The sequence below is a fragment of the Cupressus sempervirens genome, chromosome 2 (genome assembly GCF_028749045.1).
Source record: "Cupressus sempervirens isolate cs-2001-9-10 chromosome 2, ASM2874904v1, whole genome shotgun sequence".
NCBI lineage: Eukaryota > Viridiplantae > Streptophyta > Pinopsida > Cupressales > Cupressaceae > Cupressus > Cupressus sempervirens.
Genome location: NC_143119.1, coordinates 18,672,312 through 18,744,400, shown reverse-complemented (window position 1 = coordinate 18,744,400; position 72,089 = coordinate 18,672,312).

Here is a 72,089-nt window from a genome sequence, read left to right as displayed (position 1 = left end):
TTGATGGATTGAAATAGGAGAAATAGTACAATCCCTCCATCCAAATGTTCCATAATTACCTGTCATAAAAGTATATATCAATATGATCATATATGTTGTAAATGGTATTTTACATTATGACAAATATAATTTCAATATACATATACAAAATAAAGATAAATTTATAATCACTATAATCTTATTCTGAAAAAGGAGTAAAATTAAAATTATTCCACACCATGACTACAATTAGCAGTTAGATTATGAATCTCTCTCTTTTCGTTGCCAGATTTGTCATGAGTATGGTCATTTACTATGTCAGTGCCCCCGTAACTCAAGTTTCAAAGGAGTGGATGGTTCTACAACTGGCAATACTGGTGGTTTGGCAAATACTACAGGGAAAGGACAATCTCAAATGGCTAATACTACCAAGGGGATGAATCCGCAAGATGCTACAGGTAAGGGTAAGGCTCAAATGCAGGATAAGGAGGGATTTACCCCTGTTCGCCCTCGTGCTAAGGGCCATGGTCAAAAGAGGCCTTTGAAAGAAAGATTATCTGATTCAAGTTTTAACCACTTTGAGGTGCTGGATAGTATGGTTCTAGAGGAGGGTATTCCTCCTCCTATCTCTTATGATCCAGTTTGCCCAGATGAGAGATCTGTTCCTAATGATGCTTGTGGGGCATCCCAAGTTGTAGTATATCAGAATTGTGAGGTCCCTGTAGCTCCTGTGACAGAGGCTCTAGTGACTTCTGCAGTGTTGGAGGATAATGATGTTGTTTTAGCTGACTTGGTTAAGGATGTGCTACCATCAGGTAAGGGCAAGGGTTCTCCCCTCCCCTTGGGGTTGATGTCTCGACCCTTTAAGCGGGCTTCTACTACATCATAGCCTTGATATTTTTTGTATTCAAGAGACTAAGCTCTCTATGGAGTCTATGGTCCAACATGCCTCTAGTATTTGGTCTCATGGCCAATGCCAGTGTGTTGGGGCAATAGGCAGTGCAGGTGGTTTAGCTATATTTTGGGATCCTCAAAAAATTTCTCCTCTTGGTTGGATGTCTTCTCACTCAGCTCTCTCTATGGTAGCTTCTACTCTAGACTCAGGAGAGGTAATCATGGTTAATAATGTGTATGCACCTGTTGATCTTGTGGGAAAGGAGGAACTTTGGGAACATATTCTATATGTTAGAAATTGTCATCCTTATCATCCTTGGGTATTAGCAGGGGACTTCAATTCAGTTTTAAGTCTAGAGGAGAAGCATGGTGGTTTGGCTAGATTGGGGCCTTCTTTTGCTCTTCTTCGGCAACATATATCTCTTTTGCATCTCTCTGATGTTAAGCCTTCTAATGGTCTCTATACCTGGAATAATCGCAGGACTGGTGTTGCTACTATCTCAGAACGTCTGGATAGATTTCTTGTTTCTTGCTTCTGGGTTAGTGGCACCCTTACTATCTCTTCAGAAATCCTTGATTGGAGGGGTTCAGATCATTGGCCAATCAAATTTTCTGCTATAGGGGCTTATGTTCTGAAGCATCCTCCTTTTAAGTTCCAGTTGATGTGCCTTCGGGACTCCTCTCTTCATGATTGTGTTTTCTGTTGGTGGAAAGATGGTGCTCCTGCATATGGTACTGCAATGTTCTCATTTTCTAAAAGGCTTCAATATGTTAAAAGGCAGCTCAAGATATGGAATAGGGAATGCTTTGGGAACCTTCACTTTATGAAGAGGCTTGCTCAAGAAGATCTTGATGTCATCACAAGGGAGATTAGAGATCAAGGTTTCTCCGAGGATCTTGGCAAGGTTGAATCCCTTGCTTCTAGAGCTCTAGAAGAATGGGAACTTCGAGAGGAAATTTTTTGGAAGCAAAAGGCTAGAGTTGGTTGGCTCCAGGAAGGTGATTGTAACACTGCCTTTTTCCATAAAATAGTGCAATCTCACCGGAATCAGAGCACTATCTCTTCTTTGGTTAATTCTCAAGGTATCCAACTGAATTCCTTGCCAACTTTGTTCCAGGAGGCTATTTGGTACTTCTCTACCCTCTTCTCTGAGGACTCTCCTCCTGCTGATAATGAAGAAAATCTTATTTTGTCCTATTCTCCTTCACTTATCACTCAGGAAATGAATGATTATCTCATGGGTCCTATTTCTTTGGAAGAGCTGGAGGAGGTGGTCTTTGGCATGACTAAGGGGAAGGCTCCTGGTCCTGATGGCTTTCCAGTTGAATTCTTTCAAGAATTTTGGGACATCATTAATCATGATTTGTTGGAGGTGGTTAAAGAATCCTATGCTAGCAAGCAGATGCTTTGAGCTTTGAACTCTACATTCTTGACTCTTATTCCTAAGAGAGAGGGTGCTAATCAATTGGAGTTTTTTAGACCAACTGCCTTATGTAATGTGGTTTACAAAGTTATTACTAAGTTGATTGCAGAGAGATTGAAAAGGTGGCTTCCCATTATTATCTTAGAAGAACAAGGTGGTTTTGTTGTTGGCAAACAAATTTTGGATGGGGTGGTTATTGCTACTGAGGCTATTCATTCTATGGCTACTTCAAGGGAGAGAGTCATGTTTGTTAAGTTGGATATGGCTAAGGCCTACGATAGAGTTAAATGGAGCTTCCTAAGGAGTAATTTTCTTTCTTTTGGATTTAGCTTTGACTAGGTGAGTTGGATTATGATTTGTGTTACTTCTGCCTCTTTTTTTGTTCTTATTAATGGTCAACCTTCTCAACTATTTGGTGCTTCTAGAGGCCTCTGCCAGGGTGACCCTCTCTCCCCATATCTATTCATCATCATGGCTAAAGGCTTGGGCAGATTCATTAAGCATCAGGTGTCCCCGAATTCTATTCAAGGCTGGCGGTGGGGTAATGGCTTACCTTCTCTTTACCATCTTCAATTTGTCGATGATTTTGCTCTTGTTGGTCTTGCTAGGATCAAGGAAGCTGAAGCCTTTCGACATGATTTGCATGTTTATTTGGCAGCTTCAGGCTAGAAAGTTAATGAGCACAAATCTTCCATTTACTTTTTTAACACTCTTGATTCTATTCAGCACAGGATTGTTGGTATCCTACGATTTTAGATAGGATCACTTCCTTTGACTTATCTTGGCATCCCTATTGCTATTTCCAGGCAGCCACATCTCTTCTGGCAAAATTTGATTACCAAGCTTCAGGATAAGGTAAATCATTGGACTCATAGATGGCTTTCTACTATTGCCCGGGTTACTCTTCTTCAAGCTATTATCCAAGCTCTTCCCACTTATCGCAGCATGGTTCACGCTGCACCTATTTACTTTCTCAAGGAGTTTGATGCTCTTTCTCAAAAATTCCTTTGGAGTGGTAATTTGCATAGTACTAAATGGAGCTTGGTCAATTGGGCAACTGTTTGTAGGCCTAAAAAGGAGGGTGGTCTTGGTCTTCGCTCTGCTCTATTGAGTAGTTAAGCTTTGGCTGCTAAACTTTATTGGCGATGGTGCTCTCGACAACATCAACTTTGGGCTCATATTATCACTCATAAATATTTTCATGGTGCTGATCCTTGCTCTATTTTTGCACTTCCTCTTGAAGGTCGTAGATCAATGGTTTGGCATACTTTGAAGACAGGTGTGATGCTAGTAAAGAGGGGTCTATTTTGGATATGTAAAGGAGGTTCTCAGGCTTTGTTTTGGTTTGATGCTTGGGATAGATTCCCTTCCATTTTATCCATATACCCTCATCTTCAGCCTCTTTGTGACTCTTTTCTTGCTGCTGGATGGGACAAAGTGGCTCATTACAAGACTTCTTATCAATTGGGACCTGTTGTTGGTTACAGATGGAAGCATTCTTCTGATTGGCCTCTTGGAGGTATAGACATGGATCATCAGGAGCTTTATCAAATTTTAGCCTCTAGAGAGTGTTCTTCTTTGCTTGGTCCAGATGTTTTGGCTTGGGGTGGTACCTTGTCTGGTAAATATCATGTCTCTGCTGGGTATCAGGAGATAACTAGACAATTATTTGGGGATGTTGAGGTCCCTTGGTGGAAGCAAGTTTGGAATAAAGTTTCTTGGTCCAAGTGCAATTTTTTCATGTGGCTAGTGGCTCACAACCATTGTCTTACCTGGGATAATCTTTGTAAACGTGGATTTCTGGGCCCCTCTTATTGTGTTTTGTGTAGTAATGGAGAGGAGTCTGTCTCCCATCTGTTCTTCCATTTCTTCTATTCTACTCAGATATGGGACCTTTGGTGGAGCACTTGGGGTTGCTCTTGTTGGCATGCTTCCTCTTTGCTTGAGTTCTGGGCTTGCTTGGGTACTGCTCCCTCCAAGTCTTCTTTTCTCCATGCTACTTGGATTGCTGGCCCATCTTTCATGCTTTAGCATATCTGGTTGGAGAGGAATTGTCGCATATTCTAACATGTTCGGCTTGGTGTTTTGCATCTTTGTTGGAAAATATCACATTCTCTTCAGGAAACTATTCTTGTGAAGTGTGAGCTTGATGGGGGTATGGATCCGGTTGATCTTGCTATCTGTAATTGCCTTAATTTTCATCTACAGGATGGGGCTGCAGCTCATAGGTTTCCTTCTATGTCCAAGCAGCTTCACCATCAGAGGAAGGGTCAGGTTAACCGAGATGGGCACTGGACTCCTCCTCCCTGTGGAGTTCTAAAAATTAACACTGATGGTTCTTCCCGTGGGAATCCTGGTCTGGCTGGTATTGGCGGAGTGGCTCATTGTAGTTCTGGGGATGTTAAATTTTTCTTCTCAGTTCACAAGGGTGATTATACTAACAATCTCATGTAAGCTCAGGCTATTTTATATGCTGTGGAACAATGTTGTTTGCGGGGATGGAGTAAGATTATCTGTGAGTCTGATTCCCAGGTGGTGGTGAACATGCTCTCTTCACAAGAGCTTGAAGATGTTAGTTGGCAGCTGGCCACTGTTGTTAAGAAGATTCTTTTCTTCTCTTCCTCTTTTCATTTCATTAGGTTCACGTATATTCCTCGTGAATGGAATAGAACTGCTGATTGTTTAGCCAAATGGCCATCTAGTCATGATCCGGGTTGGAATATTAGGGATAGGAGGCAACTGTCCTTTGAGATGGTGCAAGAATTTGATGATCTTGTTGCTCAGGATCGAGCTCCTTGTTGAGCTCTCCTTGTTGTATTCCTTTCTATCTTAATAAATTTCTACCCCTCTTTTTGCATTACAATTAACATAAAATTAACATTGGAAAAAATAAGCTCTTGTGAAAAAGGAAAAAAATTACAAATAGCATATTTGATCGCTAAGTGATATGTAAAACGCTACTTACACAAATTATTTTTTCCAAGACCACCTATACCAAACAGTGTAAATCTTCTACATTTGATCATTATCTGTCAAAAGTGAAGTCTTATTTTTTAGCGACGAATTATATGGTGAATGTGAAGCAATATGAGCACAAATTGAGTGATGAATATATTCGATTACCATGTACAGTTCATACTATTATCATTTTATCAGCATCAAAATTGCGTGGAGAGGGTTTGAAACGACAAAAACGTTCTTCCAAAACAGGCAAATTTGTGTGGAGACTGTTTGAAACATAAAAACACTTTCTATGAGAGTCACCCGCAGTACTGAATTGTTATGGCTTCTTTAGGGGAGGTTATTAGTTCAAATTTCACATTGTCAATAAATGAAAAATATTTTTTATTAGTCCGTGCTATTTTCTTGTAGTCTCCTCCTATTTATTTTCAATTAAGCATGCACATATTCTTAAGTTTGAGTACTAATTAGCTGTAATATAAATAGTATTTTCCTTGGCATAAATAGTATTTTTCTGGAATGAAAAAAAGTAGAAAAGAGGCAGTCATAATGAAATAAATGTTTGTCAAATTCATTTATTATTAGTGCCACGTGTTCCTCTAAAAATATACAAAACTCTATCTAGAACTGATGACACAAATAGTAAAGGTAAGAAATTTCAAATATTCATCCCTAATGAATTTCTTAACTTAGATAATATTTCCCAGCAGTCACAAGATTTTAATAAATTAAAAATTCAAAAGATTTTCCATTTTTAATTTTTTCATATACTAAGTTCAAATTTTAATTTATAGAATTTTAATCTATATTGTTAAGAAATAAAGTATTTACATTTAAAAATATATATATTTGAATTTTAATGCATATTTGTTATTTGATACATTATAAACTTAAAAAATAATTTAATTTAATCAAATAATTTTAAAAATCAATCATATTACTTTTCTTCTTCTACCAAAACCAATATATACTTTTGGTTTTTTAATATTAATTTTAGTGATAACTATTATCTTTATAATATTATCTGAAAATCTAAAATTATCTCTAATATTCATTAATATTTTCCTTTTCCCCTTTCTCTTTTCTTCTCTTGTAAAATTCTTAATAATCCTTTCAATATTTTTATGATTTTCTATTTATAAAAGCTACTTTTATTTATTTATCAAATTTGAAACTTCATTTTCATTAGAGAATTTTCCATCTTCTACTTTCCAATGTTCATCGGAACTTTTGTTCTATTATATTTTGTAGACATCATCAAATTTGTGTGTAAAGATGGTTTCAATCGATAAACGTACTTTTTCATAATAAATATTATATTTTCCATGTTTCAATTGATTGAAACTGTATAAAAATGTTCATTGTTGAGAATTTCAATTAGCTAAGTAAACATATCAAGATTGTGAAAATAGTCAATATAAATAAATATAATAAATTGTTGATTTTGAAAATTCTACAAAATAAAATACATAATTTTCATGTTCATTTTACAAATTTTAAGCCTAAATTTGTAAATTAAAATGACATTATATACAAAATTATGTAGAACATATTTATATAATTGATTGAGTTTATTAGTATTATCAAAATTAGATTATATATTTTATTTAATTCAACCTGATTTATAATAATAAAGAATTTCACAAAATTAGTTTAGATAAAGTTTCTTCTAGACTAAAGACTCTAAATAAATTTGCTCGATTTTTTTTAATCACTTAAATATTTCACACTCTCATTTATGTTTTTACTTTTCATTTCCTTTACTAACTTGACAATAAAAGAGCAGTTAAAATTTATTATGAGAGAAATCTAAAGGTAAATATCTCTTATCCATAATATTCTGATTTTGTGTATGTGCATTATGTAGCTTATTTAGCAAGATGATCTGCTACCCCATTCCACTCCCTAGGGATATGAGTAAATGTAAAAGAATCTAAAGAAATATATAACACAATAATATGATTAACAACCAAAGCTATTTGCCAACAATCATTCTCAAAATTTAGTTGAGTCAACAAATGTATTACCACCTGTGAATTTGTCTCATAGATAGTACTTTTCTAGCCAAGGACACATGCATGTTCCACAACATACGAAATGGCAATCGGCTCCATCATGTTGTTAGAATGATGACCTTAATAGATATAAAATGTAAACTAAACAATCCCCAAACTATTTCTGCCAACTCCACCAATGCAAACATGACTTGGGTTTCCTCAAGAAGAGCCATCTATGTTGATTTTAAGAATGCAACTATGGAGGTGGACTCAATCAATCCACCCTACTAATTTTTTGAAGAGGGAACATGCATCTATTCTACAAGGGTGAACTCTACTAGGAAGAAATATGAAGATGATTATAGTAAATAACATCACTAACATCCATAGCTTCAACCTTGTTACATTTAGCTAAACTAGTTTCTCTCATAGAATGTTTAATTTTTCGGTGAGCTTCCAACATTAAATCTTGAAATGTCTAGTAATTTCCCTTGAATGAAACTTGCCAAATAATAAAGAAGTACCTAAAGTCCAAACAAATTGAAGAAAATATATCTTGATAGGCATCTTACCCTACCAATCAAAAACCTTGTGCAAAGAATGCACATGCCAACAAGCTTCATTCCAAACATCCCACCAAAGATGTCAAGTATGCCTACTAAATGGAAACTAAAAAAATAGATGAGATATTATTTCCTCACTATTAAAGAACAACACACACCATGAAGGGCCTTAAAAGACAAACCTATAAACATTATCCCAATTAAGGCACCAATTTTGGACCACTAACCACATGAAGAAGTTACACTTGGGCCAAGAGAGCTTATACCAAATAAATTTCCACCAAGAAAACTGATCATCCTTAAACATTTTGTAAACTAACTCAGCATAACTAACAACAATAGAAAACTTTCTATATAGATCATTGCTAGCCCAAGACAAGACATTAGTACCCGCTAAGCTAGGGAACTCACTAGAAGCTAGAATCTAGGAAAGCTCTTGTCTATCAACTTTAGGCCCTCTTGGAGGCTATTTAGGATGGGGTTTCCAGTAATAATGAACTACTAAGCCACTATGATATGCAATCCTATAATGATCAACCAACACCAAACTAGCCTTGGTAAAGATATCATGCAAGGCATGAAGGTGGCAATGAGATGAAATAATAATAGGACAACCATCCTAGGAATCCATCCAAAAATGAGCTTGAGATCTAAAATGACAAATCCAAAAGAGTCCTTGTTGAATAACCTAGGTCCCAAATCTCAAAATATTCCAAATCATAGATCCTTTACCAAATATAGGAGAATGGGGAGAATTGTCATGCCCCAAATTTACAAGTAAAGAAAACAACTACAATTCTATATATATATATATATAATTAATTTATAGTTTCATCTTCAATTCAATTTGAAACCTTTGACTTTCCCACTAACAACTTCCTTCTAACACCACTAGTAGTTCAACATATCACTTAGGGTATCGATTACTACTAAGTTACTCACTATAATGTCATATATGTGTATATAATTCTGAATTCTCAGTTTATATGATGCCATACATATACATTACTATCTACTACTATAGGCTCAAATTATAACTATATTCTACTAGCCTTCCACTACATCAAAATAGTATAGGAGTATAATATAATTATTACTTAGTATTATCCTGCATGACATTACTTAATTAAATCCTATACATTACCAATATTTCCTAAACAATCATCATCTAAAATTCACTAATTTACTCACTAAGTAATCTACTAATTTGAGCGAATAAATTCCAAAAAAATTTATTGTAATAAACCTGCTAGCCCCTAAATAACCAACATTTTCAACTTACCAAATTATTAACTCATTAAAGCTTAGCCATTACTGAAATACACTTCCCATTCACTACACTCATAACTAGTTTAGATATTCTAATAGATAGCTCCAACAATCTAACTACTAACCCAAGATTTTTAACTAACTATAAATAACAACTAATTATAACACTTACTAAAGCACTTTACAAAAGGCATGATATAACTACTAACTACCTAATATTCTCCCCTTTACTAGGTCACACAACCTTTAACTAATATCATATTTAATAGAATTACTAACATTCTTTTATTTATTTATTACTATCTACCAATTTATTAATTACTACTTTATTAATTATCCACTAACCAATCTATGCCATAACATTTACCAACTTATTAATATGACTCACTATGCCATCACCACCCTAATTTCGCATCACCCATTAGTAAATATTGAAATCCCTATCTACTTGCTACCCTCACCCCTCTTAACTCTATTTGCTAATCCACTTATGGTTTGTATAAGAGGACCCATCAAGGGTATGCATATGGGGTAGGTACCAAGTTTTATAATTTATATGTACAAGAACATAGTATTGATAGCTTTACATATTCACTGTAATACATATTTATGTCTCCCGACATTTTTAAGGAACCATCAATATTATCTTCCTATATATCTATACTTACATACATGCACACGTAAGCATATATCAAATATTTGGTCTCCTTGAATTCTTGCATATTGTATTATTTAATAAGGTAAATTAAATTTCATATATATTCATCAGAATTGTCCGATTGACAATTAAGTAACATTCCAACCATTATCAATTTCATGGTCTTCTTTTTCGTCACTTGATTTCATAAGAATGATTGGTTTCTTCTAATACATTTACATTCTACCAATTAATCAAGTTCGAATAAAATCAACTACTACAAAGCACTATCATTTGCTTAATTTATTCATTAGCTTATGAATATCCAATATTACCCTATTACTATTATTCACTAACTTAACATACCTTACCCATTAGCTAATTGGTCACCATTACTTAAAGTACCAAATCGATGGATTATCAAATGGATGATTTCTACATCCTCAAAATATAACATTAGCTCACATATTAAATCTAACCTATAACTTATCCTTTCACCTATTCACCACCATTTAGTTTGGTTACTAAAATCTATCTATTATGGTTAATTTATAAAGTAAATATTCATTTACTATTACACCTTTATCTATTTATTTTATACCTATGAAAGTAGTTGATATATTCTATATATTATTATCAATTATAGCATACTAAAGTTAATATATTATTTAACATTAATTGACAATTCGTCTAAAACTAATACTTCCCGCAAACATACTTAGTAAATCTACTCACTCATTTCTCACTGCTTCTTAACATTACTAACTAACTACTCTATTAACTAAATTTACTCATATAACCTAAACCTACCCATATTCATTTCCACGTGGCCCCCTTAACCTCCTAAACCCCCCCTGCCACATCACATCTTCTAAATTCCTAAGTGCTCATCTTCTCTCAAATCCACGTAGACCACATAACCCCCTCCTCTTAACACCTATCAACTTAGCCCAAGTTGACATGCATGATACCCCAGATTGTGAGCCTTAATTTGGCATACAAGTTATACATACCTGCCTGGGTGTGTAGGTGGTTGGAAGGTGCACTTGAAAGTGCATGGGAAAGTGGAGGCATCTGTCTCAAACAACACACATACAAAGGGAAGAGAGATACGTGAGGAGAGAAGGGTTTAGGAAGGTAGGGCATGCCTCCCTCTTCACTTTCTAAGTGTCTCCTTTAACATGGTGCCCAAATCAATATTCTATTTATTTTTAGTTTGCTAGTCATATCATGTCTTGTATTATATATGATACTTTTCTTTATTAAAATGAAGGAGTTATAAATATTGAGTTTGCCTTCATGTGACCCTCGTGGGTCTTATCATCATTACACTATAATCTTATTTTTAGGTGTTTCTTAGGATTTTTCTTGTATTATAATGTTTTTTTTTTGTAATACTAGTGTTAGATTTGTTACCTCCTATATAGTGAATACCTAGGAATATACCATTGGATTTTTTTTAATAGACTACAAAATTTGTTGAGTGCATTTTCACTTCTCCATACAAAATCTATAGAGTGAAAATGCACTTACACAACCATTCTTTTAGGATCACATATATGGTGTTCCCTTTTCTTTACACATGTACATCCAATATAAATTATTTTCTTGTCTAGTATAATGTTAGGATTTTAAATTAAATGTTAAAGCTAACACTCCATTTAGTGGTTAAGAAGTGTACTATTAACTTAGCTATGGGAGAAATTTTGAGATGTTGCAAATTAGTTTAGGATGTAGATTTTGGAATTCCTATCTATATGAGTTTAGATATCTATATAAGATGTGAAAATTACAACTCAACTAAGGGACTCATTAACTCATTCAACACAAGTTCATTGCAACTATGGTCTTATTTACTTTTTGAGCCAATATGCATTACGAATATCTTCCACAAAATTAAACATATTTGAACACATTTCCTCATGAATTTATATTGAGATAACATAATTTTCACAAATACATGATTTTCAATGACAAGGGATACTATTGAATAACTTTCTTGAAGCAATTTCATGATGCATTACCACTACACCTATCAATGATAGTTCAATACCTCACTTCATATACATGCAATTTTAATACTCAATGACATAAATGAAGTTTTTCAACTTTCAAATGCATTACATAAGTGACTTATCCCTCCCTTGTTACTTCATTTATTGCAAAAACATGAATAAGATGGAGAGAGATTCTCCCAAAATGTCAGGTTTTCTCCTTCAAGCAATGTCTTCAAGATGATCATTCAAGCTTTTCCATTGCTCCCTTGAGCACAAAATCTATAACACATAATAGCCAAAAAAAAGGACCATGCGTTCTCTCCACCCAACCATAGGCCTCCAAAGAGACCACCCCTGTGCTAAGGGAACAAGGCTCAAAATAGGTTTTCACATACAATCTTGAAAATGAATATACATTGTATTTCAAAACTTGAACAATTCCATCCCAAGGATATTTCACAATGGTTCCCTAATGGAACCATAATAGAGGATGAAGGTGTTCTTTTCAAATGAATATTTTACATATCACACAATACTTGCAATAGACAAATTTTATGCCCTTTTGGGGCTTTCACAATCATTCTCCAACCACACTACTGTTAGTTGTAGCTCTCTTGGAGCCCATACTCCATAAAACTTCCTTTATACATCATACTTACCTTATCACCCCAAGAAAAATGTGAATGATTATGGCATACAATGGAGTCCATACTCCAAGGTTCTCAATGCATTTTCAATCCCAACTAACCCCTTCACCCTAGACTTGTCTTTCCTTCCCAAAGGGTGAGTGAAGCCCTCACACCCATAACAACACTCATGCACAAAATCATGGAAAATCCAAAAACAACAAAAGAACATCATACAAGATGATACTACACATTTTCTTTACAGTGGCATTCTCACTAACCTACATGCACATGAATGCTATACCAAGATTCAACTTCAAAATGGAGGAAATTAACTATGTGGCAAGAAACACCAACTTTGAATTCCTTTGTAAAATTAAAATTAAAGGTTGTAGAAAAGCTCCCTCCAAGATTCCAAACCCTAAGTGTCTATAAAGTTAGAGAGTAGGTAGACAATGTACTAGTTTGTCCAAGTCCACTAAAAAGACTCCCCCCTTATCTTTTTTGGAAAAAACATCAAGCCACTATTTCTTACACCCTTGTCCCTACCAAAATTTCTACTTTGACCAAGTGAAAAAAGGTGGGGTAACTCATGGGACAACTCAAATTTCGAATTGGTTTGAAAGTGACTTGTTTGGAGGGTTCCCAAGGTCATCTAGGCCTACTAAAGGTTAAATTTACACCCCAACCCATATTGCTATCATGAGAGCACTTATTTTTCACCAAAATAACCCCTTAGGACCACTTTTTGATCCTTAAAAGTCAATAGGAAGTTGGAATTCGAATTTCCATTGATGGAGACTTCTCATAACATTTTCCCATGTGAGGTTAATTTGGGTATTACATTAGGGTTGGGTTTAGGTTAGATTACTTCTTGCCAAACCCTAAATGACATGTCATCTCCACATGGACAACACAAGTGTCAAGTGACACATTAAAACATATCACAATTCACAATGACATGTCTCTAATGTATTCATGATTTTAAATTTACTACACATGCAAACTCACATTTACAAGATAAATACATTACAATGAGGCTTTGAATCTTCCAAAGATTCACCTTGGCTATGTTATGTTCACATGGGCTTGAGCCTTGGTTCACTGTTAAACCCCATGGTCAAATTCTTGCACACTAAACTCAAGCATCAGTAGTCCAAGAAAATCATGTAAATAGGTGCAATAAATCATTATCCCATTCAACATTAGGCTTGCATATTTTATCATTTCAAATTAACTTTCCCTCTTCTTATCATTTTCATGTAAAATATTCGAAACATTAAAATATTAGTCCCTACATATCAATATTGATCTTTACTTAACGTGATCTAAATAACATTTTGAAAAAAACTTATAATCTATTTTCTATCATAGTGATGAAATACTAAATCCATGACTATTAAATCACCAGGCATGTGAATTAGACCCTATTGCATATTACAATCTATCCTTTAACACTAATTTCTAGTATTTCTACAATTAAGGTTCTATTAAAGTAATTGAAATAATTTAGAACACATGAAATGAGATCATTAAATATATCGAATCAAACTTAGTAACTACAAGAAGATACTTAGAAATAAGTACATGAGCTCATAGTTGATGTTGACTAATGCACCAACACCAATATAAGTTTTTTGCAAGAACTTTCCCATTTAGGATAATTGATCACAAACCAAGGCCACCCTCCTCCTTAGGCCCCCATATAGTTTCCCACTTAACAAGCCTTATTTTTGAAGTGGATAAGCTCCCATTGCAAAGAAATTAATGGTATAGGGTGTAAATTTCTCAAATTGTTAGAATGTTTAGAATAATTGAGAATGGAGGGTGCAGTGAATCCATCACCTAAGGTCTAAACGTACCAACTAAACAAACAAAGATCTTAACAAACCTTATTGATAATATTGCACTTAATACTAATAATTTATTTGTCTTCTATTTCTATTTTGCAGCTATCTAAAGTAATTGAAGAAACACTTAAACTCTTCATTGCATTTGCATCATAAACTTTTTTTTGTATCTATAATTTGATCCTATTAGTGAACAGTTTCAAGAGAAATAGAAGACAAAAAAATTTATAACTATTAAGTGCAAGATTCTCAACAAGGTATGTAAAGTCATCATAGATTCTGGTTACATTCAATGTGGCAGGATTAGAAAAGGCCCTTTCCCTCCATCTCACAAGTAGATTCATACCTCTCTAAAATCACTATCTTGTTCCCAAAGAAAAAGGATAAACCCCTTGAAGCTAAAAAGATTCTTAGTCAAGGATTGGGAAATAAACAAGAAACAAGACATACATGGATTACCTTATCAAGTGGAAGGAGAGACCTGATAATGAGGCTACTTGAGTTCCTCAACCTAAGTTCAATAAGATAGGAATCAATCCTCAACTACCTACCCTTGTTGTCCAATGATAATTGCTTTCTTTGTGGGGGACAATGGTCAGACTGTGTCTTTAGGTCCTGCTCTAGTAGATTGGTCCCTCTACTAGAGTAGGAACCAAAGACACAGTCTGAACCATGAATGTACTTCATGATCAATTGTAATCTATCTTCTATTTCTCTAATCTCTTTCTTTTGGTCATTACCTTATTATTCTTTTTTCATCTAAGCATTTAAGTTATGTTAATTTTGTAATTAATGCTTTGTAAATTTATGTAATTATGTTAAGAATTCCTCTATAATCATCCTAGATTCTAATCAAATCACCTGTATAGGTCTTGTTTTTCCTCCATTGAGTTTTGTATATACTCCATTCATTTTGCTAAGTGCTACTAGTTTTTCTTTCTAACTGGATAGTTTTTACAAAGTGCACTCTAACTCTTATCACCATGGTTGAAAAATCATGAAGCATTTGAGAAAGGAGGTAGAATTAGTGCACTTTAAGATGCAAAAGGTTGGATTTATTAATATTCAATTTGTGAATTTTTCCAACAAGCCCTATGTGGGTTGATGGTGAATCTAGCTAGAGATGAATGAAGAAATTTGCATGTCCAATGTATAGGAAGAAAGATAATTCTATGGTTTCTTTTACAAATAAAAGTGAAGTGAAAGGAGGTCCTCACATAGAATGGGGAAGGTCTCATCAATCCATTCAAGGGTGTTATAAATTCATTTGATGCAACCAAGAAAGGCTTCAAAACCCTTAGAAACCCTTCATTTTGGGATTTGTGTTGCACAAACATAGTTGGGAAGTCAAACCATTAAAATCCTCTATAATCTCAAAATGGGTATCTTGAATGATGAATAGGTTGGTAGGTTGTTAAGAAATTTTGCAAATTAAATCTCAAAAACCTTGTTTGGAGGGCTAATTCCAAAGGGCTACTAGGAAGGAACTAGCCAATTTAGAAATCGGTGGAGAAAGGGAGTTTGGAGTTGTTTTGATTGTTCATTCTAGATCAAAAAAAAGTTTTATAGACCTTATTGAACTTCCTCTAAGACATTGAAAAGAAAGGAGAAAGTTCAATAAATTTAGGACATAGAAACCATGTTGGGAAAAGAAGGCAATTTTTGGGTGTTGTAAAGGGCCTCATTATAAAGTTGAGAAAAGTGTGTGAGGTAGCATTTGGTGATAACCAAAGGAGTTAATTAGACCTGTCAAAAAGCTTAGAACTGAGTTTGTGAAGTTTCTTTTGATCTCACATCACATTGTAGGAGTTTCAAGGTGACAAGTCTATTTACCAATACATAATATTTATCACAAAAGAGATGATTGTGATTCATTATGGAAATGAAGCAATAATAACTAATAGTGTAGACATGTGATGAAATTAAAGTGGCAATTGATATGGAGTCTATAGAAAAAAACATCATAGACATGTCTACATCAGCATGGAAGAAATGACAATCATTAGTGACTATGGTGAAGTTCTCTAGCCACTTGATGATGGGACCATATATTGGTGTTTAGTTTTGACAGATTTAGTTTCAGCTTCACTCTGTTTTGAGAGTCATTTCATATTGCCTACTTAAAAAAGACAACCATGTGAAGGTGGAAGCTATTTTGGCCTCTCGCCCCATAATCACTCTAAATTCTGTATCAACATCTAAGTAAATATTTCATTAATTCATTCAATTTAAGTACTATATTATTGAATCATTATAATTACATAACATTCATTAACACAACATACAATTCATTAATATGTATAAACATTCATAAATAATTTGTGAACACATCAATCATTATAATCACATAACATTCATTAACATGACATATAATTCATTAATACGAATAAAAATTCATCAATAATTTGTAAACACATCAATCATTATAATTACATAATAACATGGCATAAAATTCATTCATAAGAAACATTCATAAAAAATCATCAACACATTCATTGTCAAAAATGGTTTTTAACATTCAATCATTCTTTTGTTTTTTCTTTTGTTAGTGATTAAGGATGATAGGAATATCATGACTATCTTCGCCATTCTCCTATGGCTCTTGTGGTTCTAATCTTATGACATGAATATTCCTCTTCTTTCTTCAAGAACAAAGAAGATGTGCTCTTGGAATAAGAATCTAAGGAAACTTGCAACAAAGAATATAATTGTTTCCACATAATCCATAGACTAAAATAAATATGCAATTAAAATCCACATGCAAGAGAATAGAAAACATACCCACAAAATCTATGACACAAGATATACCCTAGGAAACCCTCATTGAGGAAAAAAATCTATCCTTCAAAAGCATCCATCACCATGTACTATTCAAATAAAAATATCATTGCAATACAACCATGGAAGCCTTCAATTCCATAGCCACATCCAAGCAATCCATGTGAACAAGCATGAATCTGCACATCCCATGCCATGCTTCCAACCTTCACAAATGCTCCCTTAGCTAACCTGTCAAGCCCTGTCTTGCTCAACTCTTTTCCCTTTTACCTTCTTCTTCTCACATGAACAACTACCCTTGTGACTGCTTATATAGTAGCAAGTCCCACAAAACCACCAAGTGGTATTACATAAACCATGTGCTACCCAAGCCCTTGACCCCACATTTAATATTGGAATTTTAATTATTTTCCCCAATATTAAATAATTACATGAAATATTATCACAATGTTACAATACAACTCATCAAGCATATCCCATGGGAATCTTTATATGTTGCACATCCATCTAAGTGCAACATTGCATAATAAAATAAAATAATACAATATAACAATATTATGCAATGTGTGCAACACCCATTATCTCAACAAAGAAATCAATGGGTTTAATTCTTAACATTTTTAAAATGTTATTAGTATTTCATTAATATAAAGAAAATAATTTAAAGGATGTTTCTTTACCTGATAGTGCCACATAATCTACTATTACATCTTGTTCAACCCCAACCTCAACATTCTCAGCACTAACATCAAGCTCAACTCTGTCACCATGACATTCCAGATACTAAAAAATTATCACATAAAGGTTACACCAATTAAAATGTAAGATGTTAAATTTTATTTATTATAATAGAATCAATTTTTAATAGAAATTGAAAATGTACCTCTATCACTATGATGCACATCAGGGCCTTCATCATGTCTAGGATCTGTGCCTTTGTCATCATGAGTAGGATTTGTGCCAAGAGTATAAGGCTATTGTGAAATGTCATGCACATTAGATTATTTCTCATGAAGTTATCAATTTTACTTATTATTCATTAGGCCTATTTACCTATCTATGAACCAATGCACTTGAATCTTCTACATCTCTTTGGCCATTGGAATCTGTGCGGTAGCGGGAAACCATTTCTTAATATCCTTGCTTGAAGCCAATTTGCATGTCCTCTTCTTTGGGCACTAGATTAAATTTAATGCCGTGCATTTTTTTTTAATATCCTAAATATTTAATGTATTACTTATTTATAATTTTATATAAAAAATTGATCTGAAATTTCATTTACTACTACTTACAAGTCATGAGTGAATTTTCATAAATACACCAAAGCCAAGATGGTGTTGACCAACCTTATCTTTTCTAGTTTTTGTAGCCTTTGATGTGTCTTGCAGCCTATTTATGTAAACTTTTAAATATGTTATAGATATTTTAGATTATATAAATATAAAGATCATTAATGTGTGCATAGTTACATTAATACTTCCACATACCTATTTCTCTCTGGTGGTGGTTTAATTCCTTTATCTCTTAGGCTTATGTCTTTTGCATCTTCAATGATTTCATTCCACTCTAGATCTATAACCATAGGAGGATTTTCATACTTTGGGTTGACCTTTAGAGCCCTTTTGTATTGGTCTCTCATAGTCTTTAGGTGTTTGCAATTTTTTTAAGAATTTGGGCTCTGTTCAATTTATTTTGACCAAAGAGATCCTCTATAGATTTTATGAGCTGATCTTTTAATGTGGGGCCTTGCTCATCCCACCTTTAAAAAAAATTTAAAAAATTGTTAGATTAAAAAATTAGTTCAAGCTATGTACCTTGAATATATTACAACAAATGGATGAACGGAAAAATGTAACAACCAATTATATGAAGCTACGTACCTTTTACATAATGTGGGCCCAAATATCTTCAATGCATGATTGGATTCATCAACTTCATTACAAATTGTGACCAATTTTTCTTCTTCACACTTTCCATCCAATATTTTCCATAGTTTCTCTATTACATTCTTTTCAATATGCATAGCATCAAACAAATGCACATTTTGGAGGTGCTTGTAGTATAACAACCTACTAAATTATCTAAGATAGCTTTTAAGTCCTTTTTGAAGTTACTCATTAATTCCTTGATGACCTTCACAAACATTAATTACATGATTAATAAATCAAATACAATATCCAAATTTGAATTTCATACAAAAACTTGCATCAGATGGAATGACATTACCTTGACAATTCATTATATTCTATTCCAACTTCCATATGTCAAGTGTCATTCTTTGTGGCTTTGATGTTGTCTCTTCTTTCAAATTGAAAAGATATTTTTTTGTAATTCAATACTTATGGTTTTTGTGGAGAAAGTGTCTATGCTCATCAAACACTTACTTTCCTAAATTTCTTGAATGACGAGATTTTATCTTTGCACATGCAAATTTTCCCTTTGTCTAAAGACCTACAAGATCATGTATAATTGGATGACATGTGTACTAGAAGAATTACATTTAAAATTATCATATGTGACTTAAATATATAGCTAACATGTGTTATCTCTATAACATACTGAAAATATGTGTTAACAATTTTACAAACCACAAAATTGTGTTAGTTTGGGGGCATCATGTATCATCCATACAAGAATTGCATGAAATTGAAATTTTCTTTCATCAATTAGTATAGATATTTCATACATAGTGACCCCATTCCATAACTCCAATAACTCATAAATCAAGGGCTCAATATATACATTCATATCTTTCACTTGGTACTTACCTAGTTGAATGAACATAAACAAAACATAATTATTATGGCCATTTTAATACTATGTTTACCAATTAATTTAGATGACTATTAAATTGAAAAATACTTGGTACAATCATTTCCAACATTATGTGTTTCCTATTTACAAACATTTAAGGAGGAATATTATTTTAAATAACAAAAATAAGCCATACAGAGTAAAGAGATCTCATCTCTCCAAATGGATAGACACCATCTATTGCCAATGAAAGCTTCATATTATGAGGCTCTTCTTTAAATACTATCCACCTATCTTCTATTTCCTTAAATGCAAATCTATTCATAGGAATTCACACAATGTCATCTCGACATCTATTGCATGCATGGTAATCCATAAATTGTGCCAAGATAGTGCACTTGAATAATTGTTGTAGATGTGGAGTAATGAGAATGTACCAAAGATCCTTTCCAAACACCTTTTTGGTTATTTGATGAAAAAAATGAAACTATACCTTAGTATATACGAGATAACTACATTGGATATATAGCATTCATAACCTTAAAGTTTACCAATAACAATACAGTAGAGAAAAGTGTTTTTTGGGAGCCTTGCTACAGGTGCTTTTATGCCTTTTCAATTATAGGTATATCAAGGTTCTCTTCATCATCATTATTCGATGCACTACTATCATCATCTTCATCATCTTCATTCACGAGTAACATCTTCTTCAATCTTGTTCTCTAGCACATTATTAGTTGCACCAATACCAACATCTTCAATTGTGTTATCTACCTTAGGATTATCTTCTTCCATGGGAGCATTACCTTCTACCTCTAAATTCACACCTCCATATTCCACCTGTTCAAAATTCACATTCACCAAAGGATGAAAATCCTTTCCCCCTTCAATGTGATAATGTTTCCTACAATGTATTTGAGATGTTGTGATTATAATTCTTTGATTCTTTAATCCCTTGCATTTTTTTCAAGGAAAATAACATTTTCCATCACCTTTTCTTTTGAACTGAGACCACAGTCTAGCAAATTGTCACCTTATCTTTTTTTGGGTTCATATTGTTAGGCGTGGACTTTCTTCACAGACAAATATTTGGGCTATAAAATAATATCAAATATAAAAATACATGCATTACTAGTATCTTGTATATAATTGAGAATAATTAAATAATTAAATATTAGTATCTCTTCTGTACATATAATTAACGGTTAATAATTTTATAGGTTTCAATATATGTTAATTTATTTCCCCAAATCATCTATAGTTGTTTAAATATTTTGGTACAAGGGCACCTCTTAAAGCTCTTAAAGCCAAAGAACTCTTGAAGGCTCCCAACATGGAAGAAGACATGAAGACACCAATTAAAGTTAATTGGCATGTTTTAGAGCCAATAATGGCATATTGTATGGTTAATAATGCTAGAATGATAAAATGTCCTAAGAGGCCTAATAACACCACTTCAAATTTACAATATTTTTTCTTGCATCTCTAGCATGAATCTTGGAGTATTTTAAATTAGAATAAAATGATCACATGATTTTTGTAAAATAGATTTACTAAGAAAGAAAGGAAGACAAAATTAAAATTTTGGAGAGAAAGAAAGGAACTAGGTCTTCTCTCTATGTTAGCATAAAGACATCTTAATGGTGAAGTATTCATTTGGAATTCTAGCCATATAATTGGTACTTGAATATAGGGAAGATAGTGAACTATGGAAGTTCACCTTTCTTCCATGTAGAAGGGTGCATGAAGGTAAGGTGTAGAATTGAAATATTGGAGAGGAAGAAAGGAATGAAGAGTAAATAGAAATCCATCAAATAAGGAATTCTTATTGTAGATTAGAAAAGGTATTCTCAATGTCATAGTGTATATCCTATAAAGGAGATCATTGAGATTTCCTATTTCCTATGCTTTTGAGACATCTTAATACACCAATCGCGTTTTTCCTATTTTGGTAAATATAAAAAAAGATCATAAAAATAATGTGAATTGAGGGAAATAAAACTACCATTCTTGACTAGTGTGATAAGGTACCTAAATGAAGTTTTTGTGTTCAATCTATTTGTGCATCCATTTACATAGTGACTCAAATAAAACAACTTTCCACTCTCTATTGATTGGAGTGCATAGTTGAATCTATAGTAAGCAAGACTTGAATATATGAATCTACTAATGTTCTTTTTCAATGCATCAATATTTTATTTTTTTGAAACATTGGACTAAATAAATATTATTTTGCAAAACATGTGTTAGTGTTAATAACATAACTATTTTGTGAAGTGAATTATACAGAACATCTTTATATATTTATACATTGTGAATGATATTTCACATTCAATTTGTCACCTCCAAACCATCAATAAATTTGGTAATGTTTATAGATGATACCTTACACATTAACCATAGATAAAATTGAGTCATTCTTTTATGTTTATTCTGCTAGAGATAGAGAAGAGTGAACAAAAGGTGATTTGAGCATTTGTGCAACAAATTTTAGAGTATCTTGAGAAAACCCTACTTTATGATAGAGGTATTTTATTCTTGCACGATCTGTTCAAAGTTATTCATACAACTTATAAGATAGATTTTGATCATGAACATTTTATAATTTGTGAGATCTCAAGGCAAAAACTACTTGAAAACATAAGGAGGATAAAGGATGAAAAGTCAGAAGTCTTTAGATTTGGTTATTTGATGCTTCACTTATTTTTTCATATAATTTACAAGTTCCCCAATATGTATCATCATGCATGGAGAGAAGACATTTCTACCACTCAATTAATCACAAAAAACTCTAGAATTCAAGATAGGAAGATGATTGATAGTGATTTATTTAAAATATTCAAAGGTTTTTAGACAAAGATGAAACAATGAGTAAGGATACTGAAGAACATTATTTAGAAGTATGCAAAATACATGTATTTTATGGTTGAGAGAGATACAAATTGTATGGAGGTATCTAAATCAAGGGTTCAATGGATGTCTCACATGATTTATGAAGTTGACCCTTTCATTGTTGTACAATATGTTAATGCAGCTCTTGCATTAAAAAAATACCCTAAGGTATAGAGATGCTCTTTGAACCATAATAATAGATACTATATCATTTTAATGGAAATCATTTAGAGAACATTAGCATTTTGTCATATAGTTCCTAGTTGTCTTTCATGATGGACCAAAATTGATAGGTTGGCTTTAATGAATTGGGCCTTGTTGGTACAGAGTTGATTAAATCTCATTCAAATGCATACACCTAGGATCTCAATGGTATGTGGAAATATGATACATGTTTTACTCCTTTTATTAGATGACATTTCCTTACAAAAGGGCCAACCACTGAGATTGCAATAAATTAGTATCATGGAGACAACTTTCCAAATTTGATAGCTAGTGCTAATACATAGGGACTTGATAGACCATTTTGTTGGCCTCAAATTAATGACCCATATTGGAGTTCATACGAGCATTGGATGTAGAGGGCTAGATCAAACACATCAACTAATAAAGGTAGCGGCATACCAACACCAAAATGATAAACTAGTGGTAATGGGCTTGATGATGATGAACCTAATGGAACAAGAGGGATGCAAGAACTAAACAATGATAATATTAACACCTTATAAATTACCTAAACTAGACCACTTTGTTGGTCTCTTTGGATAAAGAAGGGGACAAGTCAACATAATATGATACTAGAATAGGTGGGGTTAATTTACTAAAAACTACTACTTCTAATCAATTATAAAAGAATGAATGTATGGAAGATTTTGGTGGGGGAAGAAGTTGTTATAATAAAATAAATCAAAATTTAATGACTTTTGGTTTCCATTCCATTCTACAAAAATGACATGCATTGCATCTCTTACCCACTCTTTCCCTTGCCTAAAGAAAATATGCAAACACCCTCCTATGCATACACTTGCAATCTTCTAGATACAAAATGAAATGATTACTTTTTTTTTGTTTACATCTTGATTGTCATCAAAATTTTGACAATAAACTTATGTGTTGTCAAAATTTTGATAGAAACCTTAAGTATCATCAAAATTTTGACAATAAAACTTAAGTTTGGTCAAACTTTTGACCTTATCAGAATCATATATTTTTAAGAAGTGAATTTGACAAGCCAAATATGTTGGAATTAACAAGCAGGAAGATTTACTTCTAAGAGGGGAAGGGGGGTGAATCAGAAGTAACTAACTTTAACCTTTTCAAATCTTTTTAACTGAAACCATTCACATGCATCTAATTCATCTAATAAACATGAAAGTAAAGATATGCATGAAAATAGATAACACACAAATTTGGTAACCCAAAAATGCTCCAAAAATGAGAAGGTAAAACTAGGGTGGGGATGATACCACAAAATATCACTGCAGCAATGTGTAACTTTTCAAGGTTACAATGTTTGACCACTTCCAATGTTCTTCCCTATGAAAGCCCTGTCCTATTAAAGACTTTACACCCTATTAAAAGTGACTTGGTTAAAGGATTTATCCACCCTATTAGAAGTGGGCCTGGTTAGAGGACTTTAGAAAATTCACTTGGAATGCCACCCTATTAAAGGATTTACAAATGGCTGCTAGGCCAACCTAAGTCCATAAGATTTCCATTATCTAATACAATTGCTAGAGAGTATTAGAAAGTCTTTGACCTAATAGCTCTACAATCTTCAATTGCTGATTTTAGATCCTTGTTCAGCTCTGTCTGCTCTGATCTTTGCTTGATCTAATATGTCACTCTTTGAAGTTTTGATACTCTATTCTTCATTAACTAAATGTTGTAATGCTACTCTATTTTTCTAAGTCCTTTCACACATCCCTCTAAATTTTACTATAGTTCACCCATACACTTCATTCATCCATGCATATACTAGGGTTTCATCTTCCTTTTAAAGATTTTGAAAACTAAGGGTTAGGTATGAATCCATGAACTAATTTTCTTACTCAAATCTTTGGATTTATCCTATTGGTTGCATGCAATCTCCATTTTTCTTATTGGTTGGATGTTGATTACATAGGTAAGGCAAAAGATTTGATCTTATCTTTTAGAGTCCTTCATGATTCATCCTAAAATAGTGTGCATCTGATTTTGTGAAGGAACAAACTCATATGCTAATTTTGTGTTACTCGGCACATACTAGATTACTGATGCTCCACACATATAGGATTCTGGCTTACTCGGCTCCTATAGCAACTCTGTCTTGCTTGACATCCATTCACTACTTGGCACATATAGTGACTTGGCACATATGGTTCACTTGGCACCTGAAGTTACTCAATAAATGTATCATGCTCAACACCTGAAGTTTACTCCACACTTATTGGAATTTTGGCTTAGCATGTATAGTGTACTTAGCTTCAAGCATGAAAATTGGTTAAGTGTGTTGACACTCAATTGTCAAAACTAATCTAAGACCAACAATCCCCCCCTTTGACATGAGTTTTAAAAAAACTTAACTAAGCATTATATCTAATCTTATGAGTACAACATATATTTTGTTCGGTATATGTACAAAACTTCAAAAACTTATTTAAAATTTTGTATAGGGTAGTATACCTCAATATCTTGTAACTCCCCCTGAGCTAATGTGCCATTTTGATTCGTGTAACCAAAATTCTTGTGCTAAATTTGTCTCATGTTAATGTATCTAATACTCTTTTCCTTTGTTTTTGTATCTATGTACCCTATTTCTGCTTCATGTATTCTATACCTTTGTTAGCTTCCATTCTTATTTACAACTCCCCCAAAACATTATATCTCCCTCTTTCTAATTACACACTATGTTTTCACTCTTGTCATTTTTTCTCCCACTTTATTAAATCTCCCTCTTTTTGACACTTATGTCAAAGAGCGTTAAGGATTAAGAACATATTTTGCCAAAAATGTGTTATTTACCTCCATAATCATCTTGAGAGATGCATACCAATTATCCAAAGAAATTTCAAATGATTTTCGTTGGATAGCTGTCTCTGCTGCAAGATGAACAAGTCTGTCCAAAGTAGAAAGAATAGGATCTTTGTTTAGAATAGTTTATACGATGTGGGATAATGGAATATTGAATCTACATCAGTTTGGCCTTGATATTGGCCTCTTTTTCTATCAATACAGCTAACTCTTTTTGTGTGTGAAGCATTTGGGCAAAATGCTTCTCACTCTGAGCTAGATCTTTTGGTAGTTAACTATTTGAAATATTTAGAATTTTCCCCAAGCACAATATCCTTTGGCTTGTTTCCTATGTGAAATATGAGAAATCACACAACTTTTTGTACAATGAGAACACATTCTCAAGTACTATTTTTGTCTTTTCAATCTTCTTAGCCAATTCAACTTGTGAAAGTGCTATTTCACTAGATATTTTCTCATTATCTTTTCCTTATAATTTCTTCTCAAACTATTCCATGAGTTTCACATTGGTTTCCTAGTCTTCATTAGTCACCTATTCTACAATATCTGTCAGTTGTTCCAATATAGGCTTGGTTTCATCATGTGTCTACAACCTGAAGGCATCCAAAAAGATGTCCTTAATTTCATGTAATGCTTACCTTTTTTTATACTCCTTCATAAGTATCTCTTGATTCTTCTTCCTCTCTAATGACTATTACATGATGTTTATTTGTTCAAGGCTCATGGTTGCAAAATCAAATTTGGGTATCTCTATTTCTTCATCTAATGTAGGGTCTCCATAGTGAAGTACCCTTGCAACCTTGGTAGAGCTTGAGCCCGGTGTAGAAATTTGCAATGGTATTGCATCAATGCTCGATTGCTAAAGGACTTTTGGGAGTGCTGGTAGTTGGTAGATTTACTAGTGTTTGTATGGCAGCCTGCTCCTTCTCCTTTGGAGTGCCATTGTCTTCATCTGATCTCCCTCAATAAATTATAATTATTTGAGGTGTACCTTTTGTTTGTACTATAGGAATAGATGTAGAAATCTATCCTATTTGCCTTGTTGATGTGTCTTTATCTTCTTTTGAAGTCAGCCTCTACAACATGGTATCAACTATTCCAAATGTGTCAACTTTGGTTGATGGAACTGGTGATGTAGGCACTAGAAGTTGAACACTAGTAGCTGTAGAGATGATAGAAGGTGGTTCTTTTGGATTCATGTTATCTCTAGATGATTCAACTACTACTTTTTGCAACTCATCCATATTGATCAATACTAGATTAGTACATAACTTTTCTTGTTGAGTGGATTGTTCAAGGATCTCTTTGAGATCCTTTACAATCAATGGATTGATGTTCTAACAAGATTTTTGAAGAACATCATTCATAGTTATGGTATCTATAGGTGTAGAGATGACATGTGGAGGGCTAGAAGGTGGCAATTGTGTGTCTTGCACACTCTAATCTGTTTGCTACTCTTTAGCTATTGCCATTTCATCTTCTTTTTTTGTTTCCTCCTCCACTGTTTTATCTTCCTTCTCCTTCTTACTGGCCTCAACCTTATTTGCATTTCATCCTCTTCAATGTTCTATCCCTTAAAGGGATCTTCTTCTCCATCTTTGATAGTAGTCAAGCTATATAGCAACTTCTACAATCTTGTTGATTTATTAACAACTTCTTCAATTTTATTCTGCAAGATGCTGAAGGCTCTATATTTTGGTGCAAAATTTCTCCCATGTTTCTTATTCATCTTAGTTATTTGACCTTTAGTCAATTATGGCATCAATTGTGCCAATGTGGATTCTCTTATTTCTTTTTCTATTTTTAAACAATTTAATTCCACTTATTTTCAAAAATTTCATATAACTCCTTGGGCATTGTATTTTCTAATTCAAGAGGAGTGTTCTTGAATTCTAGCATCATGGCATATACTGATTCTTTGACTTTATTCTGATCTTCTCTACTTAATTTATTAAAATCAATATTTTTTCAATTCATAAAAATCTACATTCTTCATAACATTATCAAAAATTTAATCAATATTTGACTTAGGAGCATGGATTACTACTCTAAATTGGCTGATATCTTTAGATTCTATCTTTTCCTCATCATTAAACTTTGGTCGTGCAACATATCTTCTCTTTGGTTTCTTCTATACAAGACCAGTCAGCTTAGTAGCCTTCTTCTTCTATTTGTCTTACTCCTTAGCCCTTTGAGTTGAGGCTCTTGTCACTGGTATAGTTAGCTTGGCTTGGCTTGGCTTTGCAACCTTCTTTGCTTTAGGCTAGGCTATAGGTTGAGCTTTGGTCTTTCTCTTCTTGGTCTCAACTTGAGCTGGTGCTTTCTCAGCTTCTTCTTCCTTGGAATCTTCTTCCTTTTCTTCATCCTCACCTAAGCCTTGTTTTATTTACAATGGGCCTTGCCCCTGTTCATCTTCATCACTTTCACGTTCTTCTTCTTCTACTTCTTCTTCTTTAGCACCTACAATCCCTTCACCAAATCTTTTCTTTAGCTTCTTCACCAATTTGTCTTTTCTCTTTATTACAGAGGATGTCTTTAATTCCATTTCAACCTTAGATCTAACAACATCATAGGTTCCAAATGGTTTAGTAGCTTTATCAATTTCTTCTACAAGAAATGTTGTGATTGTCGCTAATGCTTCATCAATGTTTAGCTCATATCCTAATGGTCTTAACCATCTAGCCCTTGGAACTACTGCTTGGATATAAGTATGATCAATATCAACTAAGAAACAAATATCATTGATGTGCTATTCCACTAGGGAAACTAGCATCCTTAGTCTTTGCTTCATGGATTTCTTGAAATCCTCAAAGTAACTGGTCATTAGAGATTCAAAGTTGTCTCCCATTTTCTCAATGTACTCATTGGTTTGAGTAATAGCTGACTTATTTGATTTCCAATTTACTTTTCCAAAAGAGGGAAATTCTTCTAGAACATAAAAAAATATACAGATCAAAATAACTTGCATTGAGTAACTTTTGATCTTCTTATTGCTTCCAAATTCTCCATGATCTATTGTAATAGCAATTCTGCTAGAGCATATGTATGATCCTTCTTGACAATTTTGTAGGCCACATCCACAGCAATGCATAGAACACTATTTTATCTACTTGATTGGTAGAACTTGTGAGATATAACTCTTACTCAAAATTCTAGAAGGGGATCTATGATTGTATCAATAGTCATGCCCCTTTTGTTCCATTTTGCCTTGGTGTTCTTTTCAATAGCTTCCTTAGAATCACTTCGCAGGGTCTTGTATTGATCTAGGGTTGGAAAACCTGCAACCCTATGCATTATTCTCTTCATTATCTTGATAGGTCCTCCTTCTAACCATAAATAACCATCATGTATTATACTTAGGACATTTCTTATCCATTTGGTTTTGAAAACTGTGGGGAAAACTAGGGCATGGGTTAAGCCCTTTCTTTCAACTGTTTGGAATTCTTCCTTTAACACTCCATTTTCACATAGTTTATCATATGCATGATGAATCTCCATGTATCCTATTGCTCCTACCTTGCAATTGTAACATTTACTAACATGTTGCACCATCACGACTTTGGGCAGAATAATGGATAGTGCGCTGACAGGATCGTTCTTATATGCAACTTCTGGAATCAACCTAAAATATAGTTTTTTAACCTCATTGCTAACTAACTAAACCTTGAAACCTTCCTTTTCCTTAGGGTTTTTAGAACTGGAGGCCATATTGCAAATCTAGGGTTTTGAAAGATATCAAACTTTATAACTACGCAACTTGGCACTTGAGGAATACCTTAGATTGATGAAAATGGTGCTTGATATTTGTTGAAATCTGTGTAAAAGCTTCAATTACCATTCATCAATCACTTTTTTGTTCTTCTCATTCTTGCTCTACATTCAAATGACAAGAAATGATCAAAAAAATTGACCTTATACTCTTCAAAACACAACATTAAATGCTTAGTGCATATATAGTTGTACACTCAGCTCCTTAAAGATTTCAACATCACTCAGCTTCCATTGGCTTTCCATCACTTGGCTCCAACTAAATTTCCTCTTCACTTGGCTTCCATTGCCAACTTGGTTGTGACCAATCACTTGGCTCCTACTAGCACCTCAGTATTCATTCAACATGTAAGGAAAACTTGGCAATACTGGTGAAAACTTGAATTTCAATTTTGCATCTCTAATCATGACAATCTTCTTCTTTTCAGTACTATCTTATTTAGGAACTAATGTATGATAAAGCTTAGTAAACCAATCCCTCATACTTTCTATCTACTTAGTTTGATGAAGTGTGATCATTTGACCTATTAGGTGAAGTGATCCCTTCATTTGATGAGCTACACTCATCTTTCTTCTTCCATGTCTTATTCATTTCTCCTCTGATGTGTTCAACATCTACCTTCTCTTTTCCTTTGTTGACTTTTGACTTGGGTGCCTTTGACCTTTTTGGGCAATTTTTGCTGATATGACCAGTCTTCAAGCAACTAAAACATGTGGTTTGACTTAACCATCTATTTTAGTTCCCTCTAAAATGTTTTCTTATGTAATTTTTAGGAACATGTCCATATTCCTAACTGTAATGACAACTTTTCCTGGTATTGTAGTCCCAATTGTAGTGGTGTCCATGAATTTTAGTCTTTGCTGGTTTTTTTGGTGTCCACATAGGCTTTGACCTACACTCAAAAGCTCTATGACCATACTTCTTGTAGTTGTAGTAGTGATTATCAAATCTAGTTGTCCTTATGGTTATGGTTTTGTAGTCTTGTGTCTGGTGTCCCTGCTAATTACATTTATGAAAATGACCCTTGTTCTTGGGTTTGTTCTACTAATTAACCTTCTTACCCCTACATACATTAGTAGTGTGTCCCTTTTTACCACAAAAATGACAAGTGGGTTTAGTGTTTTTACCTTTGTCACTTCTTTCTCTGCACTATTTGATGACTCTCCTTCTTCAGTATTGGTGAAACCTAATCCTAAAGTGTCATTGCTAGATCTTGGCAATTTCAGCAATTTTTCCAAGTGCTTGATGGCCTCACTTGATTTGTTGAAGCTTTTTTTATCTCCTTCTCTCTTCTCAAGTCATTCTACAATTGTTCATTTTACATTTTCAGTGTGGAGATCTCAATGTCATTGACATTTAGCTCATGATGAGCATTCATGATTTAGTTAAGGGTATCTAGCTACATGTTGGAGACTCTTTCAAGCTCTATTGACTTCTCCTATAGTCTATTGGCAAGGTTTATTTTATCATCTTCAATCATAGCCCTATATTGAATGGCTCTTTTCTTCTGTTTAGCTATCTCACACAACATAATGGCTTGTGGTTCTTGCTCAATTTTGAGAGATCTTATCTCTTCTACTTGAACTCTATTCCTTTCCATCAAGTATACTATTGCTGCATCAAACTCTTTGGAATCTCCATTTGAAAATAGATTTGAGGTGTCAATCTTCTTGTACTGTGTGTCATTCTTAGCTATGGCAATCTCTTTTCTTCTTTTTATGATTTTCTCAGTTCCTCTCTAGCTTCATCCAGTGCATGTAAAACAAGTTGTATTTCAATTTCCTAATTCTCTATGATCTTCCCAAGTCTATAGACTTCCATTTCCAGATCTCTTCTCCAAGCTGTAAGGCTCCTCCTTGTGAGAACCTTGCTTTGATACCAATTGTTGGAATTAACAAGTAGGAAGATTTACTTCTAGGGGTATGGTGAATTAGAAGTAACTAACTTTAACCTTTTCAAATCCATTTAACTAAAACCATTCACATGCATCTAACTCATCTAATGAAAACATGAAAGCAAAGACATGCATGAAAATAGATAACACACAAATTTGGTAACCCAGAAACCCTCCAAAAATGAGAAGATAAAACTGGGGTGGGGGTGAGACCCATAGAATATCACTACAATAATGCATAACTTTTTAAGGTTACAATGTTTAACCACTTCCAATGGTTTTCCCTGTGAAAGGCATGTCATGTTAAAGACTTTACACCCTATTAAAAGTGACCTATTTAAAGGATTTATCCACCCTATTAGAAGTGGGCCTGGTTAGAGGACTTTAGAACATTCACTTGGAATGCCACCCTATTAAAGGATTTACAAATGGTTGCTAGGACAACCTAAGTCCATAGGATTTCCATTATCTAATATAATTGCTAGAGAGTATTAGATAGTATTTGACCTGATAGCTCTGTAATTTTTAATTGTTGATTCCAGATCCTTGTTTAGCTCTGTCTGCTCTGATCCTTGCTTGATCTGATATGTAACTCTTTGAAGTTCTGATACTTTATTCTTGATCAACTGAATGCTGCAATGTTGTTATCTTCTTCTAAGTCTTTTCACACTTCCCTCTAAATTTCACTATAGTTCACCCATACACTTCATTCATCCCTGCATACACTGGGTCTTGTCCTCCTTTTAAAGATTTTGAAGACTTGGGGTTAGGTATGAATCCATGAACTAATTTTCCCATTCAAATCTTTGGATTTATCCTATTGGTTTCATGAAATCTCCATTTGTCTTATTAGCTGCATGCTGATTACATAGGTAAGAAAAAAGATTCGATCTTATCTTTTAGAGTCCTTCATGATTCATCCTAAAATGGTTTACATCTAAGTTTGTGAAGGCACAAAATCATATGTTGATTTTGTGTTACTCGACACATACTAGATTATTGATGCTTGACACATATAGGATTTTGGCTTACTCAAATCCTATAGAGACTCAGTCTTGCTCAGCATCCATTCACTGGCTGACACTTATAGTGACTCAACACATATGGTTCACTCAGCACCGAAAGTCACTTGGATCATGTATCATGCTCAACACCTAAAGTTTACTCAGCACCTATTGGAATTTTGGGTCGGCATGTATAATGTACTTAGCTTCAAGCATGAAAATTGGTTAAGTGTGTTGACATTGAATTGTCAAAACCAATCTGAGACCAACAAAATAGGCCTGCCATCAAAATGTTTGGTCAAAAATTGAGGCCTAATGTACTATTGGTAGATATCAAAGGCATACCTAAGAGATTTAACTTCATAAATGAAAGCCAAGCCCATAAGATAATTTTCATCCACAAACTAAAGAGGTGAGAGTGGAGGCAATGCATCACCCCATTGCTAATTATGAATCAATCCTTGAGTGACATAATACTTAAGGAAATGGCTAGACCCTCAACTAGAATAACAAATAAGGAGATAAAGGGTCCCTTTGACATAGGCCTTGAGAAGCATAAAAAGGCTCTATTCTCCATTCACAATTACTAAGAAGGAAGAAAAGGTAACACAACTCATGTCCCAACTCATCATTCTCTACTAAAATTAGAGGTTAAGATAACTTTATGAAGGAATCTCCATTTGACGAGCTATCATAAGCTTTGGTCATATCCAATTTAACTAACCTAGATCTCTCCCTAGAAGCTTCCTAGAGTGTATGACCACAAAATCCATAACTACCTAATCTAAAATTGTCTATTTAGTGATAATTTCAAACACCATATTACAAAGAGCAATGGGTAGAAAATAATTCAAGTTTGATTTTACCTTACTTTTTAAGGAATGAGACTTAAGAAGGTAAAATTCAAGGCATGAAACATCTTTCTACGAGAAAATTATTACCTAACAACCTCCAAAATAGCTATCTTAAAAATGCCCCAAAAATCATTAAATAAATCATTTGGGAAATTGTTGGGGCCTAAAAACATTCAATTGGGAAGTCACTAGGACCTAAAGATTTACCTTTGTTTATCCAAAATATGACCTCTTCTACTTCAGGCCCATGGATTAGATGGATAAGAGAATTTTTCATTGCATCAGTGATAAGAGAAGTAATACAAGAAATAATCAAATTATCCTCATAAGCAGTAGTGGGGAATCATCAACAAAAAGAATGGAAAAAATGTGACAATCAGTATGAGTCATTATAGAAAGTGAAGAAATATGATTACCATCGAGATTAACAAGGGAGAAAAGATACCCCTTTGGATGATGAGCCTGAATAGAATGATGAAAGAAAGAAGTATTCCTATCTTCTTCTTCCAATTAGTTAATTTGGGATTTCTATTTCCAATAAATTTCCTCATAAAGTTCCCATCCCTCCACATCATGCGTGACCTATGACTTAGATTTTTGAAGAGGTTTAGATAAATCAAAATATTGAATTAAGTGAGTAATTAATGTAAGATGGGAAAGATAAGTCTTCCTTATGAGATGCAAATTACCAAATTAGGTCATATTCCATCTTTTGAGAGGATCCTTGACATGCTAAAGATGCTTCATGAATACAAACATAGAGGTTCGATAAGAAAGGCCCACATATTGGCAAGTTGGATAGTAAGTAGTTGTTGTCATTAATGGAAGCACTACTCATGGTTAAAGTATCTCATAATAAGAGATAGAGTTTTCATATAGCAAATTAGCAATCAGTAGGAAGATAGTTTACATCAACAAGCTTCACTAGAAGAAAATACAAGCCTAGAATTTTGTAATATGATAGAATAGGTAGTGTATATGAAAAAACTAAGTGCTCTTATGTTAATATGATGTTAAGTATGATTTATGGAAGAAAAATTAGATGATAGTTTTCTTATTGCAGAGGTAAATTACACAAAGATGAAATGGATATTTTAGCAAGAAATTGAATTGACTTGTCAATTCAATGACTTGGTGATATAGGTATAGCCTCATAGATGTTAAACCTTCCTTACTAGATTATGATAACATGTTTTGGTGATGTGTTACTTGGTTATTTAGGTCGAGTAAACAAATAGTTAAGGAAAAGGGTATCAAGGGAGAATGTAAATGAGATATCAGTACATAAGATATCAATATGAGATATCAATACATTACAATATCAATACATTAAAATATTATAATGCATTGAGATGTAAAGGATATCAATATGAGATATCAAGGACTTATCACTGTAAGGAAACTTGGCAATAAAGAATATAACCATTTCCACATAACCCATAATAGATCTGAAATAAATACGAAATTAAAATCCACATGCAAGAGAATAGACAACATACCCACAAAATTGTGAACAAGCAAGAAATCACCATGTATTATTCAGCAAAAAATACCATTTCCATACAACCATGGAAGCCTTCATGGCCATAGCCACAACCGAGAAAACTATGTGAACAAGCATTAATCCACACATCCCATGTCATGCTTTCAACCTTCACAAATGCTCCCTTGGCTAAGCTGTCAAGCCTTGTCCCGCTCAACTCTTGCCTTTTGTCTTCTCCTTGTCACTCTTACTCTCTCTACAACAACTACCCTTGTGATTGCTTATATAGTAGCAAGTCCCACAAAACCACCAAGTGGTATTACATAAACCATGTGCTAAAACCATGTGCTACCTAACCCACTGACCCCACATTTAATATTGGGCATTTAATTCTTTTCCCCAATATTAAATAATTACATGAAATATTTTCACAATGTTACAATACAACTCATCAAGAATATTCTATGGGAATCTTTACATGTTGCACGTCCATCTAGGTGGAACATTACATAATAAATAAAATAACAATATTATGCAATGTGTGCAACACCCATTATCTCAACAATCTCCCATTTGTTGTATACATTGCATAGGGTCAATCTGTAGCCACTCAAATGAACAAGGGAACAATCCCTCCCAGCACATCGACCATCATGGATCAAAATACACCAAGTGCTCCATCTTGGTACCCGCAACAAAATCAAAGTATCTAGCATCTCGAACATGAATGATCTCACCTCCTATTATGCCACTCCCACTGGACAGTTAAAGCTAGAGAAGATACATAACAATCATGTCATGCCAAAATCCATGACACCATGATCACATCCATGAACTGAGCATCTATCTCTCAATATGTCCAACCGGTTAGCATAGTCAACCACAATCCTCTGCCATGACTGTACCTGGTAACAACATCTCATCCCTTCTACATGAAGATAAAATCATGTGACTTAGGGCATAGACAACCCAAATCCAAGCCACCAATCTGAATATGCATCAATAATGAAAGATCAATGGGCAAAGACAACCCATAACCAAGCTATAAATGCAACCTGTAAGTATAGACCGCTTACAACACTACACAACTTGTAGATCCAACAAGTCATCATACATATCCAAGCTAAACACTGATAACCATATCATCATGAGACCAATCTGAAATATGAACTGAGTATACTATGACATCAAAACTTAAATCTCCAATGCCATAAACTCACAATGTTACCATAGTCAAAATATACCTATAAACTATTCAGATCAATATATCAACAAATAAATCATGTTAAACTTGCACCAAATCTGAACCAATGTGTAGAGCTTTCTGTTGACTACTCAAAGTCCAAAATCTTACTCCGTATGCCCAAGTTATGCCCTAATCCGTGCTCAAAATAAATAACATCTGACTTTAAGGCTCTTAAAATTTGACAAAATTTCAAAATTATAGAACCAAACCTACACCATGTTGTAGTTCTCTAAATTAGCTTTCCAACGCCTATAAGAACTCTAAAATCTGATATTTTGATAGAAAGTTATGGTCGTTTTACTAAGACAGTCTTTTTACCATTTTCAGTACAATTTTTCATTTTTAATTTTTTCAGTGATAAAAATTCTGATGGGATTAAATTTGACAGCCATCATGGGCTCTACAAGTGGTATCAGAGCTGTAAGGGATTACAGATTGTAATCAGGTTGTAATTACTGGATTGTAATAAGATTGGACTTGTTGTTTGGTGGACGTAGCCCAGGGATTGGGTGAACCACATTAAATATTGGTGTCTTGTGTTCATTTCTGTGTGATCTATTATTTTTTTGTTATTGGTTATATTTGCATGTAGTTTTTTATTTTTGTCTATAGTTTATCCTAACAATCACATATATGAGATATCAGTGTGATCAATCTTTTGGTAATTTCTCTGTGCTACTTGTAAATTTTTATATTATTGTAAAGCTTTGAGCTTATTTTGTAATAGAACTCATACCATGCTTGAGACATCTAAAAAGATAAAGTCCTCTAAAAAGGAAAGATAGACTATATGCAAGTAATAAAATCCTAACAAGGTCAAAACCTTTTATAAGATACTTTGAATTAGTGTACATTTTCTGGGTACCATTTGTTGGAAGTATTTAATGGGAAACAAGATACTAAGAGGGCATGGGAGGGGAAGGGAGTGGGGGTGAATTAGGATCTTAAACATTTTTCTTGCAATTTTTTAAAATTGATTTCACACCTAATTCATCTCATATCTTAGATCTAATATCAAAAACTTTTGAAATGGAATCAAAGAAAAACATCTGATGCAAGAGCATCTTGGCTCCTTGAGAAATCTCACATCAACCATATATATAATTGAGCTAATATTGTTGAAGAGAACAAGAATGATGAAACCTATCATAGAAAAATCATTATTTTTTCACTAATTTCAAACCTACCACTTGTTGGTGAGACAATTGCTGATTTGGTCAGAATACTAGATCATTTGAGTTGATTGATGAAGAGGATTTGAAAAGAAATGATAACAAGAGAACCTAGAGAAAGGTTCAGTTATTTTGTGTATAAAAGGAGCACTAAGACCAAGTAAGACAATGATGATATAGTGTATTATTTATCTACTTAAGACTGTAATGAAAGAATACTCAAGAAAAGACTGGAAGAAGACTAAGTGTGAAAAAGTGTCTACCAAGCCTAGTAAAGTGAAAGTTAGTATGTGTTGAGTAAGGTATAGTAGATGTCAAGCATTATTAAACTTTAGTGTTTTCTAAGAAAAAAATAGTAGAAGCTGAGTGAAAGACAATAGGTGCTGAGAAAAGAAGAAAACTAGTGATGGCCGAGTGAAAGTTAGTATGTGCTGAGTAAAGTTTAGTAGATGCTGAGCAGTAGTAAAATTTAGTGTTTTCTAAGAAATCTAGTATTGGCTGAGTAAAAGATGATAGTGATTTTTGAGCAACAACATCTAATTTCTGAGTGATAATAAAAATTTTTTGATCAAAGATCTAACAAATATGAGCTAACATTGATGATTTCTTTAATTTTGTGAAGTGTGTGGAAGATAAACTTGATGAGATGGTGGCACAAAATTCAAGGCAAACCATTTTAAGGTGAATTCAAAGTAGATTCCAAGAGAAGTTTCTACAAGGGATGAAATGAAAATATTGGTAGATTTAATGAATCTTACCTAACCCTCGAATGGATGATTGTGATGAAGTGTTTAAAGATCTAAATTATCTATTTAAGGAGATAATAGGCCAGAAGCATGAAGGAAGTGAAGGTTAAGGGATGAGAACTAGTAATAGACAAGAAGTCTAAGGAATTGCTTCATATGGTGGCTAAGTGAATGGATCTTCATTTCAAAAACTAAGAAAGGAGGCTTAAAGAGATGAAAGCTTGAAGGGTTAACAAGCTACTGAGACAAAGAGGATGAATGCCAAGTAGAATGGAGGCTATTGGATGACCTAATGAATGCATGCACATATTAAAGGACTAAAAAGTTTTATTTGTACATTTAGACCTTGGATAATTGATTGACCTCCCTCCTCTCAATTATTCTAAACATTCCAACAATTGCTATTAGTGCTAAATGGTTGTGATTAGATAGTTTGAAAGTAATAGAAGCTAAAGATCAAGATGTATAGAAAGGAGGTGCCCAAGGTTAATAGAGATAACTTTCTTGCATGGAAAAGTTTGATGAAAATTCACCTAGGAGGACTTGGAGATTATGCCCAGTCAACTATCACTATTGAACATGTGCATCTTATTGGTGCTGCAACTACTAATGATTTAAAAAAGAAGAAAGAACATAATCAAAAAATGTTAGAGATTGCATCTACTAAAGATAAGAATGTTCTAAGAGCTAAAGATCTAAGCTTAAGAGGAAATTTTGATGAAAGGAGAATGCAAGAAACTGAGAAAAAAGTCCAATATTATTGAAGAATCAAGGATGTTGTTAATGCAATCGGAGGAGCAACTAGAAACATTGATCATGAGACTGTGATTAGTAAAGTGTTGAGAACCCTACTACCTATTTATGCTATTAGAGTCTCTACAATACAAGAACTGAGATGTACCCCTAGTAATGATCTAACCCTCGAAGGTTTGGTTGGTAGACTCACTACTTTTGAACTTTATAATTTTGATAAATTTTAAATCTGAGAGAATTTATTCATCTTTCAAAGCTCAACTGACATTGAAAGAACCAAAAGAAAAGAATAACAAAAATGTTAAAATTTTTGCTATTGAAAGTGATATGGATAATGAAGATTATGAAGAACCTAATTATTGCTAGCAAGGAAATTTCATAGAGGAAAAGGAGAATACAAAGGTAAGCTACCTATATATGTTTTAACTATAATAGGGTTGGTCATATTGCAACAAGATGTCTTGAAGTAAAGATCAACATAAATGAAGAGAAATACAGAAGCAGAAAAAGAAGAAAGCAAACAAGGTTATAAAGAAAATGGAAAGAAAGCCTACTATATTACTAAGGAAGAATATGAAAATGGATCAAAAAATTATGATGATGAAGTTCTATGTGTTTCTTCAAAATATGAAGATGATGCAACTACATTAGTATCCTATGTAACCAAGGCTGATAGATGGATCATTGATAGTGGATGTTTACACCATGGGACTAGAAAAAAAAGTAAGTTCATTATTCTTGAGCACTATAACAGAAATCATGTTATATTTGGTAATGATGCACCATGCTTGATAAAAGAAAATGGACCAATTAGATTGACATATAAGATCATGTGTGATAATGCTTATTATGTTGAAGGACTTAACTATAACTTGTTGAGTGTGTCACAACTATGTAACGTTGAATTTGGAAACAAATAGGCCAATATTTATGAAATAGAAGGAAAAGTATTGGAAGAAGAGATTAGACAAGAGGTAATCTATTCTACCTTGATATAAATGATGCTACCTATCATTTTTTTCAATTTGATGATGTGTGGCTATGGCACAAAAGGTTCTATCATGTAAATTTTGATAATCTAGTTAGTATTGGTAAGATGAAGAGACATAGAGGTTTTCCAAAGCTGAAGATACTAGAGGATATGATTTGCAACAATATCAGTTAGGTAAAATGATGAAATCTATTTGTATGAGCAAGACTCATACTTCTAAAAAAAATATACAATTAGTTCATACTAATCTATGTGGGCCAATTAATGTGCAAATCTACACAAGTGGCAAATAATTTATCCTATTTTTTGATGACTATTCTAGAATGATGATAGTAATGTTATTAAGAGACAAATATAATGCTTTCCAAATGTTTAAGTGGTATCTAGGGAGAGTTAAAAAGAAACAAGTAAAAGTGTCAAATTTACGAGATCTAACAGAGGTGTAGAGTTTACATCAAATGAATTTGAAATCCATTTCAATGATAGAGGAATCAAAAGACAAACTTCCACACCTAAAACCCTTTGAAATGTCCCTTTACTGATTTTACATGGTATTTCTAGCCTCAAATAAGATCTTTAAAATCAAACAACCAATATTACAAAGATCTACCAATTTCCCAATAAAACCCAAATCGGGTGTGTCCAAATTAGTGCCAAAAAACCTCACAACTTCACAAATTACTAATAAATCAGAGAATGGAAATTTTTATAGAAATTTCAGCAGCATAAAAACCTACAAGATGACATTTCAAGATTTGTATAGCCTTTACACAACAGCTCACAAATGTAGGACAAAACTATGTTCAATCGGGCTCCCGAAATTAACACACAATGCCCGAAAACACCACAAAAACACTAATAAACTATCTCAGAAGTTTAATCATGACCCAATACATATATTCAGCTCTATTTTAACATCTTAAAGTCTAAAATACAACAGCAACCCAAACTGATATGAAACACTCAACTGAAAACACCAAACTCAAACCAAAAACAACCTCGAAAACCCACAAATCGGCACTATTCAGCACAAAGGAAAACTCTGTATGAGCATGCACATGGAATGGCTTCAAAATCCCATCCTTAGCCTTCCTAGAAACCTGAAAACTCCCATTATTGGGTCTCCTTCTCCACAGGTTTGGCAGCCTCTGAAGAACAACAAGAAAATTAGCAAAAATCAAGTTCTGGAATGAGCCCAAAATGCCTCCAAACCCCTTTTACAGAGGGCATAACCCTAACTCACATCCAAGAGGGGTTAATAAAATATAATTTAATAATAATTTTTATTTATTAGTCCATTGGTTTCCAAATATTAGCCCCTTTTTCCAAAATTTCACCTTTTTGGAGCCTGCCTGCCTTAACAAAGTTTATTTTTTTTAATTATTTGAATAGGGGACATGACAAGTCCTCCCCTCCCAAATATTGCTTGTCCTCAAGCAATGGAGGTTGGATTTCTCAAGAATATGTGCTCCTTCCCAAGTTGCATCCTCTAGTGGTAATCCTTTCCATTTGACCAAATGCTCTATGACGCTCCTATTTCTCAACCTTTTCTCTCTTGTATCCAAAATCTCTTCTGGTATCAAAACTAATTTCCCTTCATCATCAAGAGGTGGTAATTCTGTAGATACTATGGTTTTCTGGCCTAGAACCTTCTTTAAGCAAGATACATGAAAAATATTATGCATTTATCTGTTTGGTGGGAGCTCCAATTCATAAGCTACCTCTCCTACCTTCTTGATGATTTTATAAGGCCCATAGAACCTTGGCTTGAGTTTCTCTGCCCCACTCCTCTTCAAGGTGCTTTGCTTATATGGCTGAAACCTAACAAATACCAAATCTCCCACCTCAAAAGATCTTTCAATCCTTTTCTTGTCAGAATATATCTTTTGTTGGTTCTGTGCATGTTGTAGATTATCCTTGAGGGACCTTATTATGTCTTGGCTTTGCTTGATGAAATCACTTGCTGTGGGTACTCTGCTATCGAAAATTATTAGATCAACAAAGGAAAGGGCATCATAGCCATAAAGAGCATGAAAAGGAGGCATACCAATAGACCTGTGATGAGATGTATTGTAACAATACTCCCCTAGGTGTAACCATTTCACCCAAGCATGTTGTTGATTTGAAACATAGTTCGTCAAATATCCCTCTATCCATTTATTAACTATCTCTATTTGTCCATCTGTTTGAGGGTGATAGCTAGTACTAGGAGTGAGTTAAGTTCCTGCCAAATGAAAGAGCTCCTTCCAAAAAGAGCTGAGGAATCTACTGTCCCGGTCACTAAGAATGTTTCTAGGCAAACCATGTAATCTAAAAATTTCCTTGAAGAACAATTCGGCCACTTGTGATGCCTTGAAATCAGATGTGATAGGAAAGAAATGTGCATACTTAGTTAGTCTATCTACCACCACATATATGCAATCCTTACCTTGAACCTTGGGCAACCCAATGATGAAATCCATGGAAATACTTTCCCATTTTTGTTCGGGAATAGGAAGTGGCTGCAACAACCCTGCAGGAAAATTTTGCTCACTCTTGCTTTGTTGGCATACCATACATTCCTTAATGTGTTTAAGGACATCCTCCTTCATACCCTTCCATGAAAACCACTCTCGAATTTGCCTGTATGTCTTGAAGTATCCCTAATAACCAGCCAAAGGTGTGTCATGAAAGGCCCTCAATATCCTCTCCTTAGTTTTTGACCCTGGCACTAAGAAGATCCTGTTCTTGTAATAAATCAATTCATCAACAACCTTGTACCTGTTATCATCCACTAACTTATCCAAAATCTTGGTGTCAAATGAATCTTTAGCATACTCTAAAATTATGGAGACTTTCCAATCAGCAGAGATAGATGATAAGGAACACAAAGTGGGCTTTCTTGAGAGAGCATCAGCAACCACATTATTCTTTCCTTTCATGTATTCAATATCAAAATCATAAGCTTGCAATTTGCTTACCCATTTTTTTTGATGATCATTCAAATCCCTTTGGTTCAAGAAGAACCTGAGGCTATTATGGTCTGTCTTTACAATGAATCTCCCACATACCAAATATTGTCTAAACTTATGAAGTGCATGCATGATTGCCAACATTTCCTTATCATAGATGGAGTACCCTTTCTCTGATTGATTTAATTTTCTACTCTAAAATGCTATTGGATGTCCCCTTTGAGTTAGGACAGCCCCTATACCTTCTCCATAAGCATCACATTCAACAACAAAAGGTAAAGAGAAATCTAGAATTGCAAGCACAGGGCATGAACTCATTACCTCCTTAATCTTATCAAATATTTTTTGTGCCTCTTCTATCCAAACAAAAGCTCCTTTCTTTGTCAAATCAGTCAAGGGGGCAGCAAGCTGAGAAAATCCCTTGGAAAATCTCCTATAGTAGCTACACAACCCGAAGAAACCTCTCAACTGTGTAAGATTAGTGGGTGGAAGCCAATCCAAAATTTCCTGGCTTTTTTGTTGATCAACCTGTACTCCTTTAGAGCTTATAATATGTCCCAAATATAGGATCTCTGTCAAACCAAACTCACATTTAGATAGCTTAGCATAGAAGGATTGCTGCTCCAAGATTCCCAAAACAGTGTCTATGTGCTTTAGATGCTCTTCCCATTTTTTACTGTATATCAAGATATCATCGAAAAATACCAAAACAAATTTTTGAAGATGCTGACTGAATACCTTATTCATACAAGATTGGAACGTTGCAGGTGCATTAGTGAGTCCGAATGGCATAATAAGAAATTCAAAGTGCCCATAGTGACATCTGAAAGTAGTCTTTTCCACATCTTCACTCCTCATTCGGATTTGATGGTAGCCTAATCTTAAGTCAATTTTTGAGAAGTATACAGCACCATGTAACTTATCAATGAGTTCATCTATACGTGGTATGTGATACCTATTTTTTATGGTCTTCTTGTTTAGAGTCCTGTAGTCTATACACATTCTCATTGTACCATCCTTTTTCTTGACAAGTACCACAGATGATGTAAATGGACTAGAGCTAGGCCTTATGAATCCCATGTCTAGGAGTTCTTTAATAGTTTTTTCAATTTCTTCCTTATAACATCTTGGATGGCAGTATGGGGTTGTTATAACTGGTTTGGCACCCTGTTCTAACTCTATAACATGCTCAAAACCTCTATCTGGTGGTAATCCTGGAGGCAAATCATTGAAAACTATACTATTCTTATCAAGAATATTTTGAATTTCAAAATGGAAATTACCTTGATTCTTTGGAGAGCTTGTTGGTTGGATTATGACTCCTGCTGCCCATGTTACTTGTCCTCTTCGAAAAGTCCTCTCCATCCTCTTTGCAGAGACCGCCTTAGGTGCTCCATTCAATAACCCTCTCAATATGACTTATTTCCCATTGGAATGAAATTTAAACTCCATAGTTTGATGGTTCATGTAATAGCCTCTGATAGAGTGCAACCATTGAACACCCAATACAAGATCTATCTCCCCAATACCAACCACATAGAAGTCATCACATAACTCATAATCTCCTAAGGTCATCTTGAGTTGTTTCACCACCCGTGCGTAAGGCATAGTGAATCCATCAGCTACAGTAACATTGAATCCCTCAAAATCTTCTTCTTTAAGCCCTCTTTCCATGACAAATCCCTCATCAATAAAATTGTGAGTTTCCCCACTATCAAAAAGAACGGTCAACCCTTGCCCTGCTAGTACCCCTCAAATTCGGAAGGGATGGTATCTTGGGACTCCTGATAATGCTACTAAAGTGCCATCCTTTCTGATTTCTTTTACTTTCTCTTCTTCTACCTCCTCCTTAGTATCATGAAATTCCTCATGCTCATCTGAATCAGATTCTGAAGCAACTTCAATATAGTGCACTTGACCTTTCCCAAAACATCTGTGTCCTGGAACCCATGGTTCTCTGCAAGTAAAACAAAGCTGTTTCATTCGTAATTCACTCCTAGTCTCTTCATCTGCCTTCTTTTTTGCCACATTTGTCACATCTTTTGGTGGTAGTGTTGGGAAAGTCTTTTTCTGAAAATTTCCCTTATGTTGCCAAAGATTTGGGGGTTTTTGATTAGTGATTGATTTCATAGGCATGCAAGTTTCAAGTTGCAAGCTTCTTTTGATAGCTTCCTGTAAGGTTGAGGGTGAGAAAGCCTTAACCAAACCCTTAACAGAATCTTCTAAACCATCAAGAAAAAGATAAACGATCCTCTTTTCACTCATATCAGGTACCATAACAACCACTTTTTGAAGTTCTTCTATATACTCATTAACTAATTTGGTTTGCTTCAACTTTGACAATTCTTTAAAGTACTCTTCATCATCCTTGAAGTCAAATCTATCTATCACTCTTTGACTAAAATCTTCAAATGTAGTTACCTAATCATGACCTTGAGTAGTCATTCCATGATACCACCAATCATAGGCTGCATATTCCAAGTGTAGACTTGCAATTTGAATAGCATCACTCTCTTTCAAGGGGTTAAGTGTGAAGAAAGTTTGTAATTTTTGTAGCCATGCTCTAGCTGAAATTTTATTTGTTCCATCAAAAGTAGGTGCTATAAACTTTCTTATTTTATTTTTGAGCGCTCTTCCACTTGTGTCATGCTCCCTCTTGTTCTCTTTCTTGGGCATCAAAGTGTTCATTATATCCACATATTCTCTAAAAGGAACTAAACTACGAAAGTCATCATCTAAGCCATTATAAGTAGCTCTTAATGTAATCAAGTTACCTATAACCTCTTCCACTAGATTAATGGTTGGATTTGGTACTGGTGGCTCATCTGCAGGCAAGAAAATAGTTTTGGTTGATTTAGATGGTGTGGATCTCCCATTTCTTAACTCCTCTGAAGTGCTCCCTTTCTCATTAATAGATGCAACTCCTTGTAATTTTTCTGTCAATATTTGCAAAGCCTCTCTAGTTTCCGCCAAACCATCCACTATTTGCTTCTAAGTATTTTGGATGTCTTGGAAGAATTTCTTTGCCATCTCATCTGGATTAGCCATACTTTTTTCTTCCTTGGATTTTGTACTTTTGCTTTCAACTGGGGGTTTGATCAAAATTTCTTTATTCTTTTCTCGCTGCAAATATCTTTTTTCTCTTTCACTTAGTTGCATGCGATCATAAATTTTGACATGCAACTAATTAGAAGCAACATGCAACCATAAAATATGACATGCAAGATCTGGGTAGTTGTCAAAACTGACATGCAAGATCTGGGTAGTTATTAAAACTGACATGCAACTTCTACAAACCCTCAGGCTGGCAAGATCACGGCTCTGATACCACTAAAATGTCCCTTTACTGATTTTACATGGTATTTCCAGCCTCAATTCAGATCTTTAAAATCAAACAACCAATATTACAAAGATCTACCAATTTCCCAATAAAACCCAAATTGGGTGTGTCCAAATTAGTGCCAAAAAACCTCACAACTTCACAAATTACTAATAAATCTGAGAATGGAAATTTTTACAGAAATTTCAGCAGTATAACAGCCTACAAGATGAAATTTCCATATTTGTATAGCCTTTACACAATAGCTCACAAATATAGGACAAAACTATGCTCAATCGGGCTCCCGAAATTAACACACAATGCCCAGAAACACCACAAAAAAACTCATAAAATATCTCAGAAGTTTAATCATGACCCAATACATATATTTAGCTCTATTTTAACATCTTAAAGTCTAAAATACAGCAGCAACCCAAACTGATATGAAACACTCAACTGAAAACACCAAACTCAAACCAAAAACAACCCCGAAAACCCACAAATCGGCACTATTCAGCACAAAGGCAAACTCTGTATGAGCATGCACATGGAATGGCTTCAAAATCTTGTACTTAGCCTTTTTGGAAACCTGAAAACTCCCATTCTTGGGTCTCCTTCTCCACAGGTTTGGCAGCCTCTGAAGAACAACAAAAAAATTAGCAAAAATCAAGTTCTGGAATGAGCCCAAAATGCCTCCAAACCCCTTTTAAAGAGGGCATAACCCTAACTCACGTCCAAGAGAGGTTAATAAAATATAATTTAATAATATTTTTTATTTATTAGTCCATTGGTTTCCAAAGATTAACCCCTTTTTCTGAAATTTCACTTTTTTGGAGCCTGCCTGCCTTAACAAAGTTTATTTTTTTTAATTATTTGAATAGGGGACATGACACCCTTCCAAAAAATGGGATTGTTTAAAGGAGAAACAAATCTATAATGGATTGTGCTAGAACACTGATTATGGAGAAGAATGTTTCTTTGAAATATTAGAAAGAAGTTGTAAGTATAGTTGTCTATACCTTGAATAGAGTACAAGTCAATAAAGGTACAAACTTCACACCTTCTAAGATATGGTTGGATATTCTCTCAATCTTAAATATTTTAAGATATTTGTAAGTAAGTGTTACATTCTAAAAGATAAGAGAAATGGTAAGTTTGGTGCAAAGAGTGATGAAGGTATATTCTTAGGATATTCCACAAGAAGTAAAGCTTATAAGTGTTTAAATAATAACATTAACAAGGTTGTGGAAATTGTAAATGTGAATATTGATGGATATATAGAGATGCATGAAGAAGACAAAAATAAGGAACCTAAACATTATAGAAAATTTGTATACCTCCATGAAGATATGTATGTTGATGTTGTTTTAACTCAAGATATAAATAAACAAGAATCAATGACTATCGGGTCACATACAATGGATGTCAAGTTGCATTCAAGTGTCAAGTTATAGTTAGAAGCAAAGTTATAGATAGAAGCAAAAACTCATTTTGATATAGATATCAATTTGCAAGAGATGCATTTTGAATCACCTAATAGAGAGATACATAGTGATTCTAAGATTGATGAAAGATCTATTGGAGAAAGAAGAACTAAGACAAGACTATCAAAGTATGATAGAAGACATCACCCTATAGAACAAATCATTGGAGATAAAAAAAAAGGTCGAGCAATGACTAGAAATAAGTTGAGAAATGAAACATGTATGCTGAGTATGCATGAACCTAGAATAGTGAAGGATGCATTAGAGAATGAAGACTAGATTCAAGCCATGAATGAAGAGATTGATTAGATTGAGAAGAAGAAGACTTGGACATTGGTATCTATATTAGTGACCAAGAATGTCATTGGAACCAAGTGGATGTACAAAAATAAACTAGATGAAAATGGTTAGGCAACAAAGAACAAGGCAAGATTAGTTTGCAAAGGATATGCACAAGAAGAGGGAATTGACTATGGAGAGAGATTTTCCCCAATTGCTACATTGGAAGGAGTAAGAACACTGCTTGATTATTCTACATACAAAGGACTTAAATTTTATCAAATGGATGTAAAGTAAATATTTTTGAGTGGTATACTAGAAGAGGAGGTTTACATTGAACAACCTAAAGGATTTGTTGATCCAAACAATAAGAATATGGTATGTAGATTGAATGTAGATTTATATGGTTGAAAGAAAGAACCTAGAGCATGGTATGAAAGACTACATCATTATCTTTTAAAGATTGGTTTTGAGAAGACTAATGATAACAAAAACCTATACTTGAAGATTGAAGTAAGAAAATATATTATGCTAGCTTAAATATTTGTTGATAATATCATATTTGGAGGGAAAAATACATTATGGAAGGTATTTGCAAATGAAATGATTAAATAAATTAATATGCTATGTTTGGAGAGATCAAATTCTTTTTTAGTTTACAAGTATGTCAAATGAAGTATGGTATTTGCATCACTCATTCTAAATATGTGAAAGAATCCTTGAAGACATTTGGCATGGAAGATTCTGAGCTAGTTAGCAGTCCCATAATGACAAGTCATAAATTATTGAAGTCAAATGATTCTACTAAAATGAATCAAACATTGTATAGGTCTATGATTGGAAATTATAATATGTTGTACATAGAAAACCTGATATAGCATTAGCTATTGGGATTGTTGCAAGATTTTCTGAAAATCCTAAGGAAAATGACTTGATGGCTATCAAAAGGATTATGAGATATCTAAAAGGAACTAAAGACTATGATTTATACTAAAAGAATAATGATAGATTTGATTTGAGAGTCTATAGAGATGTTGATTGGGCTAGAAATATTGATAATAAAAAGAGCACAAGTGGTGGAACATTTTTCTTGGGAAAGAGATTAGTATCATGGACTAGCAAGAAACATAATTGTATTTCATAGTCTACTGATAAAGTTGAATATGTTTTTATTGTAATGGACTACACAAATGCAGTATGGATTAAACGATTGCTCAAAGGTATGAAGGAGAAAATTACAAAACCTGTTGTAATCTACTATGACAATACAAGAACTATCAACATAACTAAGAACCCTGTGATGTGTGCAAAAAAAACACACATTGTAATCAAGTATTATTACTTGAAAGAGTTTGTTCAAGATAAAGAAGTGGGGATGGAATATGTGAATACAAAGGAACAGATAGTTGATATATTCACAAAAGCTTTACCTAGGGATGCACATGAGTATCTAGGAAGTAAACTAGGGGTGATGCCCCTATCCAAAGAAGAAGTAAAGTAGTGCCCTGCATCAATAGAGCTAAATGACACATTTTACAACTTGATGCAGAGGATCTTACTTTAGGATTTTCCTAAAATAAAAAAGGATCTAAAACAAAAGCTTTATAGTCACATGCAAGGTGACAGAGGGAGAACTAACCTAAAGAAAAAGGGAGAATAAAACCTAAGGAGAGAATATACTTGTTGAAAAATAGATCAAAAGAGAGAGAAATGTAATGAATGAAGATTTTTGTTGAAGGGAGATGTAAACAAAAGAGAAAGATAGTTGACAAAGATTACAAAGAGAGATAAAAAAAAATAGAGGATGGTCACATACTAATAGAGGGAGATTTTTTTTAGTCTTTTTGTTGGTATTGGTTTTCCATCAATTTCAAAGAGGAATATTGTTGAGATAAGATTATTGAAGAGAAGAAAAATTATGAAACTTGTTATAGAACAATCATAATTTTGTCACTAATGTCAAACATGCTACTTGCTGGTGAGATAATTATTGATTTTGTCTAAATACTATCATTTAATTTGATTGATGAAGATGATTTGAAAAGAAAGGATAACAAGAGAACCTAAAGAGAGGTTCAATTATTTGGTGTATAAAAGGACCACTAAGACCAAGTAAGACAATGATGATATAGTGTATTGTTTATCTAGTTAAGACTATAATGAAAGAATACTCAATAAGAGACTAGAAAAAGACCAAGTGTTACAAGTGTCTGTCAATCCTAGCAGAGTGAAAGTTAGTATGTATCAACTATAGTTTAGTAGATGTCGAGCATTAGTAAACTTTAGTGTTTACCAAGCAATCTGGAATTGGCCAAGTAATAGATGACAATGATTGTTGAGCAGCAACATGTAATTGATGAGAGATAATAAAAAGTGTTTGATTGAAGATCTAATGAATATAAGCTAAAATTCAGGATTTCTTCAATTTTGTGGAGCATGTTGAAGATAAGCTTGATGAGATAGTGGCAAAGAATTCAAGAGAAACCATTTTAAGCTTAATTCAATGTGGATTCAAAGAGACATTTCTAGAAGGGATGAAATGAAAAGATGGGCAGATTCAATGAATCTTACCTAACCTTTGAATGGATGAGTGTGATGAAGTGGAAAATGATCCAAATTATCTATTTATGGAGATAGGAGGCTAGAAGCATTAAGGAAGTGAAGGTTAAGGGATGTAAAGTAGTAATAGACAAGAAGTCTAAGTCATTGCTTCATATGGTGGCTAAGTGAATGGATATGCATTTGGAAAACTAAGCAAAGAGGAGTAAGGAGATGAAATCTTGAATGGTAAACAAGCTATTGAGACAAAGAGGATGAATGTCAAGAAAAATGGAGGACTAAATATGAGATCTCTAACCTACAAGTGAGTTGTTTTATTATTAGATCAAGGTCTTGTTGTTACTTTCTACCAATTATATCAGTTAGGATAACTCCTTTTGATTAAGGTTCACTTAACAATCATTTGTAAACCCTTTAACTAGGTGACATTCTAATGGAATGTTCTAAAGTTTGCTAACAAGATTGACTCCTAACAAGGTGATTGTAATCCTCTAACCAGGTTAGATTTAATAGTGTCCATTGTAACCTTTAACAAGGCTCACTTCAAAAGAGTGAAAATTGGTAGCATGTTATTGGTGGATTTTTCCAAATTAGGTTTCCACATTAAATCCTTGTGTCAAGATGTGCGAATGATTTTGTGTTAACTTATGTTTACAATTCTAAAAATTTATTTGACCTAGGACAACAATATACATAAATTTAGGATATTGGATGACCTAATGAATGCATGTATATATTGAAGGATTGAAAAGTTTCATTTTTACACCTTGGATAACTGATTCACACCCACCCCCCCCCCAATTATTATAAAAATTCCAACACACACACACACACACACACACATACATCTTATTTTCAATACCAATCTATTCTTCATGAAGTATCCATTATTTTTTTTGATTTTGTTGAGATAATAGGTGTTGCACACATTGCATAATATTGTTATATTGTATTATTTTATTTTATTATGTAATTTTGTACCTAGATCGATGTGCAATATGTAAAGACTCCCATGGGATACACTTGATGAGTTGTATTGTAACATTGTGATAATATTTCATATAATTATTTAATATTGGGGAAAAAATTAAATTTCCAATATTTAATGTGGGGTTAATGGGTTAGATAGCACATGGTTTATTTAATACCACTTGGTTTCGTAGGACGTACTACTATATAAGCAGCCACAAGGGTAGTTCTAGGGGCAAGACAAAAGGCAAAAACACAAGAGTCAAGTGGGACAAGGCTTGATAGATTAGCCAAAGGAGCATTTGTAAAGGTTGGAAACATGACATGGGATGTGTGGATTTATGCTTGTTCATATTGATTACTTGGTTGTGGCTATGGATTTGAAGGTTTCCATGGTTGTATTGCAATGATGTTTTTGTTGAATAATACATGGTGATGGATGCTTTTGGAGGTTGGGTTTTTCCCTCAATGAGGGTTTCCTAGGGTAGATATTGTGTCACATTTTTTGTGGGTTTGTTGTCTATTCTCTTGCATGTGAGTTTCAATTGCATGTTTATTTTAGATCTCTTATGGGTTATGTGGAAATGGTTATATTCTCTTTTGCAAGTTTCCTTACAAGTGGTATTAGAGCCAAGTTTTATTATTGTAACCCTAGATTGAATTCGTGGGAATGTATGAGAGGATAAAAGAAAGGGCAAGATATATAAGTTGTTTATTGCAAATCTGAGGGTTTTGGGATTGTTGTTATGATGGGATATTGGTAGATTTTGGGCATGTAAAATTGTTGGACAAAAGGGTTTTTCTAGATGTTTCATTTAAATGAGGGTTTTAGGGGGAGCATTTAAAAATAATCTCCTAGGCAAAAATAGACCTCACCATTGAATCTGGGTCGACATTTCAATAAATTTTGATATGTAATATGCCCTAGTTTGGCCATGTTCAAAGGAAATGAAAGAGTTTTTTTAGTTTTAGCCCATGATGACCATCAAATTTAGTCCCTTCAAAATTTTTGCCCACAAAAAAAAATTGTAGTGGAAATGGTAAAAAGACTTTCTAAGTAAAACAACCATAACTTTCTATCAAGATATTAGATTTTAGAATTATTATAGGCATTGGATAGCTAATTCAAAGCACTACAACTTGGTGTAGTTTTGGTTCTATGGTTTTGACATTTTTCTAGGTTTTAAGAACCCTAAAGTTAGATGTTCTTTATTTTGAGCACAAATTCGAGAATAACTTGGGCATATAGAATCAAATTTTGGACTTTGTGTAGTCAACAGAAAGCTTTTGAAAATTTCTACACATTGGTTCAAATTTGGTACAAGTTTGGCATGGTTTATTTGGTGATATATTAATTTGAACAATTTATGATATATATTGACTATGGTAGCATTGCAAGTTTATGACACTATATGTTTGGAGATTTAAGATTAGATGCCATTGTATACTCAATTCATATTTTAGATTGGTCTCATGATAATATGGTTATCAATATTTGGTTTGGATATGTATGATGACTTGTTAGCTCTACAAGTTGTATAGTGTTGTAAGGGGTCTATACTTACAGGTTGCATTTATAGCTTGGTTACGAGTTATCTTTGCCCATTGATCTTTCATTATTGATACATATTTAGATTCATGGCTTGGATTTGAGTTTTCTATGCCCTAAGTCATATGGTTTTCTAATTTTTTTCATGTAGAAGGGATGAGATATTGTTACCAAGTATAGTCATGGTGGAGGATTGTGGTTGACAATTTTATGTTTATAGGTTGGATACATTGAGAGTCGTATGTTCAATTCATGGATGTGATCATGGTGCCATGGATTTTGGTATGACATGATTGGATAAATAGGTACCTACTTGATGTTCACTATTTTTGATTTCTAATTTGGTTATGGTGGTATATCTTCTTGGTTGAGGATCATGGTTATTTGGTTTCTTTTGAGGAGCTCATCATGTGCACTTTGAATTCTTTGATCGTTTAATACCTTAGTTGATTCTCATTGTTAGATGATGTTTCTTCACCATGATTTCATGAATATATTGGATACACATTTTAGCAAAAGCTTTTGATAGTGATGAGATAATACTTTAGGTTTAGTTCCTGGTTTGGTTTATATCTTCTTGGTTTGGGGATTTGGTTTCATTTGGTATTGACACTTTGGTTTTGTGTATAGACTAGGAGGATCTTAATGTAGGAGATGGATTTCATTATGCCATAGGTGACTTGGTACCATGGTTGAGTGGAAATTATTTTGGCATTGATATAATTATTGAATGTTTGCAGATATTGGAGATTTGTCTTAGAGCCTATCACTATAGAAGCATCTTTGACATTTGCATGGTGCACTTGGTTAACTCATGGTGTGTGAAGATTGTTAGATCTTGAGTACTCATGGGATTTTTGGTTATCTCCATGGTGTTTGGAGATGGTTCTTCATGGTATGTAGAGATGGTTTTCTTCATGGTGTGTGGAGATGATTGAATCTTGAGGACTCATGTGGTTCTTGGTAAATGTGTAGTTTATGATTTCATTTGACATGTTATCCTTGGTGTTAGGATGCTTTCATTTTTTATGTCATGGTATACTCTTGATACTTGTTTAGAGTTTTAACATGTTATAGTATATTCATATGGAGCATCTTATCCCTTTGGTTGAGATGGCTAAATCATGTTGACATGTTTATGTTCCTCAGGCATGGTTGGAACTTTGACATTGACCTCAGTTTAGTTTTCTTTGTATTGAGTACATTGATCATTTTTTGGATACTTCTTGATATTTCTATGTTGTGTTTGAAGTTAGCATAGATGGATTGGTTACAGGTGCTCATGGATACTTAGAGATAGTGTTGATGTTGATTTCTCTTGGATTAGAGAATTATTTGTTGAGATAATTATTTGGTTTTAGCAGGATTTTCAAGGGGCATTCACCTGATATGGACTTGAGAGGAGATTTTTCTTAGATGATTTTTTAATGGATACTTGGATATCTTTATGAGCATTCTCATTCCCCACTCTTGGTCCACTCAATAGATCGTTACTTGAGAGTTATAGCCCATTATTTCTCTTAGGTGCATTATTTTTATGCTTATCTTTCATGGATATGGATCTTGTGCTATGGTATATGAATTAGTTCTAGAGGATTCATTTGAGAGATGGTTTAACATTGGTTATCTCCATTTGCATATGTTGTTATGTTGGCTGAGTTTGGGAGATGGGTATATATTGGGCACATTCCTTAGATTAGGAATAGTTTATGATTTTGATCTTCTTGTGAGAGGCTTGCATCCATGATTAGTTCTATGGTATTATTTGGGTTTTGTTCATGCTTCTTGGTTTGGTATTTATGGAGGAGATCATACTTTCACAATTTACATCTAGAGGTGTGTGTAGAAGGACATGATACAAGTTATGATTTGCATAATTTCTCTTTGGTCTTGGTTATCTTCCTAGATGTTCATTTTTTCCTTACATTGGAGATTGCGATCACTAGTTTTTGTTCATGTATGTCATGTGAGACATGATATGTTTTTTCCTTTATCTCTTTCCTCTATTGGTTGTCGAGAGCTTTGGAGACTATTGGAGATTTCTTATGAGAGTTGTTCTTGCAGTTTATTAGTTTGTGTTGTGGATGTCCTTGAGACTACATGGATTCACTTCTTTGAGATTTTGTGAGTGAATTGGTTATAGATTGATATTATCTTTTGCAATGGGAGCTTCTTGGTATATATGTGGTAGGTATTTCTCTTGAGGCTTGTGATTGCAAGTTACAGATTGAATATGCTGATGATGTGAGATTCACTTGGTATACCTTTAAAGGTATGGATAATTGGATGGGTTTGGCACTTGATGTGGGTGCTATTTTAGCTATGGATATTTTGATAACTATGAATACATGTGATTACCTTTGGATCAAGTTTGTGTGCTTAGCATTTTAGTTGGTATAGGATTTTATGATCTTCTAATGTGACATGTTGGGTGGCTTTCTCTTTGGATGGCTTTAACGTATGTCCGGTGGTAGTGGCATAATAGGAGGTGAGATCATTCATGTATGAGATATTGGATACTTTCATTTTTTTGTGGGTGTCAGGATGGAGCACTTCATGTAATTTTATCCATGATGGTGGATGTACTAGGAGGGATTTTTGCCTAGTTCATTTATGTGGCTAAGGATTGAACCTACACAATGTATACAACAAGTGAGAGATTGTTGAGATAATATTGTTATACTATATTATTTTATTTTATATGTAATGTTGCACCTAGATGGATGTACAACATGTAAAGATACCCATGGGATATACTTGATGAGTTGTATTGTAACATTGTGATAATATTTTATGTCATTATTTAATATTGGGGAAAAGAATTAAATTTTCTATATTTAATGTGGGGTCAATGGGTTAGGTAGCACATGGTTTATGTAATACCACTTGCTAATTTTGTGCGAATTACTACTATATAAGTAGCCACAAGGTTAGTTGTAGGGATAAGACACAAGGGAAAAAGACAAGAGTCTAGTGGGACAAGGCTTGACAAGTTAGCCAAAGGAGCATTTGTGAATGTTGGAAGCATGGTATGGGATGTGTGGATTCATGCTTGTTTATGTGGATTGCTCAGCTATGGCTATGACTTTGAAGGCTTCTATTATTGTATTGCAATGGTGTTTTTGCTGAATAATACATGGTGATGGATGCTTTTGGAGGGTGTTTTTTTCCCTCAATGAGTGTTTCCCAAGGTATATCTTGTGTCACATATTTTATGGGTATGTTGTCTATTCTCTTGCAAGTGGATTTCAATTGCATGTTTATTTTAGATCTCTTATGGGTTATGTGGAAATGGTTATATTCTCTTTTACAAGTTTCCTTAAAGATGTCATGTTGTACATAGTTACCATGTTGATGAGGACCTATCCTTGATCCTCCTCCTAAGATCACCAGCTTTGATAATTTTTATTTCTCAAGTTTTCAACCCTTCTTTGCAATCTTTATTTTGTGGTGTTCCCTTCTAGTAGGACATCTTGTTTCTTTTAGTGTGTTTTTCTATGTTATTGTGATATGTTGGGAAGTTAGGACCTAACTTTGAAGAAACATGTGGATCAGTCTTTGAGTGTGCATCACCTTATGTTTTTTTCAACATCAGTTTTGGTTTACTCTTCCTAAGTTGGACTTATAATTTAATTAAATGCTTGATTAGCTAACTTGTGTCTTAGCTAGCTATTTAAGAAGCTTGGTTAGAGGTAGTTAAGTAGTAACAAATAGTGAAAGGATGATACAAGATGTTGAGAAGTAGGATAGACTGGAGTTTGATTTACTAACATTATAATTTAATTGTACATGGATGAAATTTGGAAGGCTTCATGATTGGGAATGTTGACCAAATTCTCTTAATTATTAAATCAATGTGGCTACAAAATCATTGAGCTTTGTGTTCAAATGTGTTTCTTACTAATTGCACTTGAGTAAAATTCAAAAATATATCCTTCTGAACATTATTTCTATGTTGCTTCTGTACATAACTCTAAGAAAGGTTGTTTGTAAGTTTAGGTTGAGCTAATTTTTGCTTAAGTTGTGCATCTTCCATGAGTCAACATCCATCAAAAGTTTCAACACAAAAAAAAAATGATTTAGGTACCATAGAAAGACTTCAATGTGAAGGTAAAATTGGAGTGGGTATGAAACCCATGTATCTTCATTGTTGAAAAAATAAAGTTAACCTTTTAGGGTTATAATATTAATCATAATAGATGATCTAACCAATGACGGGTCTTCCCTATTTTAAGTATTTAATATTTTTAGGTCTTAGCCTATTAAAGGATTTTACACTTACAATTAAGTAAGGACCCTATTAGGAGATTTGAAATAGATATGTTAGGATCGCTTTGTTAAGAGATTTGCCTTGACTCAATTTGTAAAAATAGATTTAGTTGTTGACATATCAGTCAAGTTTTTTATTAGTGACATAAACATATTTAGATTTTTTATCCCTACCAAGATCATTGAATAGTTTATAGTTCTTTCCATGTAATTTAGTAGCCACTGAGCTCTATAGTTGCTATCAAGTCTTTTGGACTAATCCCAGTGGTTACCAGGCATATTCATATTAGTGTGAAGTCTAGTAGTTGAAACTAAGCATTTCAATACACACCAATTTTATCAATGATTACTAAGCATTGCAGTGTCTATCAAATGCACAATTCTAGTAATGTAAAGCTAGTTCTAATCAAGATTATGGTGATAGTTTTTACCGAGTTCAATCATGGTAAACAAGTGATTTAGTTTATGTTGAGTTGCACAGTATCTACTAAGTCACCAGTGTAGATGAAGTTCAAGACTACTTTGAAGTGATAAGTATGGACCATGCCTATATGTCTACCAAGTGAATGATGATGCTAAGTAATGAAATTAGATGCCACGTATCAAAACTTCACCAAGTCAGTCTTCAGAACCTGAGTGTCTTCATGTGGACCGACTTTGTAACATGTGTGTTAACTTGTATGATGGCCAACTTTGTAATTATGTAATTTGGGTTGTTATATATATGTGATGTATTTTATCATATACATGTAGAGTAATGAAATGAAGTAAGGAGAATATGAATGTGACTAAAATTGTGTAAGTAATTCAACAGAAGAAGAGGGAATTATAAAGGTCATATCAGCATAAGGTGCAACAAAGACTTATCTATCATAGAAAGGTGATCAATACTCAAAAGGAATCCCACTTAGAAAATTAAGTTGTAGATTAGAGGTCTATTATTTCATCCTAACAAGTGGATCAATCAAAACCCTTTAACAAGGTAGACCTAATAGTCTTTCATAAAATCCTTTATCGAGTGCATAGTTTAGTGTATGTCTATAAAACCTCTAAAAAGGTGTACCTAGTAGTCCTAATTGCTCCTAATAGAAAAAATCATTAGAAGTGATCAATGTAAGTCTTAAATATCCAACTTTATGCTATAGTATTGAAGTTTGTGGGTATCATCCCCACCCTAGTTTTACTTTCTATTTGAAAGGTTTCTGGGTCACCAAATCTGTGTGTTCAAGTGTTATGGATGCTTTTATGTTTTCAATTTCGCATGCATATGTGATGAACTAAATGCTAATTGGATTATTAAGATCTGATATTAAAAGGTAAAGTTTTAGAAGTTACTAATTCACTCATCCCCTCTCAGTAACTTAGCATAGTCTTGAATATTTCCAACAATTGGTATTAGAGCATTGTGGTTCTCAAGAGAAAGTTTGACAGCTTGAGCAAATATCAAGGATTATGGAGATATTCAAACTTGATAAATCCATTGACAATGAAAAGCTAGATCTAGAAATGGCCATTTCCCAACTCAAGAAAGCTAAGGAGAAACTTTCCCAATCCTTGAAAAGAAGGAAGGAACTTGCAAATTAGATGAATGATTATCTCTACACTAAAGAAAGAATTGAAGATTTTTTCCCTTCAAGAAACTCAGGTGAAGAAAATAATGCAATCAAAGAACTCCTAGAGAAGAATGGTTCACTACAAGAAGAAGTGAGGAAACTAAGAAGAGAGCAAGAAATCCATTCAGTAAGTCTATGTGAAATCATGGAAGAGAAAAAAAAAACAAAAGCAGAAATGGAAGAAAATAATAATGAGATTCAACATCTATCCCTCCGGTAGACTGACTTCATCAATCAGCTCACCAATGCAAATGAAGAAATCATGAATCTGAGATTAGACAATGAAAGATTACAGAATAATCTAAATTCTAAAAAGCAACTCAATGAAAGGATGACAAAATTTGAAGAAGACATGGATCAATTAAATGAATAGAATATCTATAGAAAAAAGGGAAAAGTAGGAATTGGATACAAAGAAGAAGGTGAATCCTCCAAAGAAGGTTCTCAAAAGAATCAAAGACCAACTTGCAATCACTGTGGTAAGATAAGTCATACATCAAACAAATGTTGGAGTAATGGAAAGGCAAAATTCAATAAAAAATGTTACAATTGTAGTTAGCATTATCATAGGGCTAATAAAAGAAAGGAGATACCAAAATTTGAAGGCAAGTGTCACAATTGTAAGAAACAAGGGCAGAAGGCATCAGAATGCAAATCAATACATTCAATCTAGTAGAGCAAATTGTGAAAGCAATATTTGGTTGGGACTACAATACCTGGTGTAGATGTCATTACTATGGAGAATTTGGACACATTGGCATGAATTGTGTTAAACATCGTATGAGGAGAAGAGATACCACCAAAAAACATTTCACTTGTATAGAACTTGGTCATCTTGCCAAGAATTGCATGAATATAGGTAGATTGAAGATGAAAAGAAAGAAAAAGCTGATAACATCCAAAAGTAGATGAGATAGCAATGGATTCCTAAGTCTACCAAGGACAGTAGTCCAAGAAATGATGTTCAAGTCACTCAATAATTGGGTGACTCCGCCACTTCTAATTAAGTTCTCAAAGGAGAACTAGAACTAGGCTATCAAAGAAGACGTCCAAAATAGTTCCAATTAAAAGGTGACAAAGATCCAAATCTATATTCAAGATACAAAATGAATCACTGAATAAGATTGGTATCAGTTATCACTAAGTTACCTTCTCTACTGAGTAAGGTTAGGCCCTAGATTCTATTGAGCAAGGTTGGGAGTAACAAGATACTTGTTGTTACCAAGTCTCAAAGTAGAATAGTGGGTGATAGACTATCAAGCATGATGTCAACTTATCTACCTTCATACTGAGCATTAATGCAAATTTTTTTTAAAAAGGCATGAAGTCAAACTCATTTCTCACCATGACTTTTTAGAGCTATTGCAAAGAAGCTATTTTTAGTGTAATCAAGTGACTTAAGAAAATTTTCTACAAAATTTTTTCAAAATACTCTCAAGCTACTGAGAAAAAATGACATCCAATAGTAATAAGGTCAAGAAAGGGTCTTACAGGTTGGTTTAAGGAGTTGAATGGAAAGCACTAGATTTCAAGCTTGCATGCATGGTTGTTGAAACACAAGACCCAAGCAGAGCTCAATCTCAAATGCCTCCCAAGTTACTTCTTGTTAACAATATTCGTACTCATTTTAAATGTAATATTCAAGAAATTGGTACTTTGGAGATGGATGATACCCTAGGTCAGTTATGTGTTGATGGAACCCTAAAACTCGAGCATCAACATTTGGAATAAAAAGGATTGATGCATATTCCCCATATGCCCCAAGAATTTCAAATTAAATGGATTAGGTCTATCCTTAGTTGGGTACATAATAGATAGCTATGTTTAGAGCAACCAATTTTGATTACCAAGAAGACGATTCATCAAATCACCAACCTTCCCATGCTTACCAAAACCAATACAACAAAAACCCTAGGTTGGCTAGAACTAAAGAAGAAAATCCTAGCTAAATGGGATGGTAGAGGTATGAAGATAAGTAGTGTTATAGATGCAAAATTAAAGTTTGAAATTCATGTCATTGCTCATAAGATATATAGTTCAAGCCATCTTAATAGTCTATTGTGCAAAGCCATAGATTTGACATATAAATTGGTTAAAATCAATTTATCTTATGACCTTGCTGACCTATTATTGAAGAAATTCAACAAAAACATGGAAAGTATTATAACTTCAAAGAAAAACCCATGTAAATTTGGTTCACTATTAACCTATCTATTCTTTTTTGTTCAGAAGTTCTCCCTTCTAAAGGCATAGTAGTTTGGAGAAAAGATGTGCCTGTACTGTACCAAATAAATGAATATATTACATAAATGGGCAAGAACTATGTCAGCATCATGGACAACTACTTCGATGTGTTCAAAGAGAAAATGAACAATAGGTTTAGAATTTTGAAGAAGTTAGTTGAAGACTACAAGGATGATGTATGCTTCATGGTGGATAGTGACAATGTGTATATTTAGGTAGTTAAGCCTAGAGTTATGTGTGTCAAACCTCTTGGCTATTAGATAAATATTGATGAGACCAAGGATATCATTGAAGCCCTTATCAATGAAACTATTGACCCCAAGGCCCCTTATTTTGGAACTTATGATGAAGCTAAGGCTAGAATAGAGCTATAAATAAAGCTCCCTCAGGTAGTTAACAAAGGGAAGAGAAGGATAGCCAAACTGAAATCAAGTGCACCTCTCTAGTTAAATGAGGGCAAAGGTGAGGATGTAGAAGAATTTGAGGAAGAAGAAAAACCTATGAAGAAGAAAGGCAAGGTGATCATCACCAAGCCAACCAAGCGATCCACTACAGTCTTCACAAGGAGGTCAAGGAAGAATGCAAACAAAGAAGGTGTTGATATCATATTCAAGTAACCTCCACCTACCTTCTAGGATAGACTAAAAGAATTAAGAGAAGGAGCTAGTATAATCGACTTCAAAAATCTAAAATATAAGACCAGGACAGAGGTTGAGAGGAAATAGATTGAAGATTTGGTCATGGATAAAATGGGTCAATGGAAGTATTCACCTAACCAGCTAGCCTCATAGATTTTAAGTGTCTTATTAGACAAAATTAGGCCAAGGTGGGAACATACCAAGCAACTATCAAAGATATATATGCACAAACCTTGAGACAGTTGCTACCAAGCATATTAGATATTGAGGTGAATAAGGCATTATAGAAAAATAAAAATAAAATGACTCTCAAATTCAATACTTGTCTAATTTTGATGAAAGATATTGAATATGTTGTGAAGAATGCAATAGATACTTAGAAAAATGTCTATCATCTTCACAAGCCAAGTAAACATCTAGTTGAAATAAAAGATGATGGTGATGATGATGATAAGGATGAAGAGGGTGATGAAGGATCAACTCAGTTTGTCATAGTTAACTATGAGGAATTCAAGGAGCAAGAATCTACCAAGGAAGATAAGCAAGATGATGAGGAAACTAACCCAGTTAAGATAGTTGTGGCATTCATTGCCTCACTTCCTCACTCTCTGGGAAAACCATTAGCTACATCAAGTATGGAGACAACTTTAGCAATTTTGGTTGTGACTACTACAAATACATCAAATGTCCAATCACTCTTTGCCCCAACTTAGCTCAGCATATCAATGACTGAAGTAACTTCCACTTCATCCACCAAGGTTGTAAACTCCTTCTTTAGCTACTGAGTTGAGTTCTTCAATCTTTACCTTTCCAATTTTAACTTCTATAGTTTTGAGTAAATCAATGGTAAGCTCTCTAATTTTGTATACTTCAGCTTTGGATTCTATGGTTTTGACTTCATCAATTGTGGATTCCTCAAGCATCTCTGTGATTATTCCATCAGTTAGTACTGTATCAATTTTTACTACAAGTCCAAGTATATCTACAATTGTTTCCATTCTTGACACAAAGGAAATAAGTACAAGGATAGTTGAACCTAAGATTCAATTGAGTACAAATTTTTTGGGGAAAGGAAAAGAAATAGAGGATGATATTGATCTAGATGAGGAGATAGTATTCCTAAATTGATATATCTACAAGCTTACTCTAGACCAAATGAAAATATTTGGTGAACTCCTCTAGAAAAAGGCAAAACAATAAATACTCAGAGAAGAAAGAGATAAGGAGTATAAGATTATTGAGGATGCCAAGAACATTTTGTTAGAGGCAATAGGAATTGAAGTTGATTCTTCTCAACCTATTTTGTTTCAATTAGCAGAAGTAGTCCAAAAATCCAATGAGGCCACAGATGGTCAAGACAAGCTAATTGAGAAGGATGAAAATAAATTTGATAATAAAGTGTTGGAGCACATTGCTCAACAAATAGCTATTCATCAAGTAGAGATTTCTATAATTTTTCTTAATCTTGAGATATCCTATTCCAATGTGTCATTAGTTTTTGGGAAGCTATATGATGTCTCAGAATTCACAAAGTAAATAAAGGAAAATTTGTCCAAAATTTATATGGATCTAAAAGTGAGTTCTCAATAGCTACAACTTGACCCTAGTTCAAGCTCTACACATTTTAAGAAGATTAGATTTTTGTCAGACATGGAAGCATAATTGTTAAGAGAAGAAGCAAGGATCTACTCAGCATTGATTGATATTCAGAATATGATCCTTCTAGTCATGGATGCTATGTAGAAACATATTGTGTATTCAAAAATTGTAATCCATGATAATAACTTCTATATTGTAGACCACATGGTTGAACTATCAACGAAAGTGCAAATTGCAATTCATATATACAAGGTCTCACAAGAAAATTGGGATAAAACCTTGGTAATCACCCTCAAGGTACATTCTGAATTTTAATCTCATTTTGCTATCTCTATGTAAATATGTCAGAATATATATTTGGCATTACTATTAAAAAGGGGGAGAGACACTTAGTATATTGTATATCATTTTGAGAGACACATAATACAAGGGAGAAACATGCTATGGGGGAGAATGTATAAGCAGAGGAGAATTTGTAGATATGATGTATATAGTAGAAGTTATATAGTATACCTTACAAAATTAGTTTTGAAAAATCTCAAAAATAGTATACTCTACGGAGGTAATATCACGTGATGATGCATATAAGGTATTCAATTTTTCGCTGATAAGTGTTTTTGTCACTAAACCCAAAAGGGGAGATTTTTGACATATCAGTCAAGCTTGTTATTAGTGACACACACATTTTTAGATTTTGTATGGCTATCGAGATCATTGAATAGTTTATAGTGCTTTCGATGTAATTCAATAGCCACCAAGCTCTACAGTTGCTACCAAGTCTTTAGAACTAATCACAGTGGTTATCGAGAAATTTCAATTTAGTATGAAGTCTAGCAGTTCATACTGATCATTTCAGTATATGCTAAGTTTATCAATGGTTATCGAGCATTACAGTGTCTACCAAGTTCACAGTTCTAGTAATGTAAAGCTAGTGCTAACTGAGCTTATGGTGATACTATTTACCGAGTTCAGTCATGGTAAACAAGTGATTCAATTTATGCTGAGTTGTACAGTATCTATTGAGTCACTAGTGTAGAACAAATTCAAGACTACTTTGAAGTGATCAATATAGACCCTGCCTCTACATCTACCAAGTGCATGACAATGCCAAGTAATGGAAATGGACTTCGTGTATTAGAACTTCAATGAGTTAGTCTTTAGAACTTGACTGTTTTCATGTGGGCCGACTTTGCAATATGTGTGTTAACTTGTATGATGGCCAAAATTGTAATTATTTAATTTGGGTTGGTATATATATGTGATATATTATATCATATCCATATAGAGTAATCAAATGAAGTAAGGAGAATATGAATGTGAATAGGATTGTGCAAGTAATACAATCAAAGAAGAGAAAATTATAAAGGCCATATCAGCATAAGGTGCAGAAAAGGCTTATCTATCATAGAAAGGTGATAAATACTCAAAAGGAATTTCACTCAGTAAATTAAGTTGTAGATCAGAGATCTACTATTGCATCTTAATAGGTGAATTAGTCAAAATCCTTTAACAAGGTAGACTTAAATTTTTTTCATAAAATCTCTTTACTAAGTGTATACTTCATTGTATGTTTGTAAAACCTCTAACAAGGTGGTTCTAGTAGTCTTAACTACTCCTAATAAGGTAGATCATTAGAAGTAATCAATGTAAGCCTTAACCAACCAAATTTATGTTGTACTATTGAAGTTTGTGGGTATCATCCCCACCCTAGTTTTAATTTCTATTTGGAAGGCTTTTGGGTCACCAAATCTATGTGTTAAAGTGTTATGGATGCTTTTATGTTTGTAATTTCTCATGCATATGTGATGAACTGAATGGTAATTGGATTATTAAGATCTGAAATTATAAGGTAAAGTTTTAGAAGTTACTGATTCACCCCTCCTTCTTAGTAACTTAGCATAGTCTTCATATTTCCAACATCAATACAGATTCAATTTTATTTGAAATATGATTTCAAATCTCCTCTATTTAATATCTCTTCCTTGATCTCTTTATCTAATATCTCCATTATGTCCTTCAATTCTTAAGTTGTTGTGTCTGATCTCCTTTTAGTTAGCCTTCCTTGCTTTATTTTGTCCTTGTTCACTCCTTCACTTGTGCATAAATTAATCACAAAACTTTCTCCCTCTTGTGTTCACTCATTCTTGATTTTTTCATTTCCATATACATAGATCCTAAAGTTAGAACCTTCTTTAAATAGATAATCTCAGGAAGTTCTAGATCATAATCAACAATTCATAATTCATCTTTTTGTTGTTTCCCTTCTAATCTTTTGATTGGTTGATATGATTTCTTTAGGATCAATAACTTCTATAAAGATGTGTAAATCCATCTTAACTATCTCCACAATCATTAAATATTGTATAGAAGTCAACCAAAATGTTTTACATAGGTGTTTTTACAAACTCATATGTCAAAATTGGTTTACTTGGCATTTGAATGTTCTAAGACTTTATCATAACTAACATTCATGTTGCCACTCAGAATATGTTATATATTTGGAAAAATTTGTCTTTCAAGTTGCTCAGTCTCAATTGTGTATACTCACCTTACATGCTTGCTCGATGTCAAATAGGGTGCTCAATAACCTTTGACTTCCTTGACATATAATGTAAAATAAAAAAGTCCTTATGTCTTGGAAATATAAGAGGAGTACTTGAGAGGGGAGGGGTAAATAAGTTACCACAAAAATAAATCCTAGATCCCTTAGATGTCAATATAATCAAAACTAAACTTTTTTGTAACTCAATTAACACGCAAGAAAAATTGATGTAACTTAGTAAACACTGAAATAGCTTGGCAAATTCTTAACATGAAAATTTTAAGATGTTATTTGTGATTGATATTACTTAACTTAGTTGCATACACATAAGAGAAATAGCATGAACACAATTGATAGCAAGATTTAACGTAGAAGCACAATTTGGGAAAAACCACCAATTGCAACTAGTTTCTAATTTTCACCCTTCTGAAGTGAGCCTTGTTAGGAGCCAACCCTATTAAATGTTACAAAACACACTATTAGGTGTGACCTTGTTACAATATTTAATCACCCTATTAGGAGTGGCCTTATTAAAGGTCTTTAGACAATTCACTAGAAATCCCACCTTTTTAGAGGATTTACAAATATTTGTTAAGCCAACTTTGTTAAGAGATTTAGATCACTGCTATAATGGTTAGAGAGTGAAAATGAGATGACCACATTTTTGATGTAACTCAATTACTAATTCTAGATCTCAATTATACCTTATATACTTGATCCTTCTTGATCAAATGTATCTTTGCATCTCAACAAGTATATTCTTCTTATCCTTCTAATTCTCTTCCTCTTAGCATCATCAAATCTTCAATTATGTTCCACACATTAAATCCTCAACTTGAACTTGTATTTATATCTTACATATTGTCAAGCTAGCTTGAATACAACTTAGAATAATTAATATTCATCTTCTTAGTCAGCGAGAACCAATAGACAATTCAATTGAACTTAATATGCCAAAACAAGAAAATCCTTCATTAGTCGACCTTGCTCGGTAGATACTAATTGAAATTGATTTTCCTAATTTAACCAAGTGAACTTGGTTAACATTGCATATTCAAAAATTTCCTTGGGTAACTAAGTGAGCTTAGTTAACATTGGTTCCATCCAACATTCCCTTTATTAACTGAGTGACCTCGGTTAACACTCAACTTCTGCAAACTTTCCTTTCTTGCCTGATTGAACTTGGTAGACACTGACTTCTAAACTAGACAAACTCTAGAATGCTCGATAGACATAGAAAATTCTCTTCAATGCTTGAGTGAGCTTGACCTACAATGACTGGATACAATATGATATTTTGTGTAACATCAAAGAAAATACACAAGTATTCAATTATTCCCAACAGTATCCCTCTACCTTCAATTTCTTCTCCTATCACTAAGCTTCTGCTTTTAATATTTCCCTCTTTTTCATCTCTTGAAATGATAAAATTTCTGTGAGATATGACAAAAAAATTCTCCCTCTTTGACATCTCATGCCAAAGACAATATTTAGTATATGTCAATGTACCTCATGTACTAATTGATTTACAATGTGCCTTTTTCAATACTGCATCAATTAATTGATCTTCAACATGCTCTGGCAAATGCATCACTAAACTTTATTTAGTGAGCTTCAGATAGGGGAATGACCCCTAGCTTACCTCTTAGATACAAAAATACATCCTTAGGTAATGGCTTAATGAATATGTCTTTATTCTTTAGTATTCACATATTCCAATCTTACCTCTTTATGTTGTACCAATTCTCTCAAAAAATGATATTTTATAGCAATGTGTTTTATTTTGGTATGCATAACTAGATTATTTGATATATTAATTGCACTGGTGTTATCATAGTATATAATTTCATGATCCTTGATCTCTATCTGCATACCTACCAACAGTTGCTTGAACCAAACAATATTAGAACAATTAACTATTGTTGCCACAGATTCAACCTCTATTATGGACTAAAAAATACAATTCTATTTCTTGCTTGTCCAAAACAGTAGTCTTTCATCAAGAAAGAATGCTCCACCACTAGTGCTCTTTTCATCATCAATAGTTCCCACCAAATCAATATCTATAAATATATTTAAATCCAAACTGCCTCCTATTTTATACCATAAACCATAGTCTTTATACCTTTTTGACATCTCAAGATTATTTTTATTTCCATCATGCAATTTTCTTTGGGATTTTCTAAGAATCTTGCCACCATACTGACTGATAATGCAATATCAGGCCTTGTATGCACTAAATACTACAATTTTTCAATCATTGGTATGTATGTGGTCTGATCTACCTTCTTGGAATCATCATTTTTGGAAAAATTATATCTAGAAGACATAGGAGTTTCAACTAGTCTTGAGTCTTCCATTCCAATTTTTTTTTACTATCTTCTTGATATATTTAGATTGAGCAATGTAGATATCATCTTTCTTCTATTGGATTTGCAATCCAACAAAGAATTTTATCTCTCCAAACATAGAGATTTCAAATTTTTTACTCATTTCTTATAAAAATTCCTTGCACAAATCATCATTTCCTATAAATAAAGTTTCATCCACAAATATTTATGCCAACACAATCTTCTTGTCTGGTCCTTCTTTGATATATAGACTATTGTTATCATTTGTTCTTTGAAAACCAATCTTTATCGAGTAGTTATGAAGTCTTTCATACCAAGCTTTGGGAGCTTTCTTGATACCATATAATGCTTTGTGTAATTTGCAAACCATATCTCTTTTTCTAGGATCTACGAAACCTTCAAGTTGTTCTATGTAGACTTCCTCATCACGAATTCCATTCAAGAATGTATATTTTATATCCATTTGATAAAATTTAAATCCTTTGTGAGATGCATATGCTAGAAAAGTTCTAACACCTTCTAATCTTGTAACAGGAGAAAATTTTTAACCATAATCAATACCTTCTTCTTGAGAAAAACCTTTACATACTAACCTTGCTTTGTTTCTTGAAACTTCCCCATCTTCATTTAGCTTATTTCTAAATACCCACTTTGTGCCAATTACATTTTTATCCTTGAGTCTAGGAACCAGAGTCCAAGTTTTATACTTCTCTATCTATTCTAATTTTTCATTCAATGTTTCAATCCAACTTTCATTATCCAAAGCATCTATAACATTTCTAGGTTCAAATTCAACAAGCAAATATGTACATTTCAATTTATTTTTTGTCATTGTTCCATTTGACTTGTCTTCGATGATCTAATTAGGTGCATGATACCTTTTGACATATCTTGCTAACACAAGTACTTTGGATTTGAAGTCTATTTCATTGATTTCTTCCTAATTTTTAGTATTAATCTTGGGTCTCACTATCTATGACTCAGGTCCATCAAACTCAATTTTCTCTAATAATAGCTCAAGAGCTTCCGACTGCAACTTGGTCCTTCAAATTTTGACTCAAGTTGTACTAATTGAAACTTAATAGCTTTTGGATATTTTTGGGAACTCGAGAGGTGAGGCCTCCTAATTTATAGATAGATTTGGAAAAGTATCAGGTTCTTTGTTGCTTTCTTCTTCACTCTTTTATGCGAACTCATCAATTCTCACATGTGCACTTTCTACAATTTTTTAAGTAGAAAAATTCAAACATTCGTATGGTTTACTTTTTCATGAGTATCTTAGGAATATTCCATCATCACCTTTGACATCAAATTTAGCTCTCCTAGATTCATTCAAGATATAACATTTACTGCCAAATACTTTCAAGTAACTTACATTAGGTTTGTAGCCATACCATAGTTCATAAGAAGTTTGATTTAAATATTTCTTAAATTGTACTCTATTCAAGGTATGCATTATAGTACTGATTGCTTCTTTTCAATATTTGATTGCAACATTATTTTCTATCATCGATGTTCTTGCACAATCCATGATGGATATGTTCCTTCTTTCAACTATACTATTCTGTTGAGGTGTACCAAGGGCTAATACCTATATTTTAATTCCTATTTCAATGTAGAATTCATTAAACTCATTGGAAATAAATTCACCAACTCTATATGATCTCAAACATTTCAACTTCTTTCTGGTTTCTTTTTCTACTCTTGCCAAATACTACTTAAATTTTGAAAAGCTTGAGATTTTTCTTTTAGATATATTACAATCGTCATTCTAGAATAATCACTAGGAAAAAGAATGAAAAACTTATCTCCATGGTAACTGTCTATTCCAATAGGTCCACATAAGTCTGTATGTATAAGCTCTAAGACTTCTTCAGAATGATAGATCTTGCTTTTGAAACTAGTTTTTCCCATCTTACCAATTTGACAATTTTTGCATAGACCCATATTAGGTTTCCTCAAGCTAGGAATACCTAGTACTATTCTATTTTTTCTTATCTTTAATAGTTTATCAAAGTTCACATGGCATAATCTTTCATGACATAACCAACTTTCTTCTACTTGAGCAATAAAACATTATCTTTCACTACGATCTAGATAGAATAGATTGTCTTTTGTTTGTTTACTAGATCCAACCAGATTTCCTTTTCCATCTAGCAGTTTGGCCTTCCCATTCATAAATTCTACCTTGAATCCAATGTTATTCAACTGTGTCACACTCAGTAGATTATGCTTTACCCCTTCAACCTAATAAGCATTGTCATGACTAAGTTCGTTGTTTAATGAGATACACCCTTTTCCATTTATGCAACAAGGTTCATTGTTTCCAAATCTTACACTACCACCATCATAATATTCCATGTGCTCAAATTTTTTTTTATGTCTAGTCATATGATGTGAGTAGCCACTATCAATAATCCATGTATAATTTTTTCTAACATGAGAGATAAGTGCCATTTTATCTCCTTCATCATCAGATTCATTTTTTACAACAATACATACCATTTCATCTTCACTATTATCATAATATTTTTTCATAAAACAAGATTTCTTACCTTTTTCCTTGTAGTCCTTGTAATTTTTGAGTTCCTCCTTGCCTTTGTACTTATTGCTTTTCTTTTAATCCTTGTCTTCTATGATTGGGCACCTTGCAACAATGTGACCAACTTCTTCACAAGAAAAATAGATTAGAGGAATCGTACCTTTGTACTTTACCTTTGGAATATTTTCTTGCAAGTAGGGCTTCAAAAACTTCAAGACCCTTGTCTAAAATTTCTTCTTCTTCACTTTCTAATTGACTAATTTATGATTTCTTACCCTTTTTATTCAGTGAAAGCTTGGCTTCAAATGCAAGCTCAATATCTTTGGAACTAGGGACATAGTTATTATAGTTATCCAACTCAAAAGTTGTTAACCTTCAACCTAGAGCATCCAAAGTTATTTTTCTATTTGGATCTCATCTTATCTCTTGAATAGTAGATACTCTAATTGAAAAGATAGGAAGAAGGGTTTTGAGTACCTTTCTTACAACTATTTTATCATCAATGTCTCCTCCAGATGCTTTGATTGGGATCACAGTTGCTTTAATTATATTAACATATTTTGTAATGTTTTCATAAAGATTCTCTCATCTTCCTCTGATCAAATTTTCCTCTAAAAATTTTGGCTTTAGCTATTCTTACATTATAATCTCCTCCATAGATGGCTTTCAATTTGATCCAAATATCATAAGCTATAGTGCAACTTTTGACTTCATCAAATTCAACATAATTAAGAGAAAAAACAATGTCAAACATCATGAAGTTATGATTTTTCTTTTAAACGCTATCTTCAAATGATAATGTTCTTGTAGGAGTCTTGAATTAATTATCAAGATATTTACAACCTTAATCACTATAGTTTCCAAATTTAATCTCATAAGTCCTTGCCATGATGCAAATTTGTGCTAGTTCAACTTGTGAATCTCTCTTATATAAGACATCCTAATCTTTATCTTTGGTTCTTAAAATCATCTCTACAACACCAAGAGCTCTAATAAAAATTGTTGGAAATATAAGAGGAGTAAGTAAGAGGGGAGGGGTGAATCAGTTACCACAAAAATAAATCCTAGATTTCTTATATGTCAATATAAATTGAAACTAAACTCTTTTGTAATTCAGTAAACACATAAGAAAAATGTTGTAACTCAGTAAACACTGAAATAGCTTGGCAAATGCTTAACATGAAAATCCTTAGATGTTATTTGTGATTGATATTACTTAACTTAGTTGCATACACATAAGAGAAATAGCATGAACACAATTGACACCAAGATTTAACATGGAAACCCAATTTGAGAAAAACAACCAATTGCAACTAGTTACTAATTTTCACTCTCATGAGGTGAGCCTTATTAGGAGCTAACCCTGTTAAAGGTTACATAACACACTATTAGATGTGACCTTTTTAGAGGATTTAATTACCCTATTAGGAGTGGCCTTGTTAGAGGTCAATTCAATAGAAATTCTATCTTGTTAGAGGATTTACAAATAGTTGTTAAGCCAACTCTGTTAAGAGATTTAGATCATTGTTACAATGGTTAGAGAGTAACAATGTAATGACCTAGTTTGTAATGCAACTAAATTGCTGATTATAGATCCCAAGTATGACTTGTATACTTGATCCTTTCTAATCAAATG